Here is a 72,089-nt window from a genome sequence, read left to right on the forward strand (position 1 = left end):
ATTTGGGTAAAATATGTAATCCAAATCGACCTATAAAACCTTGTTATTTAAATAAAAAAATTATTTAATATGTTAAATGTAGAATTGGTAACGAAGAAGAAGAAAAGAAAGGTTATTAGTTTTGTTTGGTAAATATTTTATTTATTTATTTTTGGTAAGAATTGGGATATTGAGCTATGATCCATTCTTTGACTCAACACTCAACCCAACTACTTTTGCGCGGCTGATTTATATAAATGTCCCCTTTTTAGGTCATCATTTAGATTTTTTTCTTATTTTGAGTTGCGCAAATGTAACCATTGGGATTGACTGTTGTCTAACGTTTACAAAATTTTACACTGTGGTTTAACATTTCTTCATAAGATTTTCAGTTTACCAAAATAGATCTTTAGATCGTGATCTAAAAGGATCATAAATTGCAAAAGAAATAAAGAATATTCACTAAGCAATTATATGGAAAAAGGACAACCGGCAAAAAATTTACCTTTTGTGCAGGATTAGACAATTACCCAATGCATAGAGGGAGAATTAATTGAACCAGTACATCTTCCCAGCATTCTGAGAAAATACAGGGGAAAAAGCATTTTGTTGACTGTTGAGTACTCCTGAAGTAGTTGTAAAGATTGATATGAAATCCCTTGGTTCTTCATAGCCTTATTTATGGATTTATCCCATTTTGACCAGTTCAAATTCAGCGGAAACCACCCATTTTGCCACCCGTAAATTATCTAACCACTTACCTTCATCTCTCTTCTTGAGTAGAAAAATAATTCTGTACATAATACATTGCAGTCATTTGTTGTCCATGATACAAGTTTTGAATGATATATATGAATTTTGCAGGCTTGTTTAGGGAAGAGGAAATGCACCATTGCTCATTCATATAAGAAGTTCGGTGGTGATCCCTGTCCAGGACTTCCCAAGTCTCTACTGGTTGATGTTCAGTGTGAATGAGACCACAACTTAATTATTTCACGATTCTTTTTTCTTCATAAATGGATGATTTATAGAATTAAAGTGATGCATAGATACATTCATTATCACGTGTACATCTATATAATTACAAGTTGAATTTCTGTAGACGAAAAGGTCAAATTTGAGTCAGTTAGCTAATCAACAGATAGGCAACTCATGGTAGTTCAATTCTTCAACGATCAAAGAAATAAAATGCTATGTAGTTCCACAATTAATGTTGTTCTTATCAAATGAAGTCTTTTTGGTTTCATTATATGGAGCTGTAGCCAGTAAGCAGCTGCAACTTAAGTATGAATTACACTTCCTATCTCATTCATTTTCTAAGATGGATCTTTGCAAAGATAGAACATTTGCTTGCAAAAATGTTGCTTAGCAAACGTAAAACAATATTTTGTAGTGATGTCTAATTGAGACATAGAAAGAAATGGCCTGAGTAGGATATTGCAAACATTGTCACAAAATTAGGACAAGGGGAAAGCAGAGAAATCAACAATTGTGTTTTCGTACTAGGAATAGACATGAACCCAAAAAACATTGTCCGTTTCCCTTTTCGGTTGGCTAATTACAACAAAAAGTGATAACTAGATCTATCATTTTTTTGCGCGGATTGCCCTTCTTTTGGGGTGGTCTTTAAATTTTGCCCTTCAAATTTGTGGTCTTTAAATTTTGCCCCTCATATTTGTGATCTTTAAGTTTTGCCCTTTGCTTGGAAAGGTGGGCGAATACATGAAGCTCTGGGTTCGAACCCCCGCTCAGGCATAAAATAAAAAAATAATTTCGCCAGGCAGGACTAGGGGAGTGTATGCCGGATCTAGCATACAATCTTTAAGGAAAAGCTAAAGTTATGCCGGATCCGGCATAACTAAAAGTTTGCCCCATAAGGCAGAATTTTTCGTAAGACATAGTTTAGTTATGCCTTATGGGGCAGAATTTTAGTTAAGGCATAACAAAATTATGCCCCATAAGGCAAGAACTTTTCTTAAGGCATAGACTTTACCTTATAAGGCAAAGTTTAAGTTATGCCTTAAGGAAAAATTTCGCCTTATGGGCATACTTTTAATTATGTCTTTGAGGCACACTTTTTAGTTAAGGCATAACTAAAAGTTTATCTTGAAAAGTAAATATATATATATATATATATATATATATATATATATATATGCTTCAAGGCAAAGTCTGCCGGAGGGGGCAGACTTTTAGTTAAACACAACTAAAAGTCTGCCCCCTCCAGCAGACTTCTAGTTAAGCACAACTAAAAGTCTGCCCCCTCCGGCAGACTTCTAGTTAAACACAACTAAAAGTCTGCCGGAGGGGACATAGCAAAATTTAAACTTTGCCTTATAAGGCAAACTTTTAGTTATGTCTTAAGGAAAACTTACGCCTTATGGGGCATACTATTAGTTATGTTTTATGGGACACATTTTTAGTTTAAGGCATTACTAAAAGTTTACCTTGAAAAGTTAAAAAAAAATCTTTTTTTTTGCACGGAGTGCCCTTCTTTTGGGCTGGTCTTTATATTTTGCCCCTCATTTATGCCTTCTTTAATTTTTTCCCTTGCCGCCTGTTTAATGAAAGTTTTTTGACGAAATTACCCTTACCCCATTAAAACTCTTTCTATTTCGTCATTTGCCTTTTTTTTTTTTTTTGCTTCTTCGTTCCTGCTCTGTTTTGTGTCTGTCTTATCTGTTCTAAAATTTAGGTACGAATTTGGATCTTTTGCTCGTTTCAATATTTGTTTTTATGTTAAATTGTCGTTTGTTGAATTGATATCTTTGTCTTCGTCATTTTTTATATTTAATTGATCCTTTTTTATTTAAAATTATAGTGTTTTGTTACAGTGTCTGTATGATTTTTTGAACTTTAGTTTCGTTCCCCATGTATATATTTTGGTTTTTTGAATGTCGTAATATGTTTTAGTTGATTTTGATATGCGTTTTGGTTTTCTCTTTGTTGAATCTTTGAAGTTTTGCCTGTGAACAGCTGTTTTATGTTGTTGCTATTGTTTTTGTTTAATAATCTGGTTTTTGTGAAGAATGTGTTTGTCTGAGGCAACATATGCCGGGTCCGGCAGAGTTCTTGGTTTTTGAAACTGAAGTTATGCCGGTTCCGGCATAAAGCCATGCCTGTTCCGGCATAACTTCATGAATTAAGTTAATTTATGTGTGTCTTGGTTTTTTGGTGTTGTCTTGTTAATAATTTTGGTTTTATGCAATCTTATGTGTTTTTGGTGTTGTTTTGTTAATAATGTTTTATTTTGCTTATGAAAATGAAAGTTGCCTCTAACAGCATACTTTGTGCTTTTGTAAAGTGAACTTCTGCCTCCTCCGGCAGACTTTTCTAGTTCTTAACACTTGTATACTTGATGTTTTGCTTATGAAAATGAAAGTTTGCCTCTAACAGCATACTTTGTTCTTTTGTAAAGTGAACTTCTGCCTCCTTCGGCAGACTTGTCTAATTCTTAACACTTGTGTACTTTTTTATTTTGCTTATGAAAATGAAAGTTGCTTCTAACAGCATACTTTGTTCTTTTGTAAAGTGAACTTCTGCCTCCTCCGGCATACTTGTCTAATTCTTAACACTTGTGTACTTTTTTATTTTGCTTATGAAAATGAAAGTTTGCCTCTAACAGCATACTTTGTTCTTTTGTAAAGTAAACTTTTGCCTCCTCCGGCAGACTTGTCTAATTCTTAACACTTGTGTACTTTTTTATTTTGCTTATGAAAATGAAAGTTGCCTCTAACAGCATACTTTGTGCTTTTGTAAAGTGAACTTCTGCCTCCTTCGGCATACTTTTCTAGTTCTTAACACTTGTATACTTGATGTTTTGCTTATGAAAATGAAAGTTTGTGTCACGACCCAACCCCGTAGGCCGTGACTAGTGCCCGATCTGGGCACCCGAACCCATCTATCAAATATTATCTCAAATTCTATCAACTCATTCTAGTATATGGCGGAAGCCGACAAGACTTTATTTCAAATTTAGGTAATTTCCAGAAAATTTCGGCAGAGTTTCCTTTGTTTTACGGACTATCCAATATACCCTGCACGCAGAAAATACCAACAAAAGCCACACAGGGCTAACCAAGCAATATATAAACATATGCGGACCGGCCGCCTCGGCGTATATGATCGCCCAAACAACATATGCGGACCGGCCGCCTCGGCGTATGGGATCGCCCAAACGACATGTACATACATCCATACAGAAAGACCCTAACCCACAAACATGTGCACAGACCTCTAAACAGACCGACATAATCATATGACGGGACAGGGCCCCGCCGTACCCATGAACGAATATATACAAATGCACTAATAAATATATATACCAAAAGTATAAGCTCCGGAAAGAGAGGAGCACTCCGAATAGCAGAAAGGGTGTCCTAAACAGGTGGATCACCAGGTTGTGCGTCTGTACCTGCGGGCATGAAACGCAGCCCCCAGAGAAGGGGGTCAGTACGAAATATGTATTGAGTATGCAAAGCAGAAGGTACAGAAATAAATCTGAATAATAATCGAATCAGATATATAGAAAATAATACATATCAAAATGTTTATTTCCAAAGTATAAATTATGCATAGGGCACTGGAAAATGTGGTCGCCCGCCTGTCGATGGCGCCACAACACAGCATAACACCAGAAAGTTTCAAATCTCCGAATCCCCGTCACACATCACAACACAGCATAACGCCAAACACAGCATAACGCCAAACATAAGTGGAACCCGGCCCTCGAGCGAGGAGCACGGTGAACCATAAACACAGCATAACACCGGAATGTATCAAAAAGCGCACGACAACAGAACCGGCCCGGGAACCGGCGAACGATATCATAGTAGGCATGAGCGGAGTAGTGAGGAATCATATGCATAAAATCATTATTATAAATCCGAAGGATAAGTAAAATAGTCATATTCGAAATCGGAATAATAATTATCACTTTTTGATTCAAAGTTGTCGAATTTACATAAAGGGCGTCGCGGGACCCACGGACGAGTATAGACCCGAACTGAGCCCGCCTATGAAAAACATACCCATTATACATCAAGCAAACTCCTATAAAAATTATTGGAGCGATCCGAGCCTCTATGCGAAAAATATGGCATTCAGAGATTATAAAATTCCTTAAAGTGAACATTTTCTATGCGAATTTCGGAAAGCGATTACTTCAAATACATCATGGTTCATATTTCATAAAAACATACATAAGAGTGCCAAAGAATATATATATATATGGATCATAACATGCTCGGATCTCGAATTTGGAATTCCCTTAAAGCTCTAATCTAGCCTATGTGAAACTAAGGCATGCCAAAAGAAGGAAGGTTGCTTTACATACCTCAAACGCTCTCCAATATGATCCAACTCAAGCTAAGTCCAAACTATGATTCGGGCTGCCCACGATCTAAAAATAAGCCATAAAATGCCAAACATTAGCTAAAAGACTCTTTGGGCATTAAATTGTTCTTCACCTTACAATGATCATAATCAAATAACTAGGCATTAATTCATAATTTCAATCACAACACAACAACACCCATTTACACGGCTCAAGCTCCACATACACAACTCACCTCCAACATTTCATATTTCATGATTTTCCTCCATTATAACATACTACAACATGGATATAACCTTCATAACGCAAAAACAAAATCAAATCTTACCTTTTCTTCTTCAACTTTACAATAGCCTAGGGTTTGCAATTGGATACAATGAATGGTTAGATGACCCAAACAACTCTTCCACGCTACTTAGGGACTTCAATATAGTGGGTTAACACCAAGAAATTAATTTTTGAAGCAATATTTTTGGTAGCTAATTTTCTAGGCCAAACCCGAGAACCCTCCTTGCTCTCTCTATTTTTTTGTTCTTACTTATCTTGTTCTTGACTTGTCTTGATAATTATCCTAACATATACTAGTTGATCACATGACTAGCATATGATCAACTAGATGGGTTTGGGCCAAATTCAATGGCTTGGCCGGCCACCCCTACTCTCTTTGGGCCTCAATTTGTTTCACATTTTACAAGCCCAATAATTTGTGAATCATATTTTGTAATTCCCGAAACTAATTTCTGAAATTCCAAAATTACCCTTAGCCTTGTCCCACACTTTCATGACTCCATTCTTTCATGCATAACTCTTATGTTCAACAAAATATCAAATTTGACCTCATATCTCAAGAATCCATTATTTATCGAATTTTTTCCAAACGTGTGAAAACACGGGTTATAACAGTTTGCCTCTAACAGCATACTTTGTTCTTTTGTAAAGTGAATTTCTGCCTCCTCCGGCAGACTTGTCTAATTCTTAACACTTGTGTACTTTTTTATTTTGCTTATGAAAATGAAAGTTGCCTCTAATAGCATACTTTGTTCTTTTGTAAAGTAAACTTCTGCCTCCTCCGGCATACTTTTCTAGTTCTTAACACTTGTATACTTGATGTTTTGCTTATGAAAATGAAAGTTTGACTCTAACGACATACTTTGTTTTTTTGCAAGGCGAACTTCTGCCTCCTCCGGCATACTTGTTCAGAACTTTGCCTGATTATTTTTTGTCAACTGAAGTTACTGTAATTTCAAGTCTAAGTCATTGAGCATTGTATACTAATCAAATGGAACATATAAACTAATCAAAATCAGAACAAAGCAATAAATTTGATCAATTCTATGCTGTTGAGTAAAATTATGATTTGCAATGTTGAATCTCAACTGAATATCAGTTGTTTAGTTCATAGAAGATGATTTGTTGTTATTTTCAAGTATTAACTAATCTAAACTTAATAAAGCATCAAATTGAGTTGAATTACGTTCAATTGAAACGCTATATATTATGTATTTATCTTTTTCGACGTTGTAGCAGCAAAATCAATGAAGATTTCTCCGATGAAATGTTGGAACGATGGAACGATTGAAAGGTTTGTTGTTGGAATGATTGATAGGTTTAATTGGATGTTTGGGGTTCGTTACAGACTTTCAGGTTTTTATATGTTATGGGTAGGGGTAGTAACGTTTTTTTCTTATTATCTTTTAGCTCAGAAGGGCAAATATTAAAGACCACGCATTACAGGGGCAAAAATTAAAGACCAGTGCATTTGAAGGGCATTCGCGCCAATTGCCCATAAAAAATACGTATATATGCTTCAAGGCAAAGTCTACCCCCTCCGGCAGACTTTTAGTTAAACATGACTAAAAGTCTGCCAGAGGGGGCATAGCGAAATTTAAACTCTGCTTTGCAATTTTTTTTAAATTTTTTTACTGAGCGGGGGTTCGAACCCGGAACCTATGGGTTTTAGCCGAAGGGCAAAATTTAAAGACCATAAATATGAGGGGCAAAATTTAAATACCACCCCAAAAAAAGGGCTGTGAATTGCCCTAGATCTATTGCAGATTTGAAGTTTGTCATTGGGCTTTTCAAAGTCTAAGATGTTGTAAAGTCATGTTAGAGCCTATTTGGATGGGCTTATGCTTATAAGCTGTTACAGCTTATAAGCTAAAAAAATAAGTTGGGGTAGTCTAACTTATTTTTTTTTGGCTTATAAGCTGAAAACAGCTTATAAGCTGCTTTAGATAAGCTAAGTCAAATGGGCCCAATAATTCTTTTGAGCTTATTTTAAGCACAAAATGACTTTAAGCTGGCCAGCCAAACACTCAAAAAAACTGAAAACAGCTTATAAGAAACTTATAAGCCATTCCAAACGGGCTCTTAGTACTTAGTAGGGGAATTTTAACTTTGTTACAATCAAATGTTGAAATAATATAATTGACAAAGAAAAAAATTGAACCAAATCAAACTAAATTCCATTCTGTTTCGAATTGCAATTGAAAAAAATAAAAGGAGCCTGAATCGAAAATCTAGAAAATAAAAATTCTTCCGCCAAAAGGCCATTTTGTTTTTAAATTGTGTTGGCGCCTTGGCGGTAGTGAGTCACAGAATCGATTTTGGTACTCCATTATACTGTTAACTGGTTGACCAAATGATCCATCAAACACTACTGAGGATGCTTTTAACATTGTCAGGCTTTACCAGAAAACAAAACAAAACAAAATGTCTTTCATGTGACAAGTCTTGTCGCTTTTCCTCTCCTCACATGTTAGTGGATTCACCCCACTAAGGGATTTGGCAGAGATGAGTGATTTTTTTTTATATATTTAATTAAACGTTTCAGATTTGAATCTTGAAAATTAAAAAATCAGGTAAGATCGGATATTAGATAACTATGTAGAAGAAGTAGACTCACAGTACCCCCCCCCCCCCCCCCAAAGGCTAGATCTAGACATAATTTACATTTTCGTCTGAAAATGTGCGTGTAGACATCTGAATGGCTCTTGAGAAAAATAGATATCGGTTGAACTTTATTTCCGTGAGAGAATCTATTTTATATTTTGGTGGAACAGAAAGAAAAAAGAACAAAAGAAAGTTATAATAATGATCGGTTTTATATTAACTATCACATGAAATGAAAATAAAACTATGTCTTCTAAAGTAGTTAAGGCTAAAAAAATTATGTAAGGAGTAACTATAGATGTGAAACAAGAAAATTGTTTTGCTCGTCGAATTATAATTCACTTTCATCATAGCAAATTAGCAATAACAATTCTAAAATCTATGACTAGTTTGGCTTTGCACAAGAATAAGTATGCCCTTGAGAGAGTCTCTGTTGAAGAATGTATGACCTTACTAGTGTCATTTGGCCAAATCGACGTTAAAATTAAATTTGCAGATTTTTTTTTTGTTCTTGCTTCTTTATTTTTTAATATTAGTTTGACACTTTCTAAAGAATTCTAAAATATTAAAGTAAAAAAAAGGTATATGAAAGTTAAGGGAAAATATTTTTCTCAGTTTATATATTAGACTAACAAATGAAAGTTTTTCTAATTTCTATTTTACTGAACTTTTGAGATAATAGTCTCCGATGATCCAATGAGCTTTTCATATGCTATATTAATTTCATTTATTTCTCTGAATTGAACCCATATTTGCTAATTTATTTTTTTTACAAAAAGATACTACTAATTGTCCAAAAATACTAAATATTGTTGTATGATGAAATCAATAAAGTTAACTTATAGATCAATATATTAAAAGTTTTGGTATTGCAAGATACTTTTGTAGATGTTATTTCAAATAAAACAATAGAAAAAATACTGCAAAAACAATGGAATTAAATTGTTCAACTTTAAGCTTTCTTTTTCCTTCCAACAAGTGCAGGTTAAAAAAAATCCTTTTTCCTTTTTCTTAATTTAATGAACTTTTTTATGGAATCTACATTTTAATATATTTTTTCATGTTGAACTTAGCTATTTTATCCGAAATTATATAAAATGTCGACTATCCCGTATTTTCCAAAATATTTTAATATTAAAAAAGTGAAAATATACTTTTACAATTTTTCATTATTATTATTGTTTGGAGATTCAATTGTATTTTCTTTAACTACATTTTTGTTCAAAGATTTTCATAATATAAATGAACAAATATTTATAGTTCCTCTTTTAATATAGTCATTTATTAGATAAATTTTATGTTAAAAGGGTATGCACGTAAATTTAGATTAATTAGCTATCGTACTTCGGAATTCATTTTTTGATTGAGACGGAAGGACTATAATTTATATTTCTGATACATTTTAAAAATATTTAACAATGATATAAGTTATTAGTGTTTATTCTTTTACTTTAAAACTCAATCCTACCTTAAGTGGAATCTTTGTTAATTATGTATGTTTGCAAGCACGTAACAACAACAACAACAACATCATCATACCCAACGAAATCTCGCAAAGTGGGGTCTGGGAGGGTTTGCTTGCAAGCATGTATAATACTAAATTATAGGAGAATATATATATATATATATATATATATATATATATATATATATATATATATATATTTTACGTTTAATCGGATGATTAAAAATTTAAAATATCATATGATAAATAGTAAATAGCATCAATAAAAAAAATATCATAAGAACAATATTTTAATTCAATAATTAATCCTATATAAGATATAGATTGAATGATCGGATGATTTCTTTACGTGTCTATAATAAATTATTAAGAAAAAATATAATTTAAAACAAGTTTAATATAATATTTTCACATAAAAAAAAGATCATAATTTGTATGATTAGTGTACTTTGTGGGGCCCATTATCACTTTTTTCATGAAATCATCACTTCTAATGGTATGAAAAAAGGCCTTAAAGTTCCTAAAATTACCAAAATGTATGAAGACTTTGTAAGTCAATAAAAACTTAATTAGGGATAAAAAAAATCATGTGAGAACTACAAAAAATGGGTATTCTCTCTTATATATTGTAGTAATATAGTGTTTGAAGTCAAAAACTTCGTTAAGAATATTAAAAAATTATATATATATATATATAATATTTAATCGATATATATAGTTTAATTTCGTATCGATATTCAAAATGGATGTAAGGAATAGATACTGCTATTCCTTCCGTCCCCATTTATGTGACACCTTTTGACTTGACACACAGTTTAAGAAAAAAATAAATACTTTTTAAATTTATGGTCTAAAACAAGCTTTAAATTTGTATGGCCATCTCATTAAGAGTAAAAAGTAAATTTTAAAGTTAAATTATTTCTAAATATAAAAGTGATATTCTTTGAGATAGACTAAAAACAAGTATATAACATAAATTGGGACAAAGTGAGTATTTCGCGGTTGACTATCCAAAATTACCTTGTCCTAACTCCTAATCAAATCTTGAGAGAGAATTTTTGTCCCCACTACTTAGAATAAGTAAGTACATAATTTGTCCTTTACACACGTTAAGTTCATATTTTGTCCTTTCACATGGTAACTTCTGGCCTTTGAAGAAACAAATTAAGTTTTATGTAAATAGTAATGATGTTAAAAAAATTATACAATTAGGCTAATTTTAGAAGTAACAACAGATAACTTTATATAATAAATATTGATTAATGGCTTTAAAAATAATAAGTAATTTGATATAACAGCTTAAAATATAGTATTAATAACAAATAACAACATTATTTACATTACCGTTTGCATATAACTTAAAAGTCAAAAAACCACTTAATCATTTTGACTCCAGGACTAGTAGTTGGGTCATGAAATTTCCCCCACACATGCGTTCCACGGAAAATATCATTATGGTCTTTTTGTACAACCTGTCTAATTATCTTTCTTCCTTCCTGTAAAGCATCTTAATACATGTAGTACTCTAGTAAAGTGGGTTTCATTAAAAAAACAATTAAGTTACCAGAGAAATTTCATTTACTACTATAAAAGATGAGAACCGGGTCGGACGCAAGTATCCCATTTGTTAAGGCAATACATTGAGTGTACTTAACAATCACATGAATGTATTATCCCCACTCTAGTACGTTATTGCCTCTTCCTTAAATTCTCTCTTTAACTCTTTTGTATCTTTCAGTCAGTCTTTGCTTCCAAGCTTCAAATGAGTATTTTGTTGACACCATAAAATATAAGCTTGTTTAAGGGGTTTTAATTTCATAAAGAGTGAAGAAACGATGGAAATGTGGTGGCTATGGCGGAGTAGTTTAGTCGCGGTGGCAGTAATGGTTGTAATGGTGGTGGTGCCGGTGGCTGCCGGCGGTGCCAATGTGACATATGATGGAAGGTCGTTGATAATAGATGGACAAAGGAAGATGTTGTTTTCTGGTTCTATTCATTATCCAAGAAGCACCCCTGATGTATGTCTTTCTCTCTCTCTCTCCCCCTCGGTTACTATACCAGTATAGTTTTATATTTGTATGAGCTAAAATTATATACGCTGATAGTATATAAAATAATATTTATATAATAATCAAGATATTTATAAAGTAATTACAAGTAAATTTTGTGATAGATATTAATAAGTAACCTGACTGATAAACACACTACTAAAAAAACATGAAATTCTAACGAAGTTTTTGTTCGATTACTGTCGGAAATTTATTTGATCGTAACGTTTCCAGCGGACTTCGCGCCGTTGGAAAGTTAATCTGTTAATTTGCACAATTTGAGCGTATAAAATATCTTTATATTATTTGTGTATATAATTTACATTTTATGTGTATGTAGTTATAATAGTTTTAAGTTCTATACATTGCTAGCGTAAATAATATTTATAGGTAAGCCTCCTTAAACGTGAGATTTGAAATTTTAAAAATAAAATATATTACATGCTACAATAAATAAAGTGACCTAAAAATATAAAAAAATATTTATTATTACTAAACTCTACTATAAAATTAGTAACATAGGTGTACTTATATTGGACATATGCTACCACAAAAAATGGAATTCTTGACATCTTTAAGTCAAAACAACAGTTAATTAATTAATAAGAAATTAAGAGGATAAAACCAAAAAAGAACTGACAGATCACTCTTTTTTAAACAAGACATTAGTAGGTCTCTATTGTAGCCATGTGCATAGTGGGATTAATATAAGTAGTATAAAATAGGTTACCAAACCATTAAAGTAATACTTAAGAGCCCGTTTGGATGGGCTTACAGCTTAAAGCTGTTTGCAGCTTATAAGCTGAAAAAAATAAGTTGGGGTAGTCCAACTTATTTTTTTTGGCTTATAAGCTGTTTTCAGCTTATAAGCTGCTTTAGATAAACTAAGTCAAATGGGTCCAATTATTTTTTTGAGCTTATTTTAAGCATAAAATGACTTTAAGCTGGCCAGCCAAACACTCAAAAAAGCTGAAAACAGCTTATAAGCCAACTTTTATAAGCCAATCCAAACGGGCTCTAAGTAAGATATTCCAGTCGATAGGACTTTTAAATCCGGTGTTTGATAGGTTTAAGACTCAGATTGGAAGTTGCATCTTAAATCATATTTTATCTAGGTTGTTTCAACAACTTTCTTTTGTTTAGATTGTAAAACAGTATATTAATCAAGATGTTACTTATTCCTAGCTTGAAATTCTCATTACCTAGATTTTCTTTCTCCTGGAAAAACATAGTTTGGATTACACTATAGGTTAATTGCACTTGTTAGTTTCATGTTTTTGTATCTTTACCATTTCGCCCTTAAAATGTGAGTGTTCGAATTATAAACACCAAATTTAATTTCACCATAATTTAGTGTATTAACCATATTAAGGTAACAGAGCTCATTAAACGTAGCGGTATTATTGCCCGACCATCTTCTCCATTACATTATTATTACTAGTTTATTAGAAAGAGTGCAAGTAATTTCTTTCTACATTTGAATCTCTCCGTACGTCAAAGTAATATAATTTGACAAGGCAAGGAATTTAAGAAAGAAAGGAAACTTTTGAAACTTGTGGTCTAAATCAAATCTTAGATATTTGTGTGTTTGTAAATCATTTCATTAAGGATACAAGGAGAAGTTTTAAATTAAGTTATTTTTAAATATAGAAATGTATCATTCTTTTTGGAACAGACTAAAAAAAAAGTGTATCATATAAATTGAGACAGATTGGGTATAAAACAACATCAATTGTTTTATTTAGAGAATCCCCAAACTAATCCTTAACTAGTCAATAGTTCATTGTTGAATTAAATAAATCAGAATCACGGGGCGACAGATCTAAAAGACATAAATCTTCAAGACGTACGTAGAATGGTTACCTACAATTCTTTTAAATTTCTTTTACATCCAAATTCTTACTGTGTCGTATTTCGTATAATATTTAATGTTGAAGAATTAATAGATTGTGCAATGTTAGAGGATTCTGCGACATACTATAATCTATGTTCTTTCTTCCTCCTTTTCCCCCCTTTTTAGTGCTTTTCACGTTCATATAGTTATAGTAAGATATAACTCGTGACTCTTTACTTTACACCTCCAATTAATACGAAAACAATTTATTTGTCTTTACACCTTTCCGTTTAAGCAAAAATAAAATAAAATTGTGTCTCCTTCCTCCTCTTCCTTTATGTGCATCACAACCCACTTGGCACTTGCTGTATGTGTCCATTCTATTCACAAAAGAATTTAGTTAAAGAGTGAAAATTTCGCAGTGAACTCAGTCGAGTAAGATATAATGCAAGGACTAAAGTTGAATATTTACTCGAATTTCTAGGTACAAATAGTGGATCTAGTATATTTTGTTCTATTGTATATTGTGTACTTGCGTTACTATATATTTGATAAACTTCTCCGGAATTTATATTTGTTTGTTCTGTACGTTTATATATCTTTGATTCTTCTTAGATTACTTTATTCTTTTAGCACATTATTATTATCATTAGTAATTATTATTATTACCACTTTACTTGGATGTCATTGACTCGTTCGAATTTATTATGGCTCCCATATATTTATTTATTTATTGCTTTCTGAATTTGCTTTTCTTTTTGGGTTCTAACCATTTTTTTATTTCTTGTAGATGTGGCCATCTCTAATATCGAAAGCTAAAGAAGGTGGAATAGATGTGATTGACACCTACGTGTTTTGGAACTTTCATGAGCCCCAACCTGGACAGGTATTATTTCATCCTCCCACAAGAAGTTCACTAATTCGACAGAATCTAGTACTTAGAGATCAATCTTACATATATACTTAGAAAACATAAATAAAGTTAGATATACATTCTAAAACACACTCTTTCAATTCACAACCTATAACGTCTAAATTCTAAATCTCTCACTGCCTAACAATTGCAATATATCACTTTTAAATTTTCTATCTTCAAATAACGAAATGTAAGATAAGAAAATATGTCTAGCTCCCAGACTATACCTACATTTTATGCTTTCCAATGGAAGCGAATTTCATATAGCAAAAACAAAGTACATGTACATAACACTCATGTATATGCTTACAGGCATATTTAATAAACTGACCGCAAACTGTGAACTCATATCAATAGTTTAACCCAATGTCTCTTAGTGTAATTAATATTTAATTTTCAGTATGATTTCAGTGGGAGGCGTGACATAGTAGCATTTATGAAGCAAATTCAAAAACAAGGTCTCTATGCTTGCATTCGTATTGGACCCTATATTGAGGGTGAATGGACTTACGGGTAATTTTACATGCTGCCACTTATGATCTTTTGCACCTTTAATCCCAAAGTGTATTCCTATGTATATGTTTAATTATTGGGCCCTCCCTTTTTGGAAAATTGACTAAGCTATATTGATCTTTATAGAGGTTTCCCCTTTTGGTTACATGATGTCCCTGGCATTGTTTTTCGCTCAAATAATGAACCCTTCAAGGTAATTTTCATCTTCTCAAAATTTCTCCCTCCCATTCCATGTATCGTATCGAATCATTTAACAATTCGAAAAGTGAAAACAGCTTAACTGTTCGCTTTCTTGAAGATACAAGTGCGATAATGAATTGTGTTTTATCTTGTTGACAGTTTTACATGCAAAACTTCACAACAAAGATAGTGAACTTAATGAAATCAGAAGGACTATACGCTTCACAAGGAGGTCCAATCATACTCTCGCAGGTGAATTCTCCATATTTTTTCTTACGTGTTAATTGGCTGTAGAGAAGATCAATTGTGTCATTCTGAGTACATAGTGGTGAACCGTTAACTTCATAAATATTATACGGGCTTGATTTTCAATACTTAAGTAGGTTTTTACTGATCTGTTTAATGAGTCAACTTGCTTAACTCGACGAAGGTTTGGCCTCGTGAACTTGTTGGCACAAAAGTTAGTTTTCTTGTTATGACAAGATGAATCAATTTTCACTATACTCAACTTTCACTATACTGAAACATTCTTTTGGTATGACATAAGATGATTATCATTCAACAACTAGGTAAATCAATTTCTTGAGTTATTTTTGGTCTTTTTCTTTTTCTGGTAGTGAGGTATGGAGTACCGGAGAATACGTGTGTGGTTTTTGGTAGTTGTATGAGCAGCAAAGAACAGAACAAAATAACAATATTTATACGTACTTCTTCACTTGGAGCTATTAGTATGAAGTACAAGTAACGAGAGTTATACCTAAAAATATTTACTCTTATTGATTTTAAATTTCATGCTACTAAATTTACTTTTATAAACTATTACTTATAATTACTTTACGGATGAATTGATAGTGTAAAAATAATTTCATACTGCCGGTTTAGAAATTAAACTCATTTTAATTATACATGCAGATTGAGAATGAATATCAAAATGTAGAAAAAGCTTTCGGAGAAAATGGCCCCCCTTACGTCGAATGGGCGGCAAAGATGGCAGTCGGACTTGAAACAGGGGTGCCATGGTGTATGTGCAAGCAAGATGATGCTCCTGATCCTGTTGTAAGTTACTACTAGAAAATTTCTTACTTTCTATCACAGATAACGACGTTTTGTAGAATACCATTTGTGATACCTTATAAGTCCTCGACTGTCAGCTCATGTATGGTTCAAAACTCAATGGATAATGTGCTCACTCCTCATCCTTCTCAAGTTAAAAACTAGACTACTTGCTTGGTCCAGGACAATGTTCAATTTTTTGACGTGTGCATAATCCACGCATCAAACATTGTACTCTTACTATTGAATCAAAGCTCTGAGTTGCGTGCTTTATAGAATTATAACCCAAAAGACAGCTAAACTAATAAAATTTGGAAGAAAAAAAATGATAGTCAAGGACAGAATGAAGAAAAAAGAAAGTACTCAAGGAACTGTAGCTAAATTTGTTTACTGCAGATTAATGCATGCAACGGGTTGAAATGTGGAGAAACATTTCAAGGGCCTAATTCACCAAACAAACCATCTATCTGGACAGAGAACTGGACAAGCTTGTAAGCTTCTTTTATTCTACTTTTCTATTTATGTATATAACAAATGAAGTGCTAAAAGATTTTCATTTTTGTGTTAAAAGCTATCAAGTGTATGGTCAGAATGCAACAATCAGATCAGCAGAAGTCATTGCATATCAGGTTGCTCTCTTCATTGCAAGGAAAAATGGAACCTTTATCAACTATTACATGGTAAATTTTACACCCACAAAACTCAAACAAAAATAGCATTCTTCATATTACTCTCTAAGAGCACCATGGTAACATATTTTTTTATTTTCATCTAACTAGAATATGTTGTCTCATGCCAAACAACTGATGATACTATTCAATCCCAAGTGCAGTAATTTCTTTTCTAGAACAGTTTTCACAAAAAGAAAAAGTATTTCTCTCACAACAAATAGAGCCAACATACTTCACTACCAAGTCCAGTGTATCAAACTTAAGCAGCTTTATCATCCTCTAACAAGGGTCTCTGGCTCCATTATCAGTATCATGGAGGAACCAATTTTGGCAGGACTGCTGCAGAATATATGATAACCAGCTACTATGATCAAGCTCCATTAGACGAGTACGGTAAGCAATCTAGAAATTCTACTAACACTTCCAGTTTTTTCACTAGCTCCCGATTGACATTTCTACTACAGGTTTAATCAGACAACCAAAATATGGACATCTGAAAGAGTTACATGCAGCGGTGAAGTTAAGCTCAGAGGCCATACTTTCTGTATTCCCTTCCATGCAGTCCTTAGGTGAACAACAAGAGGTAAAAATCCACCCAGACCACAAAGTATCCTTCGTCACAAAGTCCAATTTTTCTCTCTTTCAATATTTCAAATATCATGATATCGTGTTCAATCTACAACATCACGTACATACCAAACTGATTAATCTAAAACAACCACCAATACGCAAACCAGGCGTATGTATTTAGTGGAGATTCTGGAGCTTGTGCAGCATTTCTAGTGAACATAGATAACTCAAAAAGTGCAGTAGTGCAGTTTCAAAATTCGTCATATGAATTACCTCGGCAATCTATAAGCATCTTACCTGACTGCAAGACTGTAGCCTTCAATACGGCAAAGGTAAATTCTGACATACTTAAAAAGTTTCTTTCAATTCTACGTAAAGCTAACCTTTTCAAATCTACTCCCAAATAGCTCCATTTATGATGAAAAGAAATGTAGACATGCCAAATCATCTCCTTATCCTTAATTAGAGGAAAGCTAAGATTTGGTTTAAAACCACAGAAGACACTAAACTGTCCCAATGTTCGTTTGTAATAGGTAAGCACACAATTCAACAAAAGAACAGCAATACCAGCCATTAAGTTTGACTCAGCTGAGAAATGGGAACAATTCCAAGAGGCTATTCCACAATTCGATGCCACTCCACTGAGATCAGACGTATTACTGGAGCAAATGAATACTACAAAGGATGTATCTGACTATCTTTGGTATACTTCCAGGTAAATGTACCACTAAACTCAGAAGAATAAAGTAATAATATTAGATAAACTAAACTAGGACTAAGGATATCTTGCAGCTTAATTTACTGGCAAAGTATGATATAAACAAAATAATAACTGCATTCGTGGGATGGTTGCCTTTTACTAATATGTGTGAAATCCACATGACAGTATCCAGCAGGATTCGACAGAACAGCAGGCTAAACTAAGTGTGAAGTCCTTAGGCCATGTTTTACACGCTTTTGTGAATGGAGAACAAGTAGGTAAGCATTTAATCATCGATGCAATATACAAATTAAAATTTTTGGGGTTTGTTAGGAGTTTAAAACGACGGAAACAAGGGGAAAATTATTTGCCCTACACATGAGTAAAGATGTCATTATGCACCCCCGCCCCTGATTCGCACTCCTCTCTCGTAGAAAATCAGGAAAAAAAAAAAAATGAACGGAAGAAAGGCAAGCAAGATACAGAAAACAATTAACTGTTACGAATTATTCTTTACTACATGATAATGAGAAAAAGAGACACACATGCAGACACACACAAACTCCATATTTCCCAATGCAAATTTGGAACTTTTAGAAATTTCAGCTGTACCATTGGTTACAAAAGTGATTAGATTTCCAGATTCTACACTTTGTTTATGGAAATGGAATTTGTGAATGTAGAGACTGGCTTGACTAGTGAAGAAAAAAGAATGCTTCCGTTTCCAAAAAGAATAAAAGAACCCATACCAAATGATATTTCTCCAGAAAGGTCATAACCAGTGATGCTTCTATGTGAAGCACAAGTCTAACACTTTGTGCAGCTCAAAACATCAATTTACAAAATCTCTTAAAAGTATTCTAACTGTCGAGTTTTATAGGTTCAGAACATGGACGATTCAGAGATACATCATTTACATTAGAGAGCACAGTTCCTCTAAATAAAGGGACAAACAAAATCTCATTACTAAGTGCAACTGTTGGCTTACCGGTACGTATTTCATCTCCTCTGTTGCTTTGACTTGCTTAAGCACCTTCTTCTTTAGATTTATGATCTCTAATTTTAGAAGGAAGTATTTAGAAGCAAGAGATTAAAAAAATAAAAAACGGAAGCTTTCCCGCTATCCGGGGGGTCCGGGGAAGGGCCGGACCACAAGGGTCTATTGTACACAGCCTTACCCTATACCTTTGCAATAAAGATAAAAATGTTTTTTATCTTTAACGTGCAGGATTCAGGATCATTTCTTGAACGCAGGGCTCTCGGTGTAAAGTCGGTAATTATTCAAGACAGCAAAGAGGCCAAAGATATCACCGATTTCTCATGGGGTTATCAGGTAATTGTCGGCTAATAGATAGCCTAATTAATTCTTTTGTTTGTTTAGTAATTGATGTTTTGTTCATGCCATATAATGTATAAACCGCTACTGGTAATTTAACCAAAAACTCTTTAAGGAATTTAATGTTTTCTGCCACGTTAATCTATCAGCTACAGCTCAGTCTTCAGTAGAGCATTTTTTAAGGCTGAGGATAACAAACCTAACAACCATAATTCTTTGACAAGAGAGTGCAATTTATAATTAAGCTTACATCAGTATAAAACATTTTCTTAAGGTTGGATTATATGGGGAGAAGTTACAAATTTACACATTAGAAGGATCAAAGAGTGCTAATTGGAGCAGCTTAGGCTCTTCTCAACCCCTCACATGGTACAAGGTAAGCCTATGGATCCTTTCTGGGTAACATTTTTCTATATCATGTAGCTCTTACCTATTGTCCAATATATTTGCTATTATGCTCAACCTATGATTTATTGATTGATTGCAATTCGCCAGTCAGTTTTTGATGCACCCAAGGGTGATGATCCTATTGCATTAAACCTTGGCTCCATGGGAAAAGGTGAAGCTTGGGTTAATGGTCAAAGCATCGGTCGATATTGGGTTTCATTTCGAACGCTTGCAGGCATTCCATCACAAACTTGGTATGTTAAGGACACACTAATTCAGATTGATACTTATACAAACATTTTTATACTGAATATAGTTCTTTGGTAAGAATAATGGCCACATTAGAACCAGTCGATCTTATCTCTTATCTACTTAATAACCCTCTTCGCTTAAAGATCTCATGCACTCTTGTTTATCCACGAAAGTTCATTCTGTTTATATTTAGTAACTAATGACTAAAATTGTTCATTTTCAGGTACAATATTCCAAGATCATTTCTGCAACAAGGGGACAACTTATTAGTCTTATTCGAAGAGGAAACTGGCAATCCTCTTGACATCACCGTAGATACTATTTCAGTCACAAAGTCGTCGTTGAGAAGGTAAACCACTCTTCCTCATTTTTATACCAAGTTATTACCTCCACGAATTATATCTGAACAAAGAAATTTTCAAGATATGAAGGAATAACAAGTTGACTAAAATATGATAATTGATGAAAGAAGTCGATGAACACCATATATAGAATTTCTTCAAAAGTAAATTCCATGATAGGTCACAAGGCCACAATTTCAAGATTCAAATTGGCTGAAATTAACACCACAGGAAGATAGACACTATGTCTTTTACATATCTTATCTGTACTAACTAAAATACAAGAATCTATCAACACTATTTGCACCCAGTTTATAAAAACTAATCTTTTCCTGATTTGCATGTTTCTTTTTAAAGGTTCTGTTGATATTGTAATTTGTGTCTATCAACCATGGATACACATACAGATTGACTACTACTAGTTTTAGCTTAATCAGCGTTTGCTTTAACATCGTTAGACTCAATTAATGAAAGTATATACATAAAAAGAAATTGAAAGACCAAATTTAATGAATTCTAGTAGGATTTGCACTTTTTTCCCACAAATTTGCAAGCACTTTTCAGTTTTCACTGTGATAGGTCAAATATTAAGATCTAGGATGTGTACTTGTTCCAAATTCAACTATATGCCAATCAAACAAAAGCATGTACATCAAAATTATCATTGTATCAAGTGTATCATATCAAGTTGGTTATTGTCCTATCGTTTCGCTTTATTTACATTTTTCAATATAACTTTTCCAGGCTTGTCTAGGGATGAAGAGACTCACCATCCCTCACTCATAAAAACTTTGGGAGATCCACATAATAAGGTGTCCATAAGACTCTGCCAATTGATGCTCTGTGAGGATAAAAGAACAATGCTGACCATTTTTTGTTTGGGTGAAGCTCAGACGTTATTTATATATAAATGTTCAAAATCATAGGAATGTAGAAGTACAGAACTATATTTTTCACACAGGTCATTCATTCATTCAATTGCAGGCACATTGATATTATCACCAATTTGAAGTTTAATTGCATAGATGAAAAGGTTCCAACTCCCAATTGAAATTTTCAACCTCCAATTTTCACGTCTTTTACTGCCTATGTTTCCCGTATTTGTTTAATGATAAGAACAGAGCAAGTGAAGGCTATGGTTTCGAAATCAATCGGGCATTTTATCGACGGTCTATCTGTCCTATAAATTTCCAAGAGAACAATGACAAGGAAGGTGGGAGAAAATGGATCTAATCACAATACAAATTGAAGCCTTTAATCAATTTAACACACGACATGTTAATGCAAATTAATACATTCTTACAGAAGGAAGTCCTACACATTTGAAATATGTGAGACTTTAGCGGCCTCAACGTTCAAATTGGAACTAACGGAGGACAATAACAAAGACCCAACTTACAAAATTTAGGCTGTAAGTCGCCACCAATCAAATAATTATGGCACAGAGACTTCATGTAAAATTCTCGCCAGCTAGATGCATTTTGTCATGCCTGCAAAGGAATTATTAACTAATTAATTTAGGCATGATATTGCCAAAAAACCTCAAGAAGCAACAGGTGCTAGGAAAGAAGATAATTAGAATCACTTTCTAGCAATATACATTCTTTTCAACTTTCACACCACAAAACCGAAAATCTCAGCAATTTTAGACGGAAAATCTTGTGAGATGTTTTTCATACCTCAAATGGTGAGAACTAGAAAGAACAGTCTTCATCAGCTCTGCACGTAGACTAAATCTAACTTCAAGCATGAAAACACCAGCACAGCATATCATTCTTTAAGGACCTCTGTGATCCAACCCAGTTTTCTTTTTTTGGGATTAGGAGACTTCTCTTCCGTAGAATTCAAGAGTGCTTTCTGTGAAGGTAGTTCCGCAATGAAAAGCAGAGTTTGAGCCCAACCAGCATATTTTCCATATGTCCTCACAAAAGCATCTGCCACACGATTGTGAAGTTTAGGCGTAAGACTGGTTCCTGCCAGTTCAGGGAGGAGGTACCTGGTCGCGATCTAGCAAAAGATCAAGAAGAAATGTTGAATGATATTAACAGATATGAACAGAAGTATATTTTCTGAAATTTAAGTAACTGGAAAGAGCAAAGAGAGCCGCATGTTCACATGTTTTGGTGGAGAAAGGTAATTGTATTATAAAAGCAGCACTAAAGAGATGCTGAAGTAATTACAGGTGATCAAAAAGCAAAAGTACAACCCCTTTGCAATCTTATAGGGATTCTAAGAGGCTAAGTATGGGTTTGCATCATTTACAAATTCCTTCTTACACAAAAATGAAAACAAAAGTATACAGTTAAACTTAATCTGTTGGAATGAGTGGGCTTTAGCTTCAGAACACTTGTTGTTCCTTTCTTTCCAGCATCCAGTGTTTTTAAACCGAGAAGTGTAATAAACAGATGAGGTTCATAAGTTGTGGGCTTCATTTCAAAGGAACTAAAACGTAAAATACAACTAATTAGTCTTATGGGGTAACATCCACCTCTCTTAGTTAGTAACAGACTTGAAGTAACATCTTGATTGCCTTCTAAAATTTAGCAAGAGAAGCACCATACGGGCAGTCACAGTCTACAATCTGAATTCTGAAGTACACGCATGCATGAACTGTGCCACAAGCTCTAGTACTAAACTATGTGTACCTATTCTATTGTAGAAGAAGACTACTCGGTTTCTAAACTTTATTCATCTCATATTCAGCGGCACGGAGCAGGACTCTTATATTTTCCCTTTTCATTAGTAACCGAACAGGCTATTTCAGGGGAAAAGCATCCCCAAAAACCATTTGCTTCCTCAAGATTCTGGCATTTCGACAGACAGTAAAGCTTAACTCTTTTCCCAAAACAAGTGGAAATTTTCAAGGACATTCACCAAAAAGCTGGTGTATATTTAGGAAGAAAACAAAGGCTAGAAACTATTAATATGCAGGCTCCTATTTGCCTTACGTGAAGCGAACTTAGTACTCGGTAAGACTGTCTTAGCAACAAAAAAAAAAAAAAAAATAACGGATACTTAATCAACTGCTAAACTGTGACTATTGTGAAGCCTATTTCTGCTTTGTTTGATTGGTATAGGAAAAAGTTTCTTATGGAGAAATAGCAGCTTAATTGTTGAAGTGTGTGACCATCTCATCTAAAAGCTTAAGCTGTTAGAGAGAGCAAAGTTTTAATTACTTAATTATATTATGTCTCATAACACGCCCTTTCAAGTGTGGGCCTAATTCATCTTCATTGGCCAAACACATGGAATATTTTTTGCTTTCTAGGTGACAGTGAGATTTGAACTCAGGATCTCTGCCTGCTTTGATACCATGTGAATAAATAGACCTTGGACCTAACTCAAATCCAAAAGCCAGCTATAAAGGGAGGATTGTGAAAGACCATATAAGGAGACCATAACCCATTTGCTCAACCAATGTGGGACTTAACCCCTGACCACCCCCAACCCCCCAAACCCACACCCCCACAGGTCCAGGACTGGACAACTAGAGCGTGGATGATGGGGACCCACCCAACATTGAGAAATACAACAAGAAGGAACGATGGTTCTAGCTCTAATACCATGTTAAAATGTGTGATCATCTCAGCTAAAAACTTAAGTTGTTAGAGAGGACACACATTTAATTACTTAATTATATTATGCCTCACAATAATAATGGAAAAGAGGATGCACCCAGAGTAGGCAGGGGAATAAATATAAAAGAAAAGAGGAGCATAACATCTAGGAAAGAGAATTTCTATGCCGAAGTGAAAGTTCCAAAAGATGCACAACCAAGATGCACAACCCTTCATCCATAAATAATTATTCACACCAACATGTCTGCTAAAAAAAATCGATAGATTTCAACTCTCCCCGTTGTTTCTTCAGTCCCCCTTTTTTTAGAAAAAGCTCATTAGACCCATCTACATACTCTTTTCATAACAAAATAGAGGTCCTAGAACATATCAAACAAGAAAGGAACAACAACAACTACTACAACTATAACAATAATCTTCTTTAGGTTTATCTTAATTCGAAATGTTTATAGAAGAGAGAGAACATATCTCATATCTTGTATGTAATCAAAGGAAAATGCATATGTCAGAAGATGTTGTGATCTCTTAAACAACAAGAAAATATAAAGCCGTTGAAAGCTAACCTTCCACACATGAGTATCAACAGGAATAGCATGGTGCTGATCTAGAGAGAAGAGAGCAATACATGCTGCCACCTTAGGACCAACACCAGGTAGAGAGCAAAGCGAAGCAATGGCCTCAGGAAGATCTACTTTACGAAGTGCAGCAAGCCACTCCGTACCTCCACCAGGCTTTGATTTCAGTGCTTCCACGGTACCAACTATATATTTGGCCCTGTAAGTGTTATGGAGTGAGTTATTAAATGCAACTACAACTTGACATCAGTTCAACTATGACTAGAAAGTTGAAAGTGTTCTCATCTACAAAAAATATTCAAAGTTCCTGTCAAAATTGCCCTAAGTGAAAATGCAACGAAAAAGAAAAGATGAAACAACCCAAAAGTTGAAGATATAGGATTTATAGCATCATCTGTCACTTGATACCATTTTAACACATTTCGGAAATCATTCATCCTCAAATTGCTAACCAAGCAGAGTTAATTATTGCCAAATAGCATTTCACAGCCACTAGAATCTAAGTATCTGAAATACATGCACCTTTTTAGCGGGAATTCAAAACAAAAACAGAGGGAAAAAGGAAAGTTAATGGGATTTGATGGATTTCAGAAAGACTTTGTCACATCAATTTCTATTGAGATAAAGCCCATCAATTCACTGAAATTCCATATACCAGCAACACCTCTTCTATATATATAATTTTTGTGCATTCTCAAACGAAAGACACAAGGACCTATTCATATCAAAGGACACGTGAATTAACAGCTTGTTTGGATGGTTATTACCTATTGTATTGTATTATGTAATGGTTATTTTGATTGTTACTAAAATGTTATTGTTTCGTATTGTTAAATCCATCCTTATGTAAAGATAAAAAGTCTCATTTTATGTAACGATCGATTTGGTGTGTTCGCGTCGTTACCTGTTTTTTTCTCATATTGCCTTCGCTTATTATCTAATAATCCTATTTTATCCTTTAGCCTACCTTGTTTATAATAACTCTACCCCATATCCTACGTTTCTTTATAATATTGCTTCAGATTGCTGGTGTGTGGCATTAAGCAACGACGAGAAATGATACAATCTATACAAACATTGTGTTCATCAAAACAATACGATAAACTATGACATGATATGTTATGGGCATACCTGTAGCCAAAACCAGCAGCTCTTAGGTCTTGTTCAGAAACCATTGCCAGCCTTTCAAGTGAAGGGAACTCATAAAACTTGAAACCTCCAACATCTCCCAAATAATTCCCCAATGATGAAATAAAATCAACCATCATAGTAATTCTCTTAATATTATTATTAGATGAGCAAATAAACTGAACAAGACACTCAAGAGGATCTTGTCTAAGTACTCTAGCACCCCTTAAATGGATAGCCAATTCAGCAAACCTTGTATCATTAGCCTTAAACCCCTCCCAAACTTCATTTAAAGAAATACCCACATTGAGAAAATCAAGAAGTGCATCACTAGCATCACAATTGTCCCTAGTGCAATAAAAATGGTACCCAACATCACCATTGTCAAGCTGTTTTAGTGAGACCAAATGGGACCTACCAACAACACCAGTGTACTGTGTGGGTCCTGTTTGTTTCCACCTGAATGTTTGGCCTGTTGGGAAAGTGAGGGGTAAGTAAAGTTCTGAGCTTGATAAGTTTAAGGGTATCCATATTGGTTCTTGTTCTGTTGTTGTTGTTGTTGTTGGGGTAGGATTTGTTAGAATATTTCTTGGTTTCTTGGAAGAAAGTGATTTAAAAGTTGTTGTCTTGGAATGGAGAGTTGTTTGTGGTGATGGTGGAGTTGATGGGGTTGAAGGAATGATTATTGGTCTCTTCATTACTGAGAGAATTCTCAGTGATTGCATCTGCTTTTGAAAGGCAAAGAGCAAAAGGGTGATGTTCTTGGCTGCTGAGGAATGATTGGCCGACAAAAGGCCATAAATAGTCCCTTATCTATGTGATTATGTATGGGATTAGGTCTAAAATGGTCTCTTAACTATATATTTACCGGTTTTAGTCTTTTAACTATTCAAAAACTTATCAAATTTGGTCTCCGTCTATTTTTTATATAAACAGCGTACAAACTCATAAACCTCCGCGAGATTAATGTTAAACCAGTCCTCAAACCTGTCTCTCTCTCTCCCCGCTTCTTTTCCCTCAAGTTCATTCTTTAACCTCAATTTTTTTCCTCAAGTTCTCTCTCGCTTTTCGTAACTGACGAACTGCGTCGGTTAAACCCGATGGAGTCCATCGATTTTGTAAAAAAAAAAAAAAAAAAAAACCGACAGACTCCCGTCGATTTTTTTTTTTTTTTTAATTAAAGAATGAAATGTAGGAACTTGGAATAGAACCCGGGTATGTTCCTTGGCATTAAAAGGCTTTACCACTAGACCACTGATATTCTTTGTTCATATACTTACATTGATTTAATTAATACTATTTTTTCGCTCTAAAAACCGACGGAGTCGGTCGGTTTTTTTATAAAAAACTGACGGACTCCATTGATTTATTTTAAAAAATAATTATATTTTTTCTCGCATTTTTGCGCAAAAAATAACCAACACAGTCCGTTGGATTTTGCCAGTTTTTTAGTAGTGTTTGAGAAGAATGGTTATAGAAATTGTGTGCCTGAGTTTGTCTTTTCGAATTTCAGAGACTCGAGAGCGACACCAGTGCTAGAATGCTCTTTTTTTTCTTTTCTTTTTTATTAACAAGAGGAACTCGAGGAAAAAGAAGCGGGGAGAGAGAGAGACACAGGTTTGAAGAATGGTTTAACATTAATCTCACGGAGGTTTATGGGTTTGTACGCTGTTTGTATAAAAAATAGACAGAGACCAAATTTGATAAGTTTTTGAATAGTTAAAGGACTAAAACCGATAAGTGTATAGTTAAGGGACCATTTTAGACCTACTCCCATAAATAAGGGACTATTTATGACCTTTTCTCATGATTGGCCAGTCTGGTTAATTTGTTCCTCAGTTCTCTGTTTATTTTACTTTTCTTTTCTTTTCACTTTTCTCTATTTGGTTTTCTTTTTGTATCCTTCCGGTTCAAAGAGTGTCCACTTATCAAATTAAAAAAGAATTAATCTTATTTTTCAGATTTGGCCTTATTAAGTGCTAAGTGATCAAATCTCAATACCTATTTAATTAGGAGTAGTTTAGTCAAATTATTTTTTTTAATAATTAGTATTTTCTTAAGGTGTGCACAAATGGCTAAGTGGAAGCACTTTTTGAACATGAGTGAGTCCTAACGAGTAAAGTGTTGGTGAAAATACCACAGATTATAATGATTACAGTTGAATAATACAACAAAAATAACTAAATATAAATAAATATTCAGGCTGATGCGCGGATATCTCGCTATCTTTAAGGAGATTCAAGCCCACTGCGGCATATCTTCACCGGTCCAGCAGTACAACTCTGACTTGTCCCCTTCATGATACAATAGCTCGTCAACGTGTGTGACTCAAACAACTCCGGACTAGGTGAAGAGTCCAAAGCTCCACCCAAAAACGTCTTCCTTCAACATAAAAAATACTCTCTTTTTTAACTCATTTTTTCATGCATTCTATATTTTTCTCTACACCCCACAAGGTAAGGATGACAAACTATTTATAGGTGAAAAAATCATCCTTATATTAAATTGGATGAAAGAGTGAACGAGTGGGGTATTCAATTTGTAAGAATATGAACGAATAATGAGTTAATGGTGAAAAGAGTTACAAAAGTTTTATGGCCACATTCACCCATATTCAATGTAAGAAATGAAACCACTTTGGCCATTTTTATGGCCACCAACGTGTAGGAGTAATTTAGATAAAAGGACTTTAAAAATAATATTTTTATAATATTAAAATGCTCCAAAAAGAACAATAATCTCCTACTCATTTTAATATTATAATAAGAGAGTTATTTCCAACTTAGTTGAAGGGAGACTATTATGCATAATGAAGATGTGCTCTGCATTGAGCCTTCACTTAGTAAAACAGCGATCTCTACTCCAGAGTCAGTAGTGTGCTCAACATTGAACTATGACTGCTTAGGGGAAATAAAGTATCACTGCTTACACATAATAATCAAGGTGTTGACATGAGCTTTTATAGCCAACACATTACGGCCTTGTGCTATCTCGATTTTCATGAGTGCTTTTGAGAACGAGCCAAATTCTCATAGGAAGCAGCCTACCTCCACACTCATATAGGTGAAATTCTGTCAAGGGATGCTTCTGTAACTTTAACACCCCACTCAGATGAGCTACAAATTTTCATTAAGAGTTCATAGACTCAACCTCCACAAATCATTACAGAATAATGCACTCACACCATAGGGAGAGAATAAATAAAATAGTGCATTTTCACAAGAAGTCATCATACGATTCGTTTTTCCCATTGAACCTGGTTATATAGGATCTCTAGTCCCCAGGTTGGGTTTCCTCATACTGTCATACATGACTTAGAAATTTTTGGGCTTTAATCCCATCCTCCTCGATGTGCTTCAGACCCTCTCTTGCAAAGGCCTTTGTCTATAAATCTGCAAGGTTATCACAATTTTACACAAGCAATAATATTTATGGTGTACCACTTTTCACAAATAATCTCGCAGTATTATATGTGTTCTCCTCATAGGTCTGAATTTACCATGTGATAACTGTATTAAACTCTACCAATAATATTAGTGCTATCACAATAAATCAAAGTTAGAGGATTGATTTCTCAAAGCCTCCATAATATGTTTTTCAACAAATAGCACCAAGTATTCTTATCTGCATCAAAAAAATCTTTGAGTATAGCAGGATTTTTTTTTTTTAAATAAAATAAGCCACAATTTTTTTACCAAGTATATATACCTGGTTTGTTTGTACCTGCTAAGTACTTTTAATATATACACAATATCTTTCCAAGTGCAGTTAGTCACATATCTCATATTTAGGCTAGCATACTCCTTTTTGATTTATCACATTTTTTCACTTTGAATTGGAAAGTAATGAACACTTAATCAAAAGGAATTGCAACACATGTACAATCCACAAAATTTTACTTCACAATTTCCTCAAGATAATGTGACTGGTTAAGAAAACTTTTATCACATGTTTTTTATATTTTTCATTCTAAGAATGAAATTGGCCTCATTCAAATTTCTCACGTCAAAATGGCTGCTACACATACTTTAATTTAACAACACCAATATTAGAGCCAAAGATCAACAAATGATCAACCATTGAGGCAAAAATAACATCTGAATTTTCAAAACTAATACATGCACTTGCCACACTTTTTTAAAACATTCTCAAGGATGCAAAAATTACTTTTCATGATACATAATTTTCTCACTTCTTTAGCCCCCTCTATTTTGAGAATTTAAATAACAATTTATACTCTTGAAAAGTAGTATCACTTTACTCACAAAAATATTAGGTAATTTTGTTTTTTGACTTTTTCTCCGCTTGAGTTGAGTAAGTAGAAAATACTTTACCCTTTCATCTCTTAAAGATATCTAGCGATGTCGAAGCGGAATCATGTTGACATCTCCTACCTTGATATCCGCGATTTTTCCAACTGCACCAAAAATGAATCTCCTTAAAATTGTTGGTGAAAATACCACAGATTATAATAATTACAGTTGAATAATACAATAAAAATGAACAAAATATAAATAAATATTCAGGTTGAGGCGCGGATATCTTGCTCTCTTTAAGGAGATTCAAGCCTACTGTGGCATAACCTTCACCGGTCCAACAATACAACTCTGAATTGTCTCCTCCAGGATACAACAGCCCGTCAACGTCATGAGACGCAAACAACTCCGGACTAGGTGAAGAGTCCAAAGCTCCACCAAAAAACACCTTCCGTCAACATAAAAAATACTCTCTTTTTTAACTCACTTTTTCATGCACTTTATATTTTTCTCTACACCCCATAAGGTAAGGATGACAAACTATTTATAGGTGAAAAATTCATCCTTATATTGAATTGGATGAAAGAATGAATTAGTGGGATATTCAATTTGTAAGAATATGGAAGAATAATGAGTTAATGGTGAAAACAGTTACAAAAGTTTTATGGCCACATTCACCCATATTCAATGTAAGAAATGAAACCACTTTGGCCATTTTTATGGCCACCAACATGTAGGAGTAATTTAGATAAAAGGCACTGATACGCCCAAATTACACCTTTAATATCAGGAGTAAGCGGTCGTTGTCAAATATAGAACCCAACGAGGTTGGGGTCGAATTCCATGGAGAATACAATGAAGAAATATACTTAATAAGTGTAACACCCGACTATTAGTCTATATTTCAAGGGAAAGGGGGATATAATAGTGGTTTGATTGTTGTTTGTTCATTAAAGACCAAGAATGGTTATAAGATGTAAACTATTGGTGAATGGGACTAAGGTTGTGTTTCCAATGGAAAGTAATGCGATTGGGTATCAATTCAACTTATTTATATGCCTAAGTGCATTAAACCAAGGGTCACGCGAATCTTGCCAAAAGTTTTCCAACCAAATTAGCAAATTCATCCTAGGCTTTTCCAAGCCCTAGAATGTTTTATAAGAGAACACCTATGTAGCCTCAACTAGCTTTCCTATTCCTAGCTCAAGCTATTAGATGGATTTAATGACCCAAATTGTTGCTGTTAACTCTTTTTCTAACCTCTACTTTCTTTTCCAAGCAAAGTAATGGTATTAAGGCACAAGTAATGTTGTACACCATCACAAGACATTAATGCTTGAAGAGTTAATAGAAAACACCATTAGCATATAAATGTAGTATGAATATGAAACTCAATCACATAACTAACACATTTGGTCCCACAACCTTAGCTAAAAGATTAGCTACTAATATTCATTAAAGGTAAAGCAATAAAGTAAAGTGTATTCATAAAGCTTACAAAAGTATTGGATGGAGAAGATGACAAAAGCCAAAAGGAATCTCTTAAAGGCTTCACCAACCAATAATAAATGAGCTCCACAAAAATCTAGGCTAAAAAACTGTAGAATAATGAGTCCAAAACCCTAGAAAATCTATTTATAGAATGTCCAAAACGGGAACAATTTCCAGACAAAAATGCCCCTGTGCATCTGGTGCGAATCGCACTTGGTGTCGCATGTGCAACCTGCGAGTCGCAGGTTGCACCAAATCATCGCAGGTGTCGCATCTTCAATCATCTGTGGAGCAGCATCTGCGACATAGGATGCGATTCGCATGTACCACCTGCGTCTCGCATGTGGTGTCGCATGTGGTGCACCAATGTCCTGTCTTCTTTGGCCATCTCTGTCAATAGATGCTGCACCACCTGCGACTCGCATGCAATACCTGCGATTCGCAGGTGATGCCCTGGTTCAGTTCAGCTGGATTTTGCTTCATTTTGCCTCAAGTTGCTTCCGGTACATGTTATTCTACAAATTGACACAAAAACACGAGAAACGACATCAAAAGTACTTGGGGATCTACAAAAGACTAAGTAATTGGCGTCGAATCTGCCGTAATTTCACGACACATCAACACCCCCAAACTTATACTTTTGCTTGTCCTCAAGCATTTAAAACAGAACTACAATAAATGCCAATTGCTAGGTACTACAATGATGATCGTGATCAGTCAAAACATAATTATTTAAAATATGAGTTCCCCTCCCTCTTGTTGCGAGACATGATGCCTTTCCTCAAAGGGCGAGCATTAACCAACCGCTGCATTTTGTGACACCATGTTACTCTATCTTTTAAGGAAACGGCTTCAAATGAAGCGTCAAGAAGTAATTCTTTCGTTGAGCTTAGTAATCCACATGCCCTCACAAAAGACCAAACAAAGTCCCACACACACATATTCACAAATAGCAACTGGGACAAAAGACAAATAAGGAGAGAACAACTCACACTCAGAAAAGATAATGTACAAGTACAAAAATGTGGTGCCATAAGCTTGTCCTTTAAGTATTTCTCCGCTAATGTAAACACACTTTGTTCAAAATCAATTAGGACTTGCGGGTCATAGCTAAGGTTCGGGGTTAAGGTGGGATGAAATTTGGGTAAGAGTGACTTGACGTCTCCCTAAGCATTTTCGAACACGCTTCCTTCACCTAATCCGTCCCTTCTTCAGCATTTAAGCATTATCCGCCCATTCGTGCCTCCTTTTGCCAGTATCGTTATTGATTCTCTAGTTTCCCCATTTATTTCTTACGTCACAACCATTATTCACACCCTTGCGTTCACTGTTAAACATACAATTTATATGTACATATACACACCTTTCTTTACACATATATCTACATATACATATTGTTTTTTGCCAGCTACCACCCCCAAACTTAAGCCCTTTAGCCTATTGTAGCGTATTCGATTTGCTTAGGGAGATAGGGTGCCAAAAGGTGGGTAAACAAGGGCAAAAGGGATGGGGCCTGTCACAAGGTTGTAATGAAAGAAAAGAAAAACAAAGTTACGGCTAAAAAATGGGTTAACTAGGATATCAATGCAATAGGTAGGAAATTTTAGGTTTAGTGGCGGTCCAAAGAGAGCCTAATATCCTTTTTCAAACAAGTGTAGTTTAGTATTTCACCTTGAGATACTTTCCGGGCAAGTTCTAGATCACAATTATGCACAAGACTAGAACAATAACCTCTCACACACATGGCACATAGGTTACTTTGCTATCTTCTAACTACTTCTCAACCCATCATTCTAGGCTTTGCAAAACATTTGTGTCACCAAATGAGTCATGTTAGTATTGCTCCTCCCCACTGAGTACATATGCAAGAATTTTGGGAGGGGTGTTATCAAAATACGATGGAAAAACGAAACAAGCCAAAAAAATTTATGCTATAAACCGATCAACCATCACTATTATACTTGGCAATGACAAACTACAAGTGCACAAACTTAAACATGAGCTATCCTAAAACAATAAAAACAAACATATGACCTATCCTACAACAATAAAAACAAACATATGCAGCGTGAGCTGTCCCACCCCCAACAAAAGGAATATGCAGTGTCCCCAATGCATCAAATGTAGTACAAGGGATGAGTAACTCACGATGGACGCATCAGGCATCCGATGGTGTCTGATCAGCAGGGAGGACCTGTCACACCCTAACCTTACTCGGGTGTGATGGGCACCCGACCCCATATCCGGAGCCGAACGAACCCACGGACTCTTACTACATACATACTACTTTCGGACTTTTAAACTAAACAGAATGTAAGACATAGTAAAACTTACAGAAATATACACATATTATATATATATATATATTTTTCATTTTTTGGCTTTCAAATCAAACGAATCTGTAATTCCCACGGACTTTACAACGTAATACAAAACGACACATCGATTGATGGAGCCGCTTACTAAACCGACATACCATACCCACGACTCTGTCTGCAAAGTCTCTAACATCCATCCAAAAATCATAGTACATATTATCTGACTCGGCAGTTCTCCAGGAGCAAATGGAGCTTGCCATCTTCGCTGGGACGTCTTCTATAATGTCTTCAACTCATCTGGGAGTACCTGCGCGGCATGAAACGCAGCCCCCCGAAGAAAGGGGGTCAGTACGGAATATGTACTGAGTATGTAAGGCAGAGTACAGTAAATAGAGTCATAGTCGGAATCAGAAGTACAAAAGTATAACAGACAGAATCACAATCGGAATCACAGTACAAAGAGAGTGTACACTAGTCAAAATAATGGGGTGTTTATCGCTCAGAGTGCAAATCATGTATACCGTTGCTGTACGCCAGAAGAAGTGCAGAAAATAAGAAAAATCGTTCAGAGTACCAAAACACTTACTTTCCACTACAGACCTTTCGTGCTGGCATCATATGTCTCCATATACATATTCATATAACCAATCCATATATATATACACATATCATATACTGCCGTGGAACATACGGCCCGATCCATATATACATACCATACCGCCGTGGAACGTACGACCCGATCCATATATACATACCATACCGCCGTGGAACGTAAGACCCGATCCATATATACATATCATATGTGCAAATAACGTGTCCCGGCCCTCGAGTGAGGGACTCGGTGAATAGAATCATGTATGTCAACGTCATATATCAGAAGAAATACAGAAGGTAAGTAGCTTATCTAGAATATCAGAATACTTACTTTTCAATCACAAATGATGCATATCCAAGTCATGCATAGGGCACGGGAACATGGTCGCCACTCCCGTCTCTGGCGCCATAATACATCATACTCCAGATGATTTCATATCTCCGAACATCTCCGTCACACACATCATAACATTTACACGGTATCTCGGGAACCGGACATATACCACGAGAACCCGGGGACCGATCATATCATAATCCATGTACATATACACGGTACCCCGGGAACCGGACAGATACCACGAGAACCCGGGGACCAGTCACGTCATAATCAATATACACGGTAACCGGAGACGGACATATACCACAGTACTCCGGAACCGGATACATCATATTCCATATACACGGTAACCGGGGACGGACAGATACCACAGTATCCCGGAACTAGAAACATCATACTTCATATACATGGTAACTGGGGACGGACAGATACCACAGTACCCCGGAACCAGAAACATCATACTTCATATACACGGTAACCGGGGACGGACAGATACCACAGTACCCCGGAACTGGACACATCATACTTCGGAATTCATATATGGAACCCGGCCCTTGAACAAGGGCTCGGCGAACCATTCGCACGATACATACCGGCTCGGGACTCGGCGAAGGAAAACATAACATATGCACGAGCAGAGTAGTGAGAAACCAAATGCACATAAATCAAAACTCGATGGAATAATCGAACGTACCATCAGAATATTTGTGACAGATTACTCATAACTGAATATTTATGTCAAATACTTATATCAGAGTACTTATGTCAGAATACTTATATCAGAATACGTTTGTCTAAATGCCCTTATCAGAATACTTATGCCAGAAAACTGATATCAAAATGCGTATATCAAAATATTCATATCCGAATGCTTATATCCAAATACTCATATCGAAATACTCATATCAGAATGTTCATATCAGGATACGTTTATCAGAATACTTATGTCAGAATACATATATCAGAATACGTTTATCAGAATGCTTCTATCAGAATTTTTATATTCGAATACTTGTATCAGAATACTTATATCAAATACTGGTATCCAAATACTTGTATCGTAATACTTATGTTAGAATTCTTGTATCAAATACTCATAACGGATTATTTATATCAAATTACATGTCCATATTAGAATATTCGTATTAGAGCACTTATATCAAGATACTTATACCAGAATATTCATATCGAATTACTTGTATCAAAATGTTCATATCAGGATACTTATATTAGAATTGGGAACACTCATATCCAATTACTTGTATCGGACTATTTATATAAGAATAGTCAAATCAGAATACTTATATCGAAGTTTCTAGATGCTTATTTTAGAGGGTGCATACGAATCACAACAAGCTCGGAACAATAGCCAAAAGTTTTCCTTAATTATGGTACGGAAATGAATCAAATAGGACAACACAAATAGGTCTCGGGGATTACGGGCCTACCTTGGGTCAAGTCGAGATGGCATTCACAGATTTCATACATTAAGCTTTATGGAGTCACTTATGAAGGTCTTAGTGTCATTCGGTTCCATTTGGGCAAGTTATGGATATTTCAACACTTATTCCAACAAGGCATGAAGAATTTGATTCAATTCTATTGAATGAAAAAGGGTCAAATTCAAACTAGGATTTCTAGGAATAGAGTCGCCCCCGAGGCTCGTATCCAAACCTAATATGTCTAAGACATGCCAAAAGAAGGAAAGGTGAAGCCTTACATACCTTTTCCGCTTCTTAAGCTTCTCCAAATTCAAGTTCCAAATTCTTCAAAATCTACAATTGGTCACAAATACCAAACATTGATTATAAGCCTTTAGGAATTTAATCTTGAGTCAACACTTGTCTTAATTTCTCAAGTAAATCCACTTATTTTCTGCCGAAATTTCGGCAGCATCTCCCCTGTAAATATATACCATCCCCGAGATTTCAACTCGGCCAAAAACACAACAATAAACCCGAGAATGGAACTCGGCCAAAGTATTGACAACATTACCAACAACAACACCAACAATCATATCTTCCAACTTCAACAATTTATTCAAAATACATTACAACATTAATAGCTACATTACATAATTTAATAACATTTCCTTTATATTCAAGAACACTCCAACGACCCGCACAACATTTTCAACGGCCAAACCAACATACTACCTAAAATCTTCCAAACTCAACAAGAACAATGACAACACATTTCTTTCTTTCAACTTCATGAACTACACTAACAATTCACACTAACAACATTATCTTCCATAATTACAAGAACACTATATTCAATTCACATTAACTTCCAACATAAGTCTCCAACCCTTACAACTTCACTAATATCATTAGACTTTTATTAACAACATAAAATCCATAACAACACATCCAAAATGTTAAGTAAAATTGGCCCCTTAATTTTTCACAACACACACGGCCACAACCACTTCCATTTGGCCACACACACACACTACATATTTTCATGAGTTTCATGCATTTCTACATACCACAACATCTATAATCATCCATAACATATAAAAGGAGATTGATTCCTTACCTTTTTCCTTCAACTCCCCACTTAGCTAGGGTTGTAAACTTGCAACAATAAGAGGGATTCTTGCTTCACCAATGGTACCACGTTGAAGAGGACCTTCAAATTAGTAGGAATACTAGAAGAAAATATTTTTTTGGATCAAAATTGAAGGTTCCATTTTTCTCTCTTCTTGGCCGAAATGGAGGGGTCTTTTTTTTTCTCAAGGTTTCTTGAAAATTCTTGAGTTAAAGATGACTTTGTCATCTTTTTAATAACATGTGATGGTCTCTCATATGGGCCTTGGACAATTAATTCAAGCCCACTTTTTTTTTTTTTTTTTTTTTTTGTGTTTGTAATTCATGAAAATCTTTTTTTTCCCAATTTCGAATTCGCCCTTGGCCTTCCCCGATATTTCCACATCAAAAATTTTCATAGACAACTTGTGTGTTAAACAAGATCAAAATATGGCCTTGTCCTTGACTTCTCACAATTTTCTTGAAGTATCCGAATGTACAAATTACGGGATATAACAGGACTTCCAACGGAGGTATTATCAATGGAGGCGGTGCAGTATCACCCTCCAGCCCGGGTGTCAATATCTCACGCCCCACAGACGGGGACAATCATGTGTCAGCTGGAGGGGCGGTGGATGAACTGGCCTCAACCGCCCTCGGGGGTCGGGAGGCCCTCTTGGATTTTTTCTGCTCGCCTCAAGGGACTGCTGCATGGCCACATATGTGTCAATCTCATCCTTAGCGATACCAGCAACCCGGGCGGAAGTACGTGCCTCCTCAATAGATGGGTCACCCTCCAGCTCCTCGTCAAACTCTTCCTCACTTTCTTCCTCCTCTTCTTCCTCTTCTTCTTCTTCTTCCTCCCTAGCGGGCTCTTCAACCCCTTTACCTGAAGGCATGGCAGGTGCTGTGGGCCCAGTAGAGAATAAGGAGGCTCATGATGGTAGAATGGCTGCACTGAAATGTCGGGGACTTTCAATACTCGAATGTCCTCCTTGACCTTAGCTAGGTCCGCCCAAATGGTAGGAAGGCCGCCTTCACTGCCCCCCTCAATACGCTCCAACCGACGATCGATTTGGCGAACATGCTCCTTAATTTTGTCCCGCTCTTTCCTAATATCTGTGACTGCCTGAGTGTAGGGTGCCATTGCTGCCTCAATAGCCTCTTTCACAAAATTGGGAAGCTTCTCAACCAACCAATTAACTTTAGCATCCGCTGCCCGAAGCACTCGCATACCCTCGGTAGACACTCCACGAGCTGCTGTGGTGGATGGTGGAACGGGGGCAGCGGGAACTGTAGTGGAAGAACTAGGAGGGTCAGCCCCCGGAGCTCGAGGGGCAGTGCTAGGAGCTGTCTTCTCATCATCAGTGGCCAAGTCTTCGGGCTCAAGAATATGAGCATCAAGTGTTGTCCCCGAAGCTCTTGGCTCTAAGCTCACCCGCTTTCGCTTTCTAGTCCCTGGTTATAACTTGGTGTAATCGATCGTTTGGTCAGCCTTTAACATCCTGTCCACCCGCGGAATACCACGAACCTTTTTCCGGCGGCATAATTCTGTGATCAAATAAGGAAAAGGGAGCGATGTGCCCTTTTGAGTGGACTTATTCTTGATCTCGTCTCGGATAATCACCCCCACATCGACGAGGTACCCGGACATGAGTAAAGCAATGAGAATACACTTTGTAATGGGTATGTCGGTGTTATTCTTGGAAGGAATCACTCGCGATGATACTAGGGATAGCCAAAACTTGGCTTCGCGGTTGAAAGTGTTCTTCTCAATCGAGACAGATGGATCTAGCCATGGTGGAGTCCCTGAGGCAATCACTGAAGCAACCCACTCTCGCTGCTTCTCCGGGTTCTCCATCTTTAAATCATATTCAGAACTCATTGGAGGCCAACCTTCAATAGGGTCTGTTTCGCTGCGTTGCTCATATAGGATAGATGTTATGGTATCGGCAGCACAATCAATCTCCTTCTCCCGAACCGGAACCCAACAGAAGTGTTCCATGTTTTTCTTTGGTTGGCGGCGCGACCTCTTCGCATTCAATTTGGCCGCATAAGCTGCATAGAATTCCATTACCAGGGCCGGGCAGTATTCAGCGGGCTGCATGAAATAGGTCCATCTCAAGGCCTCAAGCTTGCGAATGATGCCCAGACATTGGTCGTGCAGACCATGTAGAGTGACCCTCTTTTCTACAATGAGGCCCCGGACTGGATTCCCATCGGGCTTAATGACATTCCAAGCCTTTTAAAGTTCCATGGATCCAGGCACGGTGAATCGTTGCTCCATTGCTTCCCTTCGTTCACCTCTGGTGACGGCATCCTCGGGCTCAGGGGAGGAAGCCTCATGTGTCCCCTCTTCAGACTGGGGGACGGGATCAGCAAGTGCCTTTTCTTTTCTTCTAGAGGTGGAGGTTTGTCGTGTTACTCGTTTTCCTCCACCTTGAGCTTGATTTGATCGAACCATCCCGCACAACATACAAAAATATACCCATTATTTATGGTGTTCCTTTAGCAACATTAAAGAGGTATATAAAAAAAAACAAAGCATTAAAGGGTGGCACCACCTGCGAAACACCACATGCGAGTCGCATGTGTGACCTGCGACTCGCAGGTAGTGTTGCAGGTTATACTTGCTTATGAGTTCCTCACTATCAACACCTGCTGCAGCAGGTGCGATTCGCATGTCAAACATGCGAATCGCAGATACTGCTCGCAGGTGAGTCACCGAAGGATTTTTTTTTTGTTTTGGTTTACACACAATACAGATGCACACACACAAGAACATGCTTATGTAACTTTTTCCCTTATGAGGGCTGTCACCCCGTCTATCATTGGGAAACGCTATTCAATTACTCACGCCTATGTTCGATGGTTGTCCCTCACAAAAGACAATGACACTTTGCAACTCAGAAGGCATCACAGGTCCTATTTTACAGGTAATGTGCCATGGGTACTCAAGAATTCCCCATTTTTGGCGAATGATCATATTTCCACAACATCCAAACACTCACAGGGTCGTTTAGGCATTTCATCAAACAAGTTGTGAGCGTGCATCAACTATCAGTTCTTACAACAAATGGGTACTCAAGAATTCCCCAGTCGCTATCTAATTCAGCATCAACAACCACTTCCTAGAAGGACTACACAAGCATGGGTACTCAAGAATTCACCATTGTTCATCATTTCCAACAACCCACATAACACATAAGACAAATCTACCCAACTAACTAAATACAACAAGTGGTATGGCATGATAATAACATGGAATTGAGCAATTAGTAGGTACCACCTAATGCAAAGAAGAGAAAAGTTGACATACCTTGAGAGTTGATGAAAGAAGGAAACCTTTATTTTATTTTTTGTTTTTAGGGGAAAAGGAAGTAAACACTAGTTAAGGTTTGGAGATGTGGTTAAGGGTGATTGAAGTGAAATGGGATTATGGGATGATATAGGAGGAAAGAAGGAGAAGGGGGAGAGGGAGAGTGAAGATCGTAACTGATGAAACATAAGTTACGATTCTTTTATTTTAAAAAAAACTTATTCGCGCCGGGTCGGGTCGACCCGCGATTCTCACTTACCTGCACAACATGCGACTCGCAGATGCTGTCGCATGTGTAACATGTGATTCACATGTTGTGCCATTCCATCGCAGATGCTGATAGAGAGTTTGGCTTTCATAGACTGAATTGTGGCATCACCTGCGAGACGCAGGTGCTGCAGCAGGCACGACATGCGAGTGGCATGTGGTGCAGCATGTCATGCCAGTTGGCATTTTCCCAACTCTTCTTCTTTGTGCACACACTTTATTCCTACACACTTGGACACACATAAAAAACATCACAAAAGTAAAAACAACAACACATGAAAATAAAACTTGGGTTGCCTCCCAAGAAGCCCTTGATTTTACGTCGCAGCACGACGTTGGTACCTGTTCAGCCCATTCATGGCTCATTGAGGAGGAAGACCTCGATAATCTTTGCTTCATTCTGAGATCCCAAGTAATGTTTCAACCTTTGCCCATTCACTTTGATTTTATTTCCACTTGGGCAAACAAGTTCAATTTCTCCATATGGGAACACTTGTGTGATTTCAAACGGGCCGGACCATTTGGATTTCAACTTTTCGGGAAACAACCGGAGCCTCGAGTTGAACAACCATACACGATCCCCGATGCTGAATTCTCTTTGCCAGATCTTCTTGTCATGGAAGTGTTTCATGCGGGCCTTGTAGAGTGAAGAACTCGCATATGCTCTAAGTCGAAATTCATCGAGCTCGTTAAGCTGCTCCAACCTCAAGTTTGAAGCATCACCCCATTCTAGATTCAACTTTTTCAAGGCCCACAATGCCTTATGTTCGAGTTCCACTGGAAGATGACAAGATTTTCCAAACACCAATTGATATGGAGACATGCCAATTGGGGCCTTGTAGGCTGTTCGGTATGCCCATAGAGCATCATCCAATTTCTTTGACCAATCTGTCCGGTTAGCATTCACTGTTTTGGAAAGTATGCTCTTGATCTCTCTATTTGAAACTTCAACTTGGCCACTTGTTTGGGGATGATACGGGGTGGAAACTTTATGCTTGACTCCATACTTCTCAAGAAGAGTCTTGAATAATCGATTGCAGAAATGAGATCCCCCGTCACTAATGATTGCCCTTGGAGTTCCGAACCTTGAGAAAATATACTTTTTCAAAAATGTAGTGACACTTCTTCCTTCATTGTTGGGGAGCGCGACGGCTTCCACCCATTTGGACACGTAGTCTACTGCCACAAGAATGTACTTGTTGCTGTAGGAGCTTACAAACGGACCCATAAAATCAATGCCCCATACATCGAATAATTCAACTTCGAGAATCGGTGTCATTGGTAGCTCATGCCTTCTTGATATGCCCCCATGCCTTTGACATTGATCACAAGCTTTTACAAAGTCATGAGCATCTTGATAGATTGTCGGCCAATAAAAACCACTTTGAAAAACCTTGGCTGCCGTTCTTGAGCTACTGTGATGCCCCCCACGGGTGATGAATAACAAGCCTCAATGATTGGAATCATCTCCACTTCGGGAATGCACCGCCTTATGATGTTGTCGGCGCAAACCCGAAGCAGATATGGCTCATCCCAATAATATTTCCGGACATCACTAAAAAATTTCTTCTTTTGATGGAAGTTCAAATCATCCGGCATAATGTCACTTGCGTGGAATTTAGCAAAATCGGCATACCATGGGATCATGTCATGCGACCCCGCCATTACTTGCTCATCTAGAAATGACTCATTGATTTCTAGGCCATCCAATGGACGCCCACCCTCTTCAAGACGAGACAAGTGGTCCGCCATTTGATTTTCACACCCCTTTCTATCTTTGACTTCAAATTCAAACTCTTGCAAGAGAAGGACCCAACGTATCAACCTCGTTTTTGCATCTTTATTTGTCATGAGGTAACGTAGGGCTGCATGATCGGTGTGAACAATCACATAGGTGCCCAACAAATAAGCCCGGAACTTCTCGAAAGCAAACACAATAGCAAGCAACTCTTGTTCTGTGACAGTGTAATTCATTTGGGCACCGTTTAGAGTCTTGCTTGCGTAGTAAATTGGCTGGAAGATCTTATCACACTTTTGGCCAAGAACAACCCCCATGGCAAATCCACTTGCATCACACATCAACTCAAAGGGTTGAGACCAATCCGGGGCAATGATGATAGGAGCCGATGTGAGTCTCTCTTTCAAAACCTCAAATGCCTTCAAACAAGCATCATCAAATACAAACTTCGACTCCTTCTCCAACAATTTGCATAGAGGTTTGGCTATTTTCGAGAAATCCTTGACGAATCTTCTATAAAACCCGGCATGACCGAGGAGCTTAATAATAACCTCAATTTTAGCTTGATCGACCTCAAGCCCCTTTTCCGAAATCTTGTGTCCTAAGACAATGCCTTCTCTAACCATGAAGAGACACTTGTCCCAGTTTAGAACCAAATTTGTCTCTTCACATCGTTTCAATACTTGGGCAAGATTCTCCAAGCATTCATCAAAGGAATCCCCAACCACGGAAAAGTCATCCATGAAGATTTCAATGGACTCCTCAACCATATCGGAGAAAATAGACATCATGCAACGTTGAAATGTTGCGGGTGCATTACATAACCCAAAAGGCATTCTCTTGAAAGCAAAGGTCCCATAAGGACAAGTGAAGGTGGTTTTCTCTTGATTCTCGGGGGCAATGGTGATTTGGTTGTACCCGGAATACCCATCAAGGAAACAATAATAATCCCTTCCCGTAAGCCTATCAAGCATTTGATCCATAAATGGCATTGGGAAGTGGTCCTTTTTGGTCCACTTATTCAACTTCCGATAATCCATGCAGACTCGCCATCCGGTGACCTTGCGGGTGGGGATCAACTCATTTTTAGCATTTGTGACAACGGTGATTCCTCCCTTTTTTGGCACACATTGAACCGGACTCACCCAAGAGCTATCCGATATCGGTTACACTACACTGGCGTCTAACCACTTGATGATCTCATTCTTCACAACCTCTTGCATAGGAGGATTCAACCTCCTTTGATGTTCAACGCTTGACTCGCATTCTTCATCAAGTTGGATGTTATGAGTGCAAATACCAGGCGGAATCCCTTGGATATCCGCAATACTCCACCCAATAGCTTTTTTGTATCTTCTCAAGATCACCATCAACCTCTCTCTTTGCTCATCCGTCAACCGGGCAGATATAATCACGGGAAATGTGTTGTTGGGTCCAAGAAACTCATACCTCAAATGTGAAGGAAGAGGTTTGAGTTCCAAAGTAGGAGGCTCAATAATTGAAGGTTTTACAGGAGGAGTTGCTCAATTTTCCAAGTCAAGATCAAGTCTCTTTGGATTGAGTTGGTAAGACCCCATTCCAATCAATGCATTGATCGTCTCCTCAAATTTTTTTCATTGTCCCCTTCATAGTTCATTATCACCGCAGCCAACATATCACTTATATGCACATGTTCTATGGTTGTCTCCATTGCTTCATCAATTGTGTCAATAACCGACACAACACTCATATCCGCCGGTTGTTTCATTGACTTGCAAATATGGAAAGTGATCTCTTCATCATTCATTCTAAATTTTAGATCACCTCTTTCCACATCCACGAGGGCACACCCCGTAGCTAAGAATGGTCTTCCTAAGATTATGGGAACTTCAAAGTCAACTTCACAATCCAAGATCACAAAATCAGCCGGAAAAATAAATTGATCCACTCTCACAAGCACATCATAAAGAATACCAATGGGCCTTTTTACGGTTCTATCCGCCATAAGTAATCTTATCGTGGTGGGACGGGGGGTGCCCAATCCCAACTTGTTGAATATAGAAAGCGGCATCAAATTGATGCTTGCTCCAAGATCACATAAAGCTTTTGCAAACTTGTATTTACCGATGGTGCATGGAATTGTGAATGCTCCGGGGTCTTCTTTTTTGTGCACCAAAGCTTTGGTGACGATTGTACTACAATGATGAGTTCCCCCCAATGTTTCAATGCCAGGACTCCTTTTTTTGGTCACGAGATCTTTCATGAACTTCGCATAACCGGGCATTTGATCAAGTGCCTCAACCAATGGAATATTTATTGAGAGCCCCTTTAATCGTTCGATGAACTTGAGGAATTTTCCATCTTCCGCTTTCTTTGCCAATCATTGGGGAAAAGGAGGGGGAGGCCGCATAACGGGCGGTGAAGCCCTTGGTACCTCCTCCGCCGCTTCCTTGCTTTTCGAAGCATCATTGATTTTCGGAAGGTCCTCGTTAACAATGGGCTTTCCAATACTAGCCCGCATATTCTTTGGGTTCACTTCTTCTTCAATAACCATGGGGTTTTCAACCATTTTCTCTTTATCACCCAACACATTCTCTTTCACCAACGCCTTTTCCCCAATTGTTTTGCCACTCCTAGTAGTAATTGCATTGCATTTATGATCACCATCATTCCTTGGATATGCAACTGTGTCACTAGGAAGTGAGCCTTTCTGCCTTTGGTTTAGAATTGCCGAGGTTTGGCCAAGTTGAGATTCCAATTGTTTAATGGAGGTGGAGTGTTAACTCACAACTTGACCCATGGATTTGACCTCATCTCTAGTCTCCTTGCAAAAGGTGTCGGTGGATTCCACTTTCCTCAATACCCTTGAGAACATATCTTCAATTTTTGAACTAGCGGGATCGCTAGTGGGCGGTTGACTAGAGCTTGGTTGATTTCCCTTTGGAGGGACATACGGATTTGTGCTCCGATGATTGTTGTAATTGCTATTGTAACCCCCTTGATTGTTGTCACGATTATCTCTCCAATTAGAGTGACCTTGTTCTTTGTTCCAACCTTGATTCCCTTGACCTTGCCGCCAAGATCCTTGACTCAGACCTTGGTAGTTCGGACGGGAACCCTCCCTTAGATTGTTGACATAACTCGCCTCCTTATCATACATTTGGAAACATTGCTCATCCGGAGGACCCCCTTCACAGGATTCTATAGCGTTCACCTTTTTGCTTCCGCCACCCATGACATGTTTTGTCAGAAGGTCCATTTGGGTGACAAGTTTGGCCATGGACTCATCTCTCTCTTCCTCCTTCTTAATCATCTCACGAGCGAGCATATGTTTGGAGGAACTTCCTCCACCCACTTTCGAATCCCTAGTGTGCCATGCTTCATTAGTCTCGGTCAATTTATCCAACAATTCACAAACGGTGGCATAAGAATTATACATAATAGACCCCTCTGCAATGTTGTTCGCCACTGATTTGTTGACCGAATCTAGAGACCTATAAAATGTTTGTAGAAGCACACCATCGGGCAACCCATGCTTGGGACAACTTTTGACTTTCTTTTTAAAACGAATCCAAGTTTCATGGAGAGCCTCATCAGGAAGTTGACGAAAGTTGTTGATTTCGTCACGGAGTTGTAACATCCGTGAAAGAGGGAAGAACTTCTTGAGGAATGCTTCGGTCAATTCCTCCCAAGTAGTGATGGACCCGGATGGAAGATCATCTGACCAAGCCATGGCTTCCCCCGTTAGGGAGTACGGGAAGAGTCGTGGCTTGACTGCTTCAATTGAGACGCCCGGGTGCACATTGGTGGAACAGACCCCAAGAAAGTTCCTAAGGTGCCTATTCGGGTCATCTTTGGGTAGACCACCGAACAGGCCCTTAGTGTTGAGTAGGTGCAGCATTGTGTTGGTTACATGGAAACTCGAGTTTCCAATTAGAGGCGGGGGCTGAATTGCGGCTGCATAGCCTGCCCCCGCAGCTTCTTCACCAATCGCTACTGGTGGATTTTGGACAGGGATACCATCCTCATCCATATTGCCTGCACAACACACAACAACAAAAAGGAAATAAGAAAAGAAATAAAGACTAAAAGTAAAGTTTTACACTAGTTAGTAAATTTCTAGACCGTATTCCCCGGCAACGGCGCCAAAATTTGATACGCCCAAATTACACCTTTAATATCAGGAGTAAGCAGTCGTTGTCAAATATAGAACCCAACGAGGTTGGGGTCGAATCCCACAGAGAATACAATGAAGAAATATACTTAATAAGTGTAACACCCGACTATTAGTCTATATTTCAAGGGAAAGGGGGATATAATAGTGGTTTGATTGTTGTTTGTTCATTAAAGACCAAGAATGGTTATAAGATGTAAACTATTGGTGAATAGGACTAAGGTTGTGGTTCCAATGGAAAGTAATGCGATTGTGTATCAATTCAACTTATTTATATACCTAAGTGCATTAAACCAAGGGTCACGCGAATCTTGCCAAAAGTTTTCCAACCAAATTAGCAAATTTCATCCTAGGCTTTTTCAAGCCCTAGAATGTTTTATAAGAGAACACCCATGTAGCCTCAACTAGCTTTCCTATTCCTAGCTCAAGCTATTAGATGGATTTAATGACCCAAATTGTTGCTATTAACTCTTTTCCTAACCTCTACTTTCTTTTCCAAGCAAAGTAATGGTATTAAGGCACAAGTAATGTTGTACACCATCACAAGACATTAATGCTTGAAGAGTTAATAGAAAACACCATTAGCATATAAATGTAGTATGAATATGAAACCCAATCACATAACTAACACATTTGGTCCCACAACCTTAGCTAAAAGATTAGCTACTAATATTCATTAAAGGTAAAGCAATAAAGTAAAGTGTATTCATAAAGCTTACCAAAGTATTGGATGGAGAAGATGACAAAAGCCAAAAGGAATCTCTTAAAGGATTCACCAACCACTAATAAATGAGCTCCACAAAAATCTAGGCTAAAAAACTGTAGAATAATGAGTCCAAAACCCTAGAAAATCTATTTATAGAATGTCCAAACGGGAACAATTTCCAGACAAAAATGCCCCTGCGCATCTGGTACGAATCGCACTTGGTGTCGCATGTGCAACCTGCGAGTCGCAGGTTGCACCAAATCATCGCAGGTGTCGCATCTTCAATCATCTGTGGAGCAGCATCTGCGACATAGGATGCGATTCGCATGTACCACCTGCGTCTCGCATGTGGTGTCGCATGTGGTGCACCAATGTCCTGTCTTCTTTGGCCATCTCTGTCAACAGATGCTGCACCACCTGCGACTCGCATGCAATACCTGCGATTCGCAGGTGATGCCCTGGTTCAGTTCAGCTGGATTTTGCTTCATTTTGCCTCAAGTTGCTTCCGGCACATGTTATTCTACAAATTGACACAAAAACACGAGAAACGACATCAAAAGTACTTGGGGATTTACAAAAGACTAAGTAGTTGGCGTCGAATGTGCCGTAATTTCACGACACATCAGACACTTTAATAATAATAATTTTATAATATTAAAATGCTCCAAAAAGAACAACATAAAGTAATAGTAATCAAATTATATGTGTACCATTATTATGTCATACAGTACGTTTATTCAAACTAACGAGTCCTAAAAGGTTAAGGAAGAAAAGAATATATTTGTACAGTATTTCCAATAATAAGGAGTTTTTAATCGGAATGGAGTCAATTTATACAGAGTGGGGCAATTCGCAGGAATTCCCTTCTTAATGGGTGGTCTTTAATTTTTGTCCATTAAATTAGTGGTCTCTAATATTTGCCCTTCGCCTAATACGTTTGGGGTTTGAATTCCGGCTCAGTCAAAAAAATAAAAAAAATCGCAAGGCAGAGTTTGAAACATCTGCATGCAGGGAGAGTTTGAAACTCTGCCTGCAGGTAGAGTTTGCATTCAAAATTTTGCCTGAGGCATAGCAAAGTTAGGCCTCAGGCAGAGTTTTGAATGCAAAACTCTACCTGCAAGGAGAGTTTTGTATGCCTGGAGGTAGGGGTGGGCATGGTACGGTATATACCGATTACCATACCGAAATCGAATTTTTTCATACATCGAAATTTTTCATACCGTGGTTTTGGTATTATGGTAATTGGTATAAATTTTTGAAAAGTTTGGTATTCGGTATGGTATTTGGTATTTATAAAAAATATACTGAAATACCGAATACCATACCGAAGTACATAGTTAAATATACATTCATATATATTAGTATTATAATTCCAAAAAATATTAGTACAAGATTAATTGTTTAGACATTAGAATTTTGAGTAATTTATCCTTGATTGAAATGCCCTTTTTGTGTAATTAATTACGAAGGATTGGTTGTGCTTTCTTTTGAATACATTTACATGTATAAGGTGTTAGTACGATATAATTGAGACGATATATTGGTTGTGCTTTCTTTTGAATACATTTACATGTATAAAGTGTTAGTACGATATAATTGAGACGTTTCTTGAATAGTCGAAGTCGCAATTCTCTATTATAGGCGTATATGTAAGTCGAAGTCGAACAAACTATGGTACCGATTTACCGGTCCGCAAAATACTGAAACCGAACTTAAAAATACCGAACCATACCGAATTAATTTGGTATGTTAATGGTATACTACTTTAAAAAATCGAAAATCGAAAATACCATACCAAAGTTTTCAATACCGTACCATACTGTACCATGCGCACCCCTACCTGCAGGTAGAGTTTGCATACAAAATTCTGCCTGAGGCATGCAAAACTCTGCCTCGCGAATCCCAACTTATGCCTTGCGATTTTTTTTTTGATTTTTTGACTGAACAGGGGTTCGAACCAGGAACCAAGGGGCTTCTAACGAAGGACAAAATTTAAAGACCAATTTAAAGGGAAAAAATTAAAGACCAGTGCTTTTGAAGGGCAATCCGCACAAAATAATGTATAGAGTATACTATTTATATTAGGCCCGTGCTAAGCCCAGGCCCAAACTCAAGATATAAAAGTAGTAAAATTTTAATTAAAGAAATATAATATGTATCATATTTTCCTATCGTATAATTAATATAATCCAGTGGCACGTTAAATATTTACTGTTGATAAGTCTTCATTATTATTAAAGTTTCTCAGTCACCTAATTAGATAGTTTTTAAACAAAAGATTATTTATGAGGAAGAACAAAGTTCGGTAGAAGAATTATCAAATACCACAGGAACACGAGCGACTCGATATTTTGTGAAGTAACATGATTTAAATGATGTAAAATAATTATAATTCAGTGAATATCATATATAAATTTTAAAAAATTGATATTTTTATGAATTTGTGAGCATATAATTTATGTATTTATAGATAGAAATATTTATTTTTGGTACTGATTAAGTTTTAATTTCACTCATAATATTTCATGTAGCAAGAGTTTATGTTAGTCAACTGTGGTGATTTAAGCTTAATTTTAGACGAAATTAAGCCAAAAAAAAAATCTAAATTTATTAAAGAACCTCAAGAATCAATTTTAGTTTTTTATATACAGTTTATGCTTAAAAATATGCATTCTAAATTCAAATTGCAATGATAGTATTTTTTGTAAAAGTTTCTATATCGAATTTTAATTTTACATTTTAAGTTGATCTAATTTAATTTAACTTTAAAGTTTAGTCAAACTGACTCTCGGAAAACTAAAAGCGCCACATAAATTGAAATCAAGGCCAAGAGTGATTAGTAAGATCTAATAAAATGCTCTAGTTGGAAACGAAGATATGGCTCCAAAGTTGCTTAAAATTTGCAAAATGTATAATGTCAAATAATGTAAAGCGTAATTTAATATTCGACTCGGTCCATATTAGCGTGGGCACACCCCTTAGGAAATCACTTATCCTTAGAAAGTAAGAAGCATTTTCACTAAATCACCTTAATTAAAGAGTGTCAATTTAATATGATTTTTGATTGTGTAAAAATTCACTTGTCTAAATAATGATAAATTTGGTATATTAAACTATTAATACCTTCTTAATTATATATAATACATTTATTTGTACTAAATATGAAAGCTAAAAGTACCATATAATATGAATCAGAGGAAGTAAGGGGCAAAAAAAAAAAAATTCACAGAAAGTTACTCACTCCGTTTCAAAATGTTTGTCTGGTTTTGACTTGGCAAGAAGTTTAAAAAAGTTGAGAATACTTTTGATCTTAAATTAAATATGTGTAGAACAATACCAAAATGCCCTTTAATCTAGTGGAAGGTGTACAAACTATTGATAAAATATCTCAAACAGGTTCATGTTCATCTTATTTTTATAATTATGTCATTTCACGTTGTAAATATCATCGGTCCTAAACATGTCATGTGTAGAGTTAGAATTAAAGAGGTGCCGAAAAAGGAGAAAGACATTCTTTTTTAAACGGACTAAAAGAAAAGTAGGAGAAACATTTTGAAACGGAGGCAGTACTTTAGCATCACTATACACTAATTATAGGGGCCTAAGTGAACAAATGAGAATAGGAGGCCAAGAAAAGTCAAAAGATAAGCCACGTGTCGCCAAATCATGATTCCAATTTTTTTAAATTTGTACTACACATTTCAAATTTAAAATATTTTAACCTAACGTTATTTCGTGTTAGCTGAAAATAAATTTTATTTCTGCATACAAAAATAAATAAACTTTGCTATTGATTTTAATTGGTGCTTCGAAAAATGGTTATTTGCCAAAAATCTGTTCACGATAAATTTTGCTAGCAAAAAACAAATAAATGCAATCATAAAATAAATGTGAGAAAAATTATTTTATTTATATTTTTGTGAGTACAACTCTGGATGTATCCTTTGATTCTAATCTCTGTGTTGTTCCCCTTGATTCGAGAGCCAATGTAGCGTCTCTCTCGAAATGAAGGATGAACTTCTATTGATGTGTTGAATCTTGGAAGAACTTTGAGCAGCACTTTGGATTGTTCTTGAGAGAAGACGTCTCTCGAACTCTCCTTCTTGTTGAAGACCTTTGGAGAAGACTAATGTGGATGTCGTTGCTCTCCTTTGCCTCTAGTCAAGATACTATGCCACTTTCCAGATGTCTTCAAAATGGGATATGTGAGTGACCCTTTTATATAGGTGTGAGCTAGAGCTTGGGGGTATTTTGGTCTCCAAGTAATTCTAGCGGACCTTGGGTTAGAAAGACGTGGGTTGGGCTCGTCTTTGTAGAGGCCCAATTTAATGGACTAACCCAAATGTAATTTGGATTTCATTCAAGTCATGTAATTCTGACTTAAATAATTAATCCGACTTTATTAACCAAAATTTGACTTGGTCAACATGTCAATAACTTTGAATTTAATCCAAATTTTGTATGGATTAATTCAATTAAAATTTTGATGTCTACAGATGTCCCCTACTTCAAGACTTGAAAGTTTCACAACATCTTAACTGGAGGCAAATCAGAGCAACGACATCCACATTAGTCTTCTCCAAAGGTCTTCAACAAGAAAGAGAGTTGGATAGACGGCTTCCCTCAAGAACAATCCAAAGCGCTACTCAAAGTTCTTTCAAGATTTAACACATCAACAGAAATACATCCTTCATTTTGAGAAAGACGCTACATTGTCCCTTCAATCAAGGCGAACAACACAGAGATTAGAATCAAGGGATACATCCAGAGTTGTACTCACAAAATAATCAATAAAATGATTTTTCCTCACATTTGTTTTATGATTGTAGTTATCAATTTTCTGTTAGCAAAATTTATCGCTAATTTTTGGCACGCCCAGTGGGACCAACTCTGCCCTTCATCTCTTTATCTCCAATATCAAATCTGCAAATCCTAAGATCTACTGCTGTGATGGCCTCAGAGAAAAGCCTTGGAGTTTCATCCACAAGTGTTATTATTCTTGCTTGCCCAATGACTCGTAGCATGTTCAAAGCTTGTGATTTGAAGGGATCAAAGTGTTTCATCTCCTTGGAGACGTTAGACAAGAATGAACCGACAACTGCAAGATCTGGGGGCAACACCTCACTTTCGTCGTCTGGAGAAGTTTCTCAAGCATGCTCTAACTTCTACGAGTCCCAGGACTTGCTGGATTCTTCAACTTCTAACGTGGTGAGTGCCATGATGACCAATGCGACCAACGCAGAGGAATAACTTATCGTGATGATGTACACTATTGAGGCATTGAAGAAATCCGTGAAGGACAAAGACCTTCAAATAGCTCAATTGATGAACAAGATAGAACTCTACAGCGCTGGCGAGTCAACTCACACCCCAACACCACAAGAAAAAGAGGTTGAATCTGTCATCAAGATGCCCAACTATCAAAGTGCAAATCAAGTCGATTCAGTTGCGACGTTGTCTGTCCAAAAACTGCAAGACATGATAGCAAACACCATCAGGGCTTAATATGGTGGACCATCACAAAGCTCATTGTACTACTCTAAACCTTACACCAAGCGAATCAATTGTCTACCTATGTCAATTGAATATCAACCATCGAAGCTGCAACAATTCGACGGCAAACGAAACCCAAGACAACACGTCGCATATTTTGTGAAGACTTGTAGCAATACTGGTACATATGGCGATCTTCTTGTCAAACAATTTGTTCACTCGTTGAAGGGAAACGCCTTTGATTGGTACACCGATCTCGAGCGAGAATCAATTGATAGTTGGGAGAAACTTGAAATGGAGTTCCTCAATAGCTTCTACAACATACGGTGAACGGTAAGCATGATAGAGTTGATAGCCACCAAGCAACGAAAGCATGAACCGGTGATTGACTATATCAACCGTTGGCAAACATTGAGTTTGGACTGCAAAGATTGTCTCTCATAAATGTCTGCCGTTGAAATGTGCATCCAAGGAATGCATTGGGGCCTTGCATACATTCTCCAAGGACTTAAGCCATGAACTTTTGAAGAATTGGCAACGCGAGCACACGACATGGAGTTGAGCATTGCGACTAATGGAAAGGCTTCCCCAGTTTTCATTCCAAGGAATGAAGAAAAAGAATTGAAGCGACTATCAAAGCACCAAACTGAAGATACCACGATGGTAGGAGCAACATCTGTAAAAGTTGCTGCTAAACAAAAAATTGAAAGAAAAAGATACAAGTCAACATCCTCTAAAAGAAAAGAAACATCCAACGTTGAAGGAGTTAGAAGCAAAAGTTTATCCTTTCCTGACTCTGATGTCCCTTCGATTCTTGACAAATTGCTGACGATGGAGGTCATTGAACTTCCTCCATCATAGCGACCTGACGAAGCCAAAAAAGTCAACGATCCTAAGTATTACAAGTTTCATCATATCATCAGTCATCCAACTGAAAAATGTTTCATCCTGAAAGAGAAGATTATGACATTGGTTAGGGTTGGAAAAATAATCATTTATGATGAAGATAAAGTCGAGGTGAAACTATTCTAGTGCTTATCTTCACGACAAGTATAAACCACTGCCAGAAACTCAAAGATGTAGGAGTTTTGTTGCGTCTCTGAATGTTAGACAAGGAAAAATCATGTTGCAATTAGAGAGCTCTGAGCCAGTTGAAGTTCTCGCATTAAAGGAAACACCAAACTCTTGCAAGGTGAATGGCTACTCCAATAAAAAGGATGGTGAAACTTGGACACTGATTTCTCACAAAAAACGTAAGCATCAAAAAGTTTTGAAGCGTCAAATCCCAAAGGCAAAAGCAAACACAAATCACCTGCAAACATAGAGAAGCACAAAGTCTGACGTCAAGAGTTGGTGCAACGATGCTTCATTACAAAGGGTTCAAAATCCGGTTACACTATTGGAGTTATTTCCCAAAATGCTCCTTGATGCAAGAGCTTAAACTGCACATCACAATGCTCCTCGACGCACGAGCCTTAACTGCAATTTGCAACACTCCTTTTCATACGAGCTTAAACTGCTCGTTTCTGCACTCCATGATGCACGAGTATAAACTGCATAAAAAAAACTCAAATAAAATACTCTTTCTGAACTACATAATGACTTGATCCTCTTCGCCGAGGTACGTAGGTAATTTAGAATTTCCTTCTAAGAGCAGTCACATGAGTAAAAAAAAAAAACTCATCCTTTTAACGCGAAGCCAAAGAAAAGTTGCTTGCATGAAGTTCTGTTGGTGCTTTTCACACACTTGGAGAATCTGAAGATAATCTTCTACAACTTTGGAGGATGGAGTGATTTTCCATGATGATTTTCTTACATCAACTTCTTCATAGTAGATGGATCTTTGTGCGTCAATGGGTCAACTCACTATGTCTGGGGGAATATCTACTTAGTTCATGTACTTGCTTATCATAGCTGCAAAATAAAATAAAATGAGGTACTTCAAGTGTCTCTCTCGCCAAGCAGAAGAGGGATATGCACCATCGACTTTCTTGCCAAAGTTGGAAAGGGACTACTCCAAGTGTCAATCTCACTAAGCCGCAAAGATGAGACGCACCATGTAATTGTCCCACGAACATCGCAAGGAAATTCAAGGCTCCAAGTTGTTTCGGGGAAAAATACTCGAAGGATGGTCACACCAAATGGTTCTTCACCAATCACGTGGACGTCTTCTTGGTCTAATATCGAGACCATTTGTGCTCCTTCATAAACCTGCAAAAAAATAAAAAGATCCATAATGCTTTAGCGCGGGATGGCGGAAATTCTGACACACACTTCTCTACCAAATCTTAAAGGATGAAACGTTTTATAAATTCTTCCGTCAAGTCGTTAGAAGGATGAAATGCTCTTTGTACGTCTTCATCAAAATTACATCTACTTCTCTTTCCAAGTCGCATGGATGAGATGCATCATCTAGACAAAATCTTGCTCACCAAGGTTGAAAGGCTAATGTAGTCTCCTCCATCAACGTCGCAAGGAAGGTGGATACTTTAAGTGATCTCTCAGATGCCTCAGGAGAGGTGGATGCACAAAGTGTTGTTCCCAAGAGGAGTGAAGTCCATCCAAATACGTGACAACAAACACGCCAAGTGATGTCTTGCCAAAGTTGTAGGGCCGCAAGGAAGGATGAAGCACGAAGTGGTTCTTCGCCATAGTAGAAAACCCACAAAGGAAGGATACGCCAAGTAGTTTCTCAGTAGAGCTAGACAGAGTGATGCAACAAGTTTCACTGAAGTCGAATGGATGAACGCTCCAAGTAGTTCCGCGCCAATCAACAAGTTTCACTGAAGTCGAATGGATGAACGCTCTAAGTATTTCCGCGCCAATCAACAATGGATGAACTTTGAAGACTGTTTTATTCTTGGAAATTTTGCTTGATATTTATAGCTACAGAGAATGGTTGTGAAGTCTTGTGTATCTTCTCGGTTTGATAACGAGACCATTTATACCCTCGTGCAAACCTACAAAGAAGAAAGAAAAAAAAAAAAAAAAGAGTCCATGAATGCTGTCCCAAGTAACGAAGTACCAGATTGTGTCACCAATTTTGCAAATATATTCCAGCCGATTCTGAAGGCGTGTTGGTTTGATTTTTGGATATGTCATCGCCTTCTAAGTCTACTTTCTACAGAATCAAGTCTCTCGTCATTTGGACGCTCCAATCTCAGCACTTGGAGTTTTCCGTGAGACTGCCAGTGCTGAAAAATTTAAAAACGTAGATCTGTATTTCAACTTGAAAAATTAATTCCCGTCAATCCGGAAGGAGTTTTGCTTTGATTTTTGGATATTCCATAGCCTTCTATGTCTTCTTTCTACATAATCAAGCCTCTCATCATTTGGACACTCCAATGTCAAGATATGGAGTCTCCGTGAGACTGCACAATGCAAAAAAAAAAAAGGCAAATCTGGAGCTGAACTTTAGAAATAAATTCTTGTCAATCCGGAAGGAGTTTCGCTTTTATTTTTGGATATGCCATAGCCTTCTATGTCTTCTTTCTATAGGATCAAGCCACTCATCATTTCAACACTCCAATCTCAAGATATGGAGTTTTCCATGAGACTACTCAGTTCTGAAAAAAAAAAATGCAGATCTGTAGCTCAACTTCAAAAATTAATTTCTGTCAATCCAGAAGGAATTCAATGGTGATTTATGGATATGTCGTAGCCCTATGAGTGCACAATCTTCAGAATCAAGCCTCTTATAGTATGAACTCTCCTACACCAAGATACATACGTTTTGGTGAGACTGCGCGAAACTGTCAGAAGAAAATGCAGATCTGGAGCTCAACTTTAAAAATTGATTTCCGTCAATCCGGAAGGATTTTTGCTTTGATTTTTGGATATGTCATACCCTCCGAACTTTAGTTTCTACTGGTTTAAGCCGCTCATGTTTCTGATACTCCAACATCAAAGGAAAAGCCTCCTTGTTAGTGGATATCTATCGTCGCGGCAACTTCATCGTCATCAATTTGGTTAGCGTCCGTCTCGAGCTTATCGTGACCAAGTCCGCATCTGGGTGTCTAGTCCACAGCACATGACTTCTTCTTAATCATCGATGTGGCTAATGGATCGATCCTAGATGGGTATCCTGCAATGGTTAATCTACAAAAAGAGGACAAAGAAAGAAAAAATAAGATTTGCATCTCCTCGTTGACCACCATCGCCGACGTGTCATCTTCGACGCCTTCTTAACTTAGTTGTTACCTGCGAAATCGATTAGCAGAGTTTTGAAGCTCATCTTGATCAACCTCTCGTACTTCATCCGAAAAAATTTCTCCAAACCAGCAAGCATTCCAACTTTCAAACTCTAAAGTCGTTTGACATCATTCTTGAATATCTCTAAAAGTTTGGTGCAAGTAAATCATCTCCAATATTCTTCTTAAATAGATGTTTACCAAGATTAAGTTGGAAGGGAATTTCTTTTTTCCAAATTTAACTTGGAGTGATTAAAATCTTTAGGGAAAGAAAAGAGAAAAATGGATACTTGATCCATGATTACTGGTGGTAGATATTACATTGTCTATTAAGGAGATTTGAAATCTTTTAAAATCAATTACCACGGCAGCTTGGTGTTGCTGTATCAATGTGAAACCATCTTTGTCCAACTAGAAAATAAATTAAAAGGGGAATACTTGTTGAGGAGATTTTCTTAAGTGCCTTTGAAAGTTTACAGCTCAAAGAATAAAAGGAATGTCAGTCCTTTTGAATTCATATGCATTAAATTAATTCCTTACCAAGTTTACATTGGAATGATTATGCCTCTACATGAAAACTATTGGAAGGATCTCTTTACCATATGGAGTTATAGTACAAATTTGATATTGAATCTTGATCAGGAAAAATTGATGCAATAAACTCATCCCCAAAATTGAAGGAAGAGAGTTGCATATCTTTTTTATTGTTCACAAATTCAAGTAACAATAACTTTCAAGCACATTTCAAGAAAACATGTCGAAAACAAGTCTAGGGGAAGTTTTGTACGAAGATAAAAAAGAAGAATGGTCTACACGGGTACTTCAAGTCTCGTCTACACTATCAGTAAGCTTACACCTCGATAAGTCTTGAAGTAGGGGGCATCTGTAGACATCGAATTTTAATTGAATTAATCCATACAAAACTTGGATTAAATTCTAAGTTATTGACATGTTGACCAAGTCAAATTTTGGTTAATAAAGTCGGATTAGTTATTTAAGCCAGAATTACATGACTTGAATGAAATCCAAATTACATTTGGGTTAGTCTATTAAATTGGGCCTCTACAAAGACGAACCCAACCCATGTCTTTCTAACCTAAGGTTCACTAGAATTCCTTGGAGATCAAAATACCTCAAGCTCTAGCTCACACCTATATAAAAGGGTCACTCACATATCACATTTTGAAGACATCCGGAAAGTGTCATAGTATCTTGACTAGAGGCAAAGTGTAACAACCCGTTTGGTCGTTTAGCACTTTTGAACTCGTTTTCGCTAAAATACTCTTTTCATAGTTTTAAAGGGTATTCTTGACTTGCGGGAATTGGTGGCACAGTGATTTAATTGGCGGGTACTTTTTGAAATATATTTATTTAATATGTGTGAATAGTTTATTTATAGGAATATGAGTTTCACAAATATAAGGTCTAAGTTGGTAAATAAAGTATTGGACGAGATGATTATATTTATTATAATAGTTAAGTGAGTAAGTAAATTGTAGAAATTATTGGGATAATTATGGGGCTTAACCCACTTCTTATGACCCATATATATTAAAAGCCTAGGGTTTAAAAATAATTCATTTACTGTGGACATGAAAAATAAAGAGAACAGAAACAACTTTGACATAGGGGAGGGCAAAAACGGTTTCTTCGTGGACCTAAAACTTTTAGAGAAAACAGGTAGAGTTCTTTTACCTTTTGTTCTTAGTATTCTCTTATGAGTGTAATCACTAGGTAATGATGACTGAAATGCTTAATAATTAAATCGGTTTCTATGTATTTGCAAAGGTTTGGTGGTAATTGTTCAATAAAAAAGGGGAAAAGACAAGGAAGCAGTGGGTAAGAGGGGTAGTTACTTGTTTTCTTGTATTGAAGAAGTACATCTCTTGCCCTTTATTTATTTGTCTTCATTGGAAGGGAAGAAGGTACATTATTTGGATTGTTTTCATATTCTTTTTTTTTTGGTAGCATAGCTTAGAAAAACGTAGGAAAATTAAAATACTTTTTCCTTTATTATGTACATGATTTGAAAGGCATCAACTTTCTCAAAACTGATTACATATTTACACCTCTGCCTAGTTTCATGCCATCGTTTAAGGGATATGAAGGCAACTTCTTGTTATGATAATGTGAAGGTGAAGTAGAATTAGATCTCTTTGCGGGTATAGTTCCTTGCTATAAAGCTTAGGTGATAGTGGAGGTCATAATGATTACCAAATGATTTGAGGAGCTAATTATAGTGTAATGATGAAATAAGCTTTGGGAATATTTGATATAATGGGTGCATGGTAAGTCACTGTTTTTGCTAAGTTGATATAATGGGTGTATGGGTACAGTTTTACGTTTATGCCAATGTTCTTCCGATTTTGAAAAATTCTCTTATGATTATCATGTTAGCCACTTCAATTTTTATTATATTAGGTATATGAAATTGAGTATTAGAATATTGAATTATATGTACACCTTCAAATTCTTGGTATCTAAGTTGTGGAAAGTGAGATTTCAATCCTAAGATATGATTTTCGGGTAAAGGAAGATTTTGAGCTCTAGTCTTAAGAAATGAGAATTAATGATGAAATTGACTAATTTTCTGGATATATGACCCTTAGGTTATGGGTGATATGATTTTCTAATAAAATTTCAGTTTTTGGATTTCGAATATAAGTATAGCAATATGGGTGTCTTTAGATTCGTATTCTAATGTAGATCGCATATTTGATAGATTTCGATCATTCAGAGGCTCTACGCAAAGGGAAGGCATTGGTTTGATTGTTCGTGGCACCCGCTCGGCATTGATGTAGGTTACCGTCTACTTTAGTTAGACTCTGATTAGAGAATTGTATGTAGTTGTAGAAAGTGACGGGGATAGCATGATAGGCCTTTGGGCATGAAGTGGAGGTGAATTCCAATTAGGTTGACTCTGTCAGCTATTATGTGGGCTTCTCGCCATATGTGTTATTTTCTATGATTATCACCTGTTTGTATCTCTGTCACATACTAGCTCACTCATCACATGAAAAGGAATGGTAATATTGATAATTGAACAGTGGACAGTAATATGACTTGTATTTTTTGATTGTATATTGGTGATATTGTTGAGACTGATATCATGCATGACATGCCTTCCATATTACTCTTGTGATGATGGTGAGGTAAGTGATTGAGAGACTCTGAAGTCTTTGCCGGAGATTGAGAGTGACAGAGAGACTCCGAGGTCTTTGCCGGAGATTAAGAGCGACAGAGAGACTACGAGGTCTTTGCCGGAGATTGAGAGTGTCAGAGAGACTCCGAGGTCTTTGCCGGAGATTGAGAGTGATTGATAACCTCCGAGGTTTCTGCAGGAGAGCACGAGTGGTATATGGACTTTGTGGGTCCCCCATGGGTTATGGCTTTGAGGCACTGCCCTTAGCATGTGTGTACGAGAGTGGAGTGAGAGAGGTGACTGTTGCATTGCATTGCATTCATCCACTCATATATTTGACTGATCATTTGGTGAACTATATCTGTCTTGGTTGATTTTATGATTCCTTTACACTTTACTTGTATATGATACGTGACCATACCTGTTTTCTCTATGTGCGACTTGTTAGTTTCCACTTCTTCATGCGTTATCTAATCATTGTCGGCCTATGATGCTTACTGGTACTAGTGTTGTACTGATACTACTCTTGCTGCACTTTTTGTTGAGTGCAGAGTACGATCCAGGCTCCAGTTCTACACCCCATAGCTGATACGCGAGGGTGACATCTTTCAGTCATTCAGGGTGAGCTACTTGGTCATCCGTGACCCCTGAAGGACCTTCTTTATTTATTTTTGTTTTTGTATTCGACAGACAATATGTAGCCTTCAAGTATTTTCAGACGTGTATTCCGGACTATGTTTAGCGCTTTTGTACCCTTTGACCAGATTTTGGGGATGTCGTGACATTTCTAGCGATGATAAGTATTTAAGACTTGATAACTTCTTCTTCTTTTTTAATTTTTCACTTATTTAACTTGTTATTGGGAATGTGGTTCGCCTACTCGGGGGATAGTGTAGGCGCCACCACGACTCGTGAATTGGGTCGTGACACAAAGGAGAGCAACAACATCCACATTAGTCTTCTCCAAAGGTCTTCAACAAGAAGGAGTGTTCGAGAGACGTCTTCTCTCAAGAACAATCCAAAGTGCTGCTCAAAGTTCTTCCAAGATTCAACACATCAATAGAAGTTCATCCTTCATTTCGAGAAAAACGCTACATTGGCTCTCGAATCAAGGCGAACAATATGGAGATTAGAATCAAGGGATACATCAAGAGTTGTACTCACAAAAATATCAATAAAATGATTTTTTTCTCACATTTGTTTTATGATTGCATTTATTTATTTTCTGCTAGCAAAATTTGTCGGGAACAGATTTTTGGCAATGGAAAATCTGGATTAAGATTTTAGAGGAGAAAGCTTTGAAATGACGATAATGAGCCCCTACGTCCGTTATTCTGAGGCATTTGGTGGGGATCCAAAACGAAGAGAGGTGTTACACCCCGCACTTTTAGAGAATGAGCATGACACGTACATCACCGTGGTAATGGAATATCGGAGACGTCCCATGATGCTTTGGAAGGTACAAGTCATGGGAAGTATGTAACAACGAAGTAAAAGGATGAATTACGACCTCGTAAGCCGTAATCGGGAAAGACTATTTTGAAACACAAGAACCTGGCTATTTTCATGTATAATAAATGATAAATATCATGTATGGATAGTTTCGGAAGGTTTCGAGGTCAAGCAAATTGAAGAAAATAAGTTTGACGAAAATTTGAGAAATGTTGGCAGATTTTTAGTCAACTTTGGAGGGGCATATCTCCTAGTATATTAGGAGTTTTAAGGTGAAACAAAAGCCTAAAATGTAGTTCGCCGAGTCTAGTTTTTAATTCAACAAACCGCTCGCCGATAGGACGTCGGACTAGAGAATTATAGACGTTACAAACTGAGCGGACAAAGCTGAAACAGAACTGCTACAGTAATGCTACAGTACTATAGCTACAGTGATGCCGACCCAATTTAATATAAAAGGGGCTAAAACCCATTTTTCTTCATCAAAAATATGCTCCAATGTTCCAGAAATTTCAGCCACCAAAAGGGCTCTTAATCTCACATAAATGTGAAGATTTTGAGCAAAATTTCAAGCTACGGAATACTAATCGAAGTCCGGGCAACGTGTAGACACGATTAAGATTTCATTTTGGTGTTGGAGGAGCTTGGGAACAAGTAAAAATTGAAGATCTTGTTACTTTGGTAAATACAAGGTATGAATCATTGAATTTCTTTCTTTATCAATATGGATTAAGGAGTAATTGAAAGAAATAAAGGTTATATTTTTTTGTGTTAGTGTTGTTGAATTATGGATTCAGGGTTGAAGAGAATTTTGGATAAAATATATATATTTATCTTGTAGGATGTTGAGGATGTTGTTATTGATGTTGTTGGTATTAATTTCGGCTTCTTTACGGAAATAAAGTTATTAAATAGTCGTATCACAAGTTGGTTAGTTGAGAAATTTAGGAAACATCGTGTGGGATGTTTTAGGAAGTATATTGGTATGGAAATGATTGTATTGATGTTGGTATTGTTATTGTTGTGTTGGTTGTTGAATTGAGATTTCAGGCTAGGCATATAAACAGGGGAGATGCTGCCCGAATTTCGACAGAATCTAAAAAGATTTTAATTAAAGTCTTGAGACAAGTGCCTGATGACGAGCCTAATAATATTATGAATGGTTATATATGTAGATTACGAGGCGACGAATAATCTTAAGTGAATTGCAAGACAGGAAGTAAGTTGCAAGTCGAGAAATTATCCTCCAGGTATAAGGCTAGTCCCCTTCTTTCTAAAGGCATGATCCTTTCATTATAAATCTTTGTGTCGTACTCATAATATGATTGGTTCCGCAAATTCTAGAAGTCCACGAATTTCGTGATCCTTATTATAATATTGAGCTTCTAAAGGCATGATTCCGATGCTATGGCTTCATAAATGTTTCCATATCTTCCTCGTTTTCAAAAGTAATTCATAACTGTTTTATGAGGTGAGGTGATGGAGCTTAATTTTGCAATTTCTTAATTTTCCTTCATTGTTGGTAATCTCACCTTATAATAATTGTTCCTTCGAGATAGGATAAGCGACGATGATTATTCCATAATATAATCGGAGGTTACCGACCTTACGTCACTCCGATGTACTCATAGCTTTTATTTGGCTCTCATGCATGCTTTATATATATATGTATGTATTTTCTAACACCGCGCCGTGCTATAGTCGGCCGGGCAGGCACGTAGATGTGCACACCACTGCAGTGGGCATGTTATGATATTGCCCCGGACGCGGGAGGCCTGGACGCAGGCTAATGATGATAACACCGAGCCTTGATGACCGGGCATGATATTATATATGACACTGCGCCTTAATGGCCGGGCATGCTACTATGTATATGTATAAAAATGTTTTTTTTAAGGCTAAGCATGCATGACATCCGCCTACGAGGCATTCAGATGTACAGGTTATCTCTCTTATTCCATTGATACTTTTCATAACTATGTTATGTTGTTACTCATGCCTTACATACTCAGTACATTATTCGTACTGACGTCCCTTCTTGTGGACGCTGCGTTTCATGCCACGCAGGTGTATACAGATGAGTAGAGGATATTGCTAGAAGATGTTCCAGCGGGATTGACGAGCTCCATTTCTTTCCGGAGTGTTGCCGAGTCAGAGTATGTGTGTTATGGTATATTGATTTATGTTAGAGACTTTGCAGACAGAGTCACATATATAGTATGTCATTCTTGTAAGCGACTATTTAAGCCGATGTATCATTATGCATTACTGTACAGATTCATATGATTACAGATTTTATTTGATTCTAGAAAGACGAAAAGAATGTTTTCGAAAAGCTTTCATTATGCATTTCATTTCATGACTTAAGAGTCCTGTGAGATTATGAGTATAACGAGAACCAGCGGGTTCGCTCGGCTCTAAGTAAGGGTCGGGTGCCCATCATGCCCTATTAGGATTGGGGTGTGACAAGAGGTCGCTGTTTTTATTTGGAGGAAATTATGTTTGTTTTTGGGTAATTTATTATTCCCTCCATCACAACTTATGTGATACCATTTGATTAGGCATGTAATTCAAGAGATAAAGTTAGATTTTTGAATTTGTGATCCAAAATAAGTGTTAGTTATTTATGTCGTTGTAAATTATTTCATAAAGTTAAATTATTTCTGGATATAAAATTGTGATATTCTTTTTAAGGTAGACTAAAAAGGAAAGTGTGTTACATAAATTAAGACGGAGGAAGCAGTACAATAAACATGTATAGTGAGGAAATTATGTTTGTTTATGGGTAATTTATTATTCCCTCCGTCACAACTTATGTGATACCATATGACTAGGCATGTATAGTGATTAGTAAGATCTAATAAAATGCTCTAGTTGTAAACGAAAATAGGCGGAATAGCTTAGGAGACCCTTGTACTCGTCCATTTTTGTCATGTCGGTGTTCGTACTTACGGATTTGCCAATTAAACCCCTCAACTCAATTAAAACAAACATTTTAAACCCCTCTAACTATGTGTGTCTTTCAACTGCGCTGATGTGGACAAAACATTAGTATCCACATCAGATAAAAGTTGCCACATCATTTTTGCCTTTACAAATAAGTATTATTTCTATGAAAAAAAAAATCAAATTTAAACTAATCTATATTATATTAAAAGCGTGAAGGGCCTTAGAAATATTGATTGACAAAATAGTCATTTACTAATTTCTTACATATATTATTGCTAAACACTAATAATATATAATAATTCCTTCCACAATAAAAACTCCAATATAAACCTTCCTTATTTTTAGCAAAAGAAAACTTCCGTAATAATCAAAACCTGTATGGACTACCGTATGAATTTGATTCCTAATACAAACCTTCCTTATTTTTAGCAAAAGACAAACTACCTTAATAATAAAAACCCTTAAAAACCTTGCCTTATTTTTCCTTAATAATAGTAAAAACCCTACCTTATTTTTTGCCAAAAGAATAATTTCCATAAAACTATAACCTGTCGAGGAGTCCTAATACTACCATATGAGTCCTTTCAAAATAAAAACTCCAATAAAAAAACCTAAAAGGACTTCAAAGTGCACGTATATGGTATATTCCACAGTCCAAGTAAGGAAGGTTTTGATACACAACCGTAGGAATTTTTTCCTATTTTTCCTTTTACAGTTGGTTCCTAATACAAATCATATACGAGTACAAAATCAAATCCTTTTGGTTTTATGAATACACTTCTATAAAAGGAGTTACGATTCATTCTTCTTCATCAACGTTGTAGTAGCTCAGCAATATCCAGCTTTGTATGTTTCCAGGTTCTCCTTTTTTTGTCTTCTATATGAATTTTGCATTCATGTATTCAAACCAAAACATGCTAATATTATTCTCACTCTGTTAACTTGCCAATTCATATGCAGTATCACAGAGTTTTCCAACTGTAGTTGTTCTTTAGCTAACTGCACAATGTATTGATTCATCAGATAAAATTTATCTACTAACATCATATGCAATTTGGAATAAAGAGAACAAAAGCTATCAAAATCTGCTAAACTCTTCACCACCATCTTTAGTTTCATAATCGGTAATATTTATTGCTACGCCAGCTCCAGTTGCTTATTTTAAAAAAATCTTAAATTAGATTGTCTCCTTTAATTGAGTGTAATATTGATATATGTTATTTGAGATTTGTGTTACTTGTAACTGACATACTTGAGTATACTCATACGTTCACAAATTTCATCTGCACGAATCTCCTCACATCTCATAAAATAAATTATTTATAGCATTATACATTATTATTATGATTAAAGCTCTTGTGCACAGTTTATTTTAGGTAATCTTGTAATGACAATTGAAAAGGAGTTGGTGAACAACTGTGCAACAGAAACTGAAAAGGACTTGGCGAATGAATGTGTGCCAATTAACATCTTAAGGAGATGTGATTCCTGTTGGGTAATAAGAGTCTTATTAATTGGAAGTGGACCAGTAAAAGAGTATAAAAGGGGAACGAACGAAGGTCTTCGAAAGACTGTGACATTAGTTGACGAAGAGGTAATAGTACTTTCATATTCGTATATATTCTATATTTTTACATATATGTATTCAACCATTAAATTTTTACTTTTTACAGGGCACAAAAATTAATGCTATACTTTTCAATGATCATATTGGAAAGTGAAAAGAGCAGTTACAACAATACAAGATTTGTTACATCATAAACGGATGCATTAATGGTGCTAATCTTAATTTCCCATCAGTGAACAAGGAGATTGAGGTTGGATTCAGGGATAGTACTTTAGTTCAAGAATGCAACAGTCACTTTTCTAGCGTTACTTTTTCAAATAATTTTGTTTGATTCGAAGAGGCAACAAAACGCACCGATGAAACATTCTTTGGTAATTTCTTTAGATTTCATCAACTAAACTAACATTAAATATATGCACAATATTTTACTCCTATTTACTCGAAAATCTCTTAGAAGATTACATGTGTTTGTTAAATATTCTTTTTAGATATACTTGGCATTTTTGTGGATTCTAAGGCCTTCCTGGGAGGAAACACAAAATGAAGAGAAATTGTACTTATGAACGAGATGTAAGTTGAATTTAGTTTACCTATTCATCATTGAAGATTTTACTATTGGTTTTTTTTTTTTTTTTTTTTTTTTTTTTATGAATGTTGGAAAGGATCTTCACTTTCTTTCGTTTTTTCTCCAATAATATAGATTTAAGAATTGTCGGAAGAATGCGCTGTGATACTTTTTTTTTATCTTATATGTTTAATTGTAAAATTCGGGCGTGATCGGAAGATTATAACTTTATGGGGCGACTTCTCAGAAATAGAGGATGAACGGCTACAAAAGTTGACAGTTGAAAGACCTATTATAGCATTCTGTGATGTTAAGGGTACAATATACAGAGGTAATATATTAAAAACTGTTGTATTTATGGTAAATTGTGTATCTTTTAATTACACTAATTTTTTTATATTTTTTAAGGGAATCCTGTGATATCTTCTACATCTGTTAGCAGCATGTTGATAAACCCCGCTTTTGAAAAAGCAACAGCTCTCCAAAAATGGTATTATATATTGTGCTATTCGATGTAAGGAATTATAGTAAAATATAGTTACTATAATTGTCACATCAATGTAGAGTCTTGCTCGAGAGTGAAAGCAATAAAGTATCTCTACAAGTATATATATATAAAGGACATGATAAGTGTGCCGTTTATATTGAATCAGATGATGGGGAAAAAGTTATAGATGAAATTCAAACCTTTCAAGATGCACGTTGGGTGTCTGCGCCAGAAGCACTATGCAGAATTTATGAATTCAATCTTAGTGAAATGCAGCCTCCAGTCATTAACCTTCAACTACATCTCCCGAATAGACAATCAGCTAAACTATTTCTATCCAACATTTATGTTTATTTAAACTTTTGATGAAATAACTAGGATTCTAAGTTACCGGTTATTAAATAAGTATGAAGTAGAACTGTATCTTTATACAGCTGTTAAGAAATTAATTTTTCTGACTAACCATGTGTCCTATGTACTCCATATGGGAGAAAAAGTTGAGTCATATCAATTCAAAGACAACCTAAATTAGATAGACTTATGTCATATACTTGTAATTTGTACATAATGGAACTCTACATCCTCTTCAATACTGCTTGAGATATCTGTTTTATTATTGCGATGACCAATTTATTGAATCCTTACATTTCATTCATAATTCTTTTACACACCATAAGAACAGCAGACCGAATTTATCACGTGACCAAAGTTATCCTTTCCACAATCTTTAGATTTTTAAAGGAGTTGTAATTGAACTTAAGCATTCAAATATAAATACAGCACTGCTAACAGAAACAAAAATTAATCGTACCTATCTAATTTCTCCTCCTTTGCTGATATTTAATTCACAGCTTCCAACCAAGTGAATTCCACATGAAATCCAAGTCCGACGTCAACAAATATGTGCTTGTATCTAGCCTGTCGGATTAACTCAGGAATAAATATAAACATGCAGTAGATGAAAATACCAGAGAATTATAAATCATCAAGATAGAATTTTCCAATTATAAATGAAAAACAAAGCAAAAACTGCCAATACATGTTCATAAAAGCACACATCACTTAACTTTGATATATTCAACAATTTTCTGCTAACATTTAAACAAAAATAAGATACTTACACGCCAACGTGCATGTACAATTCAGAACCAAGATTAACCAACGTCTTCGAATTAGTTAACCGTTCTTATCTAATATTACTATTTAATCTAAGCACTCAAGTTTTACATATTCTCAAAGTTTAAAATTACACTCTAACTCTACTTGATATGTTTCCTAAACTTTTTTAGTTAATAATTTAATTGGATATTATTGACGACTGATATAAAAGTATGCCATTTGACATATAGTGTGCTATTGGAGCAATCAAAATTTGAAAAATGTTGTTGCATGGGAATATGCCTCGCTAACCATGCTCACCAAGTATTTCTGGATATGTTCAGCGGATAGTGAAGCACGGAAGTACCTATACAAGGAATTTTCGGAGTATTATGTCTGGAACTCTCAGGGTAAGAAGTGGACGAAAAGAAAAACAAGATCAATAATTGGTCGAATTGTTGTTGGTAAGGCATCCAATACGAACACTTTTAATATTTGTATATTCTTAAAATTTAATCTATTTTTTTTTTATTTTTTTTAATGTTACAACTAACCAAGAGAAGGCGAAAGGTATTATTTGAGATTATTATTGAATCACGTAGGACCGACTTCGTTTGAATACTTACTGACTGTAAATGGGAAAACGTGTGAAACATTCAAAGAAGCTGCAAAAGAAAGTGGTTTATTAGAATCGGATAACAGCATTTCTGAATGCTTACGTGAAGCAGTCCTCTTCAAAATGCCATTAGCTCTGAGAAATTTATTTGCAACAATTTTGGTGCATTGTAGTCCGAAGGATGTTAGAAAGCTCTGGGATGCCTATTATGAAGACATGTCAAAATATTTTAAAAGAATACATGTCAATTCTCCTACTGCTCAACTTCAATGCACACTGAAAAGCATCAATTTTTTTCTTAGAGAGCATGGGTAAGAGAATTGAAAAATATGACTTACCTAAACTTGATCATGGGCTGGATAACGGGATTACACAAGAATTCAGATAAATAATGGAAGAGAAGTCCATAATAGTACCTCCAGAAGGTTTTGATCAAAGCTAAATCCTGAACAAAAGCAAGCGTTCGAGACTATTTTGCAAAGAGTCGATTGTGGAGAAGCAGGATTGTTCTTTGTAGATGGACCTGGGGGAACCGGAAAAACATTCCTATATCGCACATTACTTGAAAATATCAGATCAAGAGGCTTCATAGCGTTAGCAACGGCAACAAGTGGTGTGGCAGCAGCTCTTTTACTGGGGGGGGGGGGGGGGGGGGGCGTACGACTCATTCTAAATTTGACATATCGCTTCAAACAACTGATACGACAATCACACATATGTCAAAACAAAGTGGTGGAGCTAAATTGATAAAACAAGCAAAGCTGATAATGTGGGATGAAGCACCTATGGCAAACCGTCATACGATTGAAACGGTTGATAGGAGCTTTAGATATATATTGGACGTTAAGGAACCCTTTGGTGGAAAAGTAATGGTTTCGGAGGTGATTTTCGTCAAGTAATACCAGTAGTTCCAAAATCTACCAGAGCTGAAACCGTAAATGCATGCTTGGTAAAATCCTACTTGTGGCCTCAGATGGAAAGGATTAAATTAACAAGAAATATGAGGGCAAGAACAGATCCAACATTCAATGAATTCTTACTACATATAGGTAACGGGGAGGAACCTACACTAAGAGATGATTTGGTACTTATTCCAAAGAAACTGGTTATCGAAAATAATGGTGATAGTATTGGTGAAGATGCCTTGATAAGTGAAATATTTTCATCGTTAGATGAAAACACAAGTTGTGCAAAATACATGACCGAAAGGGCTATCCTGGCTAGCAGAAATGAATATGTTGATCAACTAAATGAGACGTTGATTTCCATATTTCCTGGTGAAAGTAGAACATTTCTTAGTTTTGACTCTGCAGAGGATGAAACCAACAATTACTATCAGGAAGATTACTTGAATACTTTAACACCAAGCGATCTGCCTGTTGACACCCAATTTTGTCCCACCTCCCTTCAAAAAAAAAATATTTATTGACATTCCTAATATTTTTAATAGCTTAAGAATAGTCATTTATACGTTACCGCAATTTTAATTATCTTTCTATTAATACCGCCGTTTATTATCCAATTATAGCCATTGCCTATTATTATTATTATTATTATTATTATTATTATTATTATTATTATTATTATTATTATATTTACCATTATTATGATTTGCATTACGATCACTTTTAGCATTTTATGCACACACGCATCGCATTTTATTTTACGCAATTAAGCAATAGTATTTACTTACTGTTAAACTTTAAAATATTATTGCACGGCTATTATGACATCGTATAATTTTATTCGAGTAATAATAAATATATTTTATAGTAAGTAGTGTTTTTAGCACACGTTAGTATATAACTAATTGAAGGAGGTCTTTTATGCAAATTTAGAAGCCCAACATAGCACAAGAAGAAAATATATTTTTTTAGCCCATCCGTCCAATTCAACCCACAAACCTTTTTTCGGACCAGCCTAATTGTCATTAAACAATACCCAACCCAAAATTACCAGCCCATTTCATCTAAACCTACCCGACCCGCCCACTACCCGAACCGACCCGCTCGTTTCACAAAATATGAAGTAGCTAGGGTTACATATCCCTTTCTTCATTCGCCGCACTCCTCTTCTTATCTCTCTTCTCTCTCTCTCTCTTCTACGCTCCTCGACGAAAGTGGTGAAATCGCAGATATCTTTTGCTCCCGCAGTCCATGCATGGCCAATTCGGGAATAGAAATTAATGCTTTGTACCTTCCCATCATCAGGGTCAACGTTGAAGAGGCGAGTTTCCTCTCTCTGTTTTCTTTTTCTTTTTTCCTTTTTCTTTCCGATCTGAAAAACCTTAATGAGTTTTGTCATTTGCGAGTTCAAATCTTTTCTTTATCAGTTCCTTTTCATTTTTCGGGTACAAGGTTTTAATAGGTTTTGTCTCCTTCTTCTTTGTCTCTGTTCGATGACATAACAAAGCCTCCTAACATTTTGATTTGAAAAGAATTCGGCTTAAAATCCCGCCCAATCTTTGAACCCCAAAAAACCCTAGACGTTTCCTATAAATAATCGCTTATTAATTCACTTTGGAGGAGTATTTGGAGCCGCCTCAATTCCCTAAGAAATATTAGTTTTCATCAGTCTCAAGATTTCTTGATATCGATTCAAAAATACTAAATCATTTTTTTGTTTTCTTTTGCTTCTGGTATTACCACGATCCGAGTGCATGCAAACTCGGAGATATTAATATTCGAGTGTAGATCCAAGACCCCGCACCCTGGTTCGCTGCACTCGAAAAAGGTAAACAACTCTTATTTAGTTGGTTTAATTTCAGTTTTAGTAGTTTAATATGTGTTTATGTGTTTATATGCTAAGTTTGGTTTATGTTTAGTTAAATATGCTTCTGTGTTAGTTAATTTAGTTTATATAGCTAAACCATGCTTTTGTATGTTACTTTTAGTTTAGTTGGTTTAGTCTTTATATTAATTTAAGCTTAATCTGTCTTAGTATGTCTCATGTATTAACTAGATTAGTCTCTTAAAGCTAAAGTATGCTCTTATGTGTTAGTTTTGTTCTGGTAAAGCATGTCTATACACTGCGTTAATCAAGTTTTAATTAGTTTTTGATCATTATG

At 36.3% G+C, this 72,089-nt stretch overlaps 4 protein-coding genes across 6 annotated transcripts in view; 3 read left to right on the plus strand and 1 right to left on the minus strand.

The window, feature by feature from the left end:
• Positions 1-1,186, plus strand: part of LOC132627138 (beta-galactosidase 16-like) — an 11,927-nt gene extending 10,741 nt beyond the window's left edge. The window contains exon 19 of the mRNA XM_060342295.1: positions 844-1,186. Within this exon, the coding sequence (XP_060198278.1) occupies positions 844-954 (111 nt within the window). The 3' untranslated portion in view covers positions 955-1,186. The remainder of the gene's footprint in view (positions 1-843) is intronic.
• Positions 1,187-11,205: 10,019 nt separating this feature from the next.
• LOC132627139 (beta-galactosidase 16-like) lies at positions 11,206-21,532 on the plus strand. Of its 3 annotated transcripts, none has more exons than XM_060342296.1 (19): positions 11,211-11,689; positions 14,344-14,439; positions 14,870-14,982; positions 15,109-15,175; positions 15,322-15,414; positions 16,075-16,218; positions 16,612-16,706; positions 16,787-16,895; positions 17,195-17,279; positions 17,351-17,469; positions 17,624-17,788; positions 17,990-18,171; positions 18,343-18,434; positions 19,037-19,146; positions 19,385-19,489; positions 19,767-19,868; positions 19,988-20,133; positions 20,355-20,480; positions 21,217-21,532. In XM_060342296.1, exons 1-19 carry the CDS (start codon positions 11,507-11,509, stop codon positions 21,224-21,226), a joined length of 2,142 nt encoding a protein of 713 aa, XP_060198279.1. In that variant the 5' UTR covers positions 11,211-11,506; the 3' UTR covers positions 21,227-21,532. The 3 variants fall into 3 exon arrangements, 2 of the variants coding, with proteins under 2 accessions (XP_060198279.1, XP_060198280.1); XM_060342297.1 differs by having other exon boundaries at positions 11,550-11,689; positions 14,881-14,982; XR_009577791.1 differs by lacking the exon at positions 21,217-21,532 and having other exon boundaries at positions 11,206-11,689; positions 19,992-20,133.
• A 170-nt stretch (positions 21,533-21,702) lies between these two features.
• Positions 21,703-26,544, minus strand: LOC132627140 (N-glycosylase/DNA lyase OGG1). Its single transcript, XM_060342298.1, has 4 exons — positions 25,757-26,544; positions 24,614-24,824; positions 22,152-22,479; positions 21,703-21,962 (listed from the first exon to the last, which is right to left on the minus strand). Exons 1-3 carry the CDS (start codon positions 26,476-26,478, stop codon positions 22,243-22,245), a joined length of 1,170 nt encoding a protein of 389 aa, XP_060198281.1. The 5' UTR covers positions 26,479-26,544; the 3' UTR covers positions 21,703-21,962; positions 22,152-22,242.
• A 43,194-nt stretch (positions 26,545-69,738) lies between these two features.
• LOC132628883 (uncharacterized) lies at positions 69,739-71,455 on the plus strand. Its single transcript, XM_060344637.1, has 3 exons — positions 69,739-69,903; positions 69,996-70,400; positions 71,390-71,455. The coding sequence occupies exons 1-3, from the start codon at positions 69,739-69,741 to the stop codon at positions 71,453-71,455; spliced, it is 636 nt and encodes a 211-aa protein (XP_060200620.1).
• Positions 71,456-72,089: the final 634 nt, after the last annotated feature.

Source organism: Lycium barbarum, chromosome 2 (genome assembly GCF_019175385.1).
Source record: "Lycium barbarum isolate Lr01 chromosome 2, ASM1917538v2, whole genome shotgun sequence".
Lineage (NCBI taxonomy): Eukaryota > Viridiplantae > Streptophyta > Magnoliopsida > Solanales > Solanaceae > Lycium > Lycium barbarum.

Coding starts and splice junctions, on each gene's coding strand:
- LOC132628883 (XM_060344637.1), top strand. CDS start 69,739: ATGTCAAAACAAAGTGGTGGAGCTAAATTGATAAAACAAGCAAAGCTG. Junction 69,904..69,995: donor GAAAAGTAATGGTTTCGGAG/GTGATTTTCGTC, acceptor TTGTGGCCTCAG/ATGGAAAGGATTAAATTAAC. Junction 70,401..71,389: donor TAACACCAAGCGATCTGCCT/GTTGACACCCAA, acceptor AGGTTTTAATAG/GTTTTGTCTCCTTCTTCTTT.
- LOC132627140 (XM_060342298.1), bottom strand. CDS start 26,478: ATGCAATCACTGAGAATTCTCTCAGTAATGAAGAGACCAATAATCATT. Junction 24,825..25,756: donor GCTGCTGGTTTTGGCTACAG/GTATGCCCATAA, acceptor TAACACTTACAG/GGCCAAATATATAGTTGGTA. Junction 22,480..24,613: donor TTGATACTCATGTGTGGAAG/GTTAGCTTTCAA, acceptor ATCTTTTGCTAG/ATCGCGACCAGGTACCTCCT.
- LOC132627139 (XM_060342296.1), top strand. CDS start 11,507: ATGGAAATGTGGTGGCTATGGCGGAGTAGTTTAGTCGCGGTGGCAGTA. Junction 11,690..14,343: donor ATCCAAGAAGCACCCCTGAT/GTATGTCTTTCT, acceptor TATTTCTTGTAG/ATGTGGCCATCTCTAATATC. Junction 15,415..16,074: donor GTCCAATCATACTCTCGCAG/GTGAATTCTCCA, acceptor TTATACATGCAG/ATTGAGAATGAATATCAAAA.